The sequence below is a fragment of the Coffea arabica genome, chromosome 2c (assembly GCF_036785885.1).
Source record: "Coffea arabica cultivar ET-39 chromosome 2c, Coffea Arabica ET-39 HiFi, whole genome shotgun sequence".
Taxonomy (NCBI): Eukaryota; Viridiplantae; Streptophyta; class Magnoliopsida; order Gentianales; family Rubiaceae; genus Coffea; species Coffea arabica.
Genome location: NC_092312.1, coordinates 33,416,663 through 33,488,175, shown reverse-complemented (window position 1 = coordinate 33,488,175; position 71,513 = coordinate 33,416,663). Strand labels below are relative to the sequence as shown.

At 35.4% G+C, this 71,513-nt stretch overlaps 3 protein-coding genes and 1 long non-coding RNA gene across 11 annotated transcripts; 3 read left to right on the top strand and 1 right to left on the bottom strand.

Moving 5' to 3' along the window:
* Positions 1–9,128: 9,128 nt before the first annotated feature.
* Positions 9,129–9,499, bottom strand: LOC140035915 (uncharacterized). Its single transcript, XR_011839810.1, has 3 exons — positions 9,429–9,499; positions 9,265–9,316; positions 9,129–9,174 (listed from the first exon to the last, which is right to left on the bottom strand). It is a non-coding gene; the product is annotated as an uncharacterized lncRNA (long non-coding RNA).
* A 1,849-nt stretch (positions 9,500–11,348) lies between these two features.
* Positions 11,349–26,355, top strand: LOC140035315 (uncharacterized). Of its 2 annotated transcripts, XM_072075791.1 has the most exons (14): positions 11,349–11,826; positions 12,524–12,675; positions 12,791–12,882; positions 15,384–15,497; positions 15,613–15,943; positions 16,819–16,998; positions 17,118–17,198; positions 18,806–19,024; positions 19,159–19,301; positions 22,372–22,538; positions 24,751–24,968; positions 25,261–25,353; positions 25,752–25,961; positions 26,102–26,355. In XM_072075791.1, the coding sequence occupies exons 1-13, from the start codon at positions 11,577–11,579 to the stop codon at positions 25,929–25,931; spliced, it is 2,220 nt and encodes a 739-aa protein (XP_071931892.1). In that variant the 5' UTR covers positions 11,349–11,576; the 3' UTR covers positions 25,932–25,961; positions 26,102–26,355. The 2 variants fall into 2 exon arrangements, with proteins under 2 accessions (XP_071931892.1, XP_071931891.1); XM_072075790.1 differs by having other exon boundaries at positions 25,752–26,355.
* A 14,545-nt stretch (positions 26,356–40,900) lies between these two features.
* LOC113704287 (protein CHROMATIN REMODELING 24-like) lies at positions 40,901–55,077 on the top strand. 2 transcript variants are annotated; one of them, XM_072075789.1, is made up of 24 exons: positions 40,901–41,268; positions 41,410–41,580; positions 41,674–41,775; positions 42,352–42,474; positions 42,592–43,526; positions 43,623–43,753; positions 43,847–43,901; positions 44,104–44,232; positions 44,948–45,055; positions 45,171–45,226; positions 45,319–45,409; positions 46,777–46,914; positions 47,035–47,112; positions 50,005–50,211; positions 50,385–50,456; positions 50,740–50,820; positions 50,897–51,015; positions 52,144–52,255; positions 52,642–52,710; positions 52,824–52,918; positions 53,269–53,394; positions 53,658–53,720; positions 53,813–53,942; positions 54,731–55,077. In XM_072075789.1, exons 1-24 carry the CDS (start codon positions 41,148–41,150, stop codon positions 54,899–54,901), a joined length of 3,483 nt encoding a protein of 1,160 aa, XP_071931890.1. In that variant the 5' UTR covers positions 40,901–41,147; the 3' UTR covers positions 54,902–55,077. The 2 variants fall into 2 exon arrangements, with proteins under 2 accessions (XP_071931890.1, XP_071931888.1); XM_072075787.1 differs by having other exon boundaries at positions 40,902–41,268; positions 41,671–41,775.
* A 4,648-nt stretch (positions 55,078–59,725) lies between these two features.
* LOC113732465 (pentatricopeptide repeat-containing protein At2g13420, mitochondrial) lies at positions 59,726–67,826 on the top strand. 6 transcript variants are annotated; one of them, XR_011839368.1, is made up of 5 exons: positions 59,726–59,802; positions 60,291–60,381; positions 61,186–63,059; positions 64,196–64,326; positions 67,598–67,826. XR_011839368.1 is itself a non-coding variant. In XM_027258238.2 (4 exons), exon 3 carries the CDS (start codon positions 61,388–61,390, stop codon positions 63,032–63,034), a length of 1,647 nt encoding a protein of 548 aa, XP_027114039.2. In that variant the 5' UTR covers positions 59,793–59,925; positions 60,291–60,381; positions 61,186–61,387; the 3' UTR covers positions 63,035–63,059; positions 67,598–67,826. The 6 variants fall into 6 exon arrangements, 2 of the variants coding, with proteins under 2 accessions (XP_027114039.2, XP_027114038.2); XR_003458760.2 differs by having other exon boundaries at positions 59,793–59,925; XR_011839367.1 differs by lacking the exon at positions 59,726–59,802 and adding an exon at positions 59,950–60,114.
* The last annotated feature ends 3,687 nt before the right edge of the window (positions 67,827–71,513 follow it).

Genomic DNA, 71,513 nt, shown 5'->3' with positions numbered 1-71,513 from the left:
AGTCGCATACCAGTTGAGGAGGACAGCGAGCCATTGAAGGATGCATTCCCTGAAGAGCATTTATTTTCCTTAAATTCTCAATTGCCTTGGTATGCTGATTTGGTCAATTATCTAGTAACGGGTAATTTTCCTGCAGGTTGGCCAAAATCGAAGAGGGATAAGTTGAAGAGCGACGCCAAGTATTTCATCTGGGATGACCTGTACTTATGGAAGAGATGTGCAGATCAAATGATGAGGAGATGTGTAAGTAAAATGAAATTTCAATCGATTTTAGTTTTTTGTCATACTTTTGCCTGTGAAGGTCATTTTGGACTCAAGAGAACTGCTCATAAGGTTTTAGAAAGTGGATTTTATTGGCCTTCATTGTTTAAGGATGCTTATGTATTTTGTAAGTCATGTGATCGCTATCAAAGGGTAGGTAATATAGCCCGTAGATATCATATGCCCTAGGTCCCGTTGATTTTTGTTGAAAATTTTGATGTTTGGGGTATAGATTTCATTGGGTCTTTTTCTACTTCATTTGGATTTCTATATATTTTGTTGACAATTGATTATGTGTCTAAATGGGTGGAGGCTAAGGCCACTCGAACTAATGGCTCGAGAGTAGTTGCAGATTTTATCAGGTCTAACAATTTTGTGCGATTTGAAATGCCAAGAGCTATTGTCAGTGATAGGGGAACGCACTTCTGCAACAAAATCATAGCTGCGTTGTTTCGCAAGTATGGTGTACTCCACAGGGTCTCAACGTCGTACCATCCTCAGACCAATGGTCAAGCGGAGGTATCAAATCGGGAAATCAAATCCATCTTGGAGAAAATGGTGCGTCCTGATAGGAAGGATTGGAGTCAACGGTTGGAGGACGCACTCTGGGCCTATCAAACGGCGTACAAAACCCTCATAGGGATGTCGCCGTATAGATTGGTATTTGGGAAACCGTGTCACCTTCCAGTGGAGTTTGAGCACAAGGCTTTTTGGGCGATAAAACAATGCAACATGAATTTAGAGGAGGCCGGTGCCCAACGAAAGTTAGATTTGCAAGAATTGGAGGAGATCCGGAACAAATCCTACAAAAATGCATTAATTTATAAGGAGAAAAGCGGGACATTTCATGATCAACAAATTTCTAGAAAAACCTTTGAAGTTGGTCAGAGGTCCTCCTATACCAATCCAGGCTCAAGCTATTCCCAGGTAAGTTACGTTCCCGTTGGATTGGACCTTTTATTGTTACTCACGTGTTTCCATATGGTGCAGTTGAAATCCGGAGTGCTAAGACCGACAACAAGTTTGTGGTGAACGGACATCGCTTCAAGCATTATTACGAAGGTTTCTTAAGTGGAGAGGTGGAGACAATAAGTCTAGACGCACCACCGTGTCCTAATTAGGGACACTTTACCATGTTTAGCCAAAAACATTAAAGAAAGGCACTCATTGGGAGGCAACCCAATTGTTTCTTTTAATTGTTTGTTTTGATTTCGTGTGATAGTTTAAATATGTTTTCCTTGAATTTGACTGATTTTGGGGTTCAATTTTCGTTTTTGCTGATTTGTAGGTGTTCTTCTGTCATGACGCGCTCGCGTGATGACACGTGGAGCGCCCACGATCAGAGAGTTCTCTTGCTCTCATGGCGTGCCCGCGTCACGTTCGCGGGAAAGGTAAGGATTTAAAAAAAAATAAAAATAAAATAATAAAATAATAATAAATAGAATAATAATAAACAAAAAATAATAATAATCAACCAAAAAAAATAAAAAACAAAAACAAAAAAAATAATAAAAATAATAAAAATAATTAAAAAAAAGTAATAATAAACAATATATATATATATAAACAACAAAGAAAAAAAATTCCTCTTAATCGTAGCTATTTCTTTTCTTAACAAAAAAAAAATCTTTTTCTTTTCCTTCTTTTCTTTTCTTTCTTTTTCTTTCTTTCTTTCTTCTTCTTTCTTCTTTCTTTCTTTCTTCTCTTTTGCTTCTTCCTCCTGCTCGATCGAAGCCTCGCTGCCCGCCGCCACACCCCAAGTCTTCAGCCTCCCTCGCGCTGCCACCACAGTCGCTTGCCAGCCCACCTCCACCCACAAGCTGCCACCGTTCCACCAGCCACATCGCATGCCCAAGCAAACGACCTGCTTGCGCGCCGCCGCTGCCACTACAGGGCAACCCGCCACAGCGCCACACAGCCACGCAGCCGCGGCCCTCCAACTCCTCTCTCTCCGCCTGTCACTCTCCACCAACCCACAACACCGCCGACCCATTACGCGCTGCCGCGAGCTGCCCACCGATCTTCCTCTCACAAGCCCGCAACTCCAGCGCCGCCGCAGCAGCCACCTCTCTCTCTGCCACGCAGCGCTAACTGTGCCAGCTACGGCAGCGCTCCACAGCTGCCCGTCTCTCTCTCTCTTGGCCGCAACCCGAAGCCCTCGCGCGAGCTCTCCTCCCCTGCCGCGCGCTTCACCAGCCCAAGCCGACGCCATTGGTGCTGCCATCGTGCGCCGCCGCTGCTCTGTCCGCCGCCTGGAGTGGTACCAGTGGAGGTATTTGAATCTTGCTCCCCAATTTCTCCAAATTGATTGGTGCTATCTGGGTTCGTCAGCAGTTGGTATTTTGGCCGTGTGGAGGTCTTTTCCTCAATTGTGTGATTTCCACCAGTGGTACTGGTTAGATTGTTTTCGCTTGGAATTGCTAATTCTTTTGGGTTGGGTGCAATTGTGCAATTAATTGGCCATCTGGAGCCACTTGTTGAAATTTTGGGGTGAGCTGAAATACTGCAGTCGTTTGTTAACGTGCTAAGGTCTATTTTGCTTGCATTGCTGGAAGAATTGTTGAGGTTTTGTGGGTTTTGCTTCAGTTACTTCTGATATTGCATATTGAGTTGAAAACTGTGTCGTTTGACTTACTTTGTAAGTTGGAATTGTATACTCTACTGTGACTGCTGAATTGGGAGCCATAGGTAGCATCTGCTCTACTCTTTTATAGCTATTTCATCAATTGGCCTGCTTGCTGAAACTTTTGGATGGACAACGTTTGCTTGTTAACTGAGTGACTTGGATAATCCCTGTGCTTATTAAATAACCTTTGCCAGTTGCTAGTTGTGGTTAATAGTTGGGCACCCTATGGCTATTGAGTGCCATTGTTGCTTTGTTGGGAAATTGGTATAAATTGTGGGTGACTCGTTTGTCCATTTGCTGGTTGATTAAATCGGTAATTGCTGGTTGCACTGGGCGTTGGAAATTCTGTATCTTGTTGTTCCAGCTGACTGTTGGGAGAAATGGTGAGACCAAAGTCATCCTCTAGGTCTAGGGCATCTCAATCTCAACCCCCTCCACATGCATCTATTCCTGTGAATACACCTTCCAACCTACCCTCTTCTTCTAGTGTTCGAACCCGCTTGGGTAGGGGTAGGGGTGCTCAGGTGGATACCCCAGCTCACTTTGGAGGGCACCTAACTTTCGCTAGACTTGCCGATCAGCAGAGATATGCTAAGGTCTGTGAGCGGCGTATTATACCTTGCAAAACTTGGGACAAATTAACCGTGATGGGCCTAGGCATACGAGAGGAGGTCGAGCAGATGTTTACAGCCATCGGGTGGCGCCCGTATCTCGATATCTTCTGTCCCGCCTTTGTCGAGCAGACTCGGGAGTTTTATTCTACCTTTGAGTTTGAGTTGCCCACGAGGTTTACCGTTGAGACGCCCAATGTCATCCGCTTCCGCCTGATGGGTCGGGAATTTAATTTTTCGATTACCCAATTTAATCTGGCATTTGGGTTCATTACTCGAGAGTATGCTTATACTAGGGAGTATGGTGAGAGTGCCTGTGATTACATAGAGCCTTTTCTCTCCCGCTACCGCGCTGTGTGGGAAGACATGTCTGCCGATCGGCACCGCTACTATCCTTCTAGGTCTAGGAGCTCCTTTTTTAAGGACCCTAGCGCCCAATACGTTTATCGATTCTTAGCCTGCAGCTACTCCGGTCGGAAGGACAGCTCCGGCATTCTCTCTTGACCCGAGTTTTTCTTCATCTGGAGTATGAAGAATAACATCAAGGTCAACTTGGGGTGTTGGTTGGCGGCACAGTTCAAGACCGTCTTAGCAAAAAAAGAACAAGCCCCTGATCCTTGGGTCCTATATCACCCACTTGGCAGCACAGTTGAGGGTTCTTAACCTGGAGGACCACGACCTACATTTGGCGTTCGAGATGGAGCTCTTGGACGTAGATTGCTTAGAGAAGATGGGAGTCGTCGAGCGCCTGCCCTATGGTTCCTATCAGTTCACCCCTCCGGGACCAGTTCGAGCTCCGGGGGCGCACCCTTCGACCCGAGCAGGGCCCTTCTCATTTCCTGGGTCAGCCGAGGACACGGCTGGGCCATCCTCTTCTGCGCCACCTCTACTGCATGGGATTACTGAATGGCAGCAACTCCGGGAGCAGGTTACGGCTTTGGAGGCTCGGATAGTCAACGTTGACGCCAATGTCGTCGGCATGGCACAGAATTTGGCACAATTTTTGCTTCATACAGGCTTTGCACCTCCGTTTCCACCTCGCCCTCCACTATGACCCAGTTTCAGGGAAGTTTGGTTGCTCTTTCTCTCACTTTTACTTTTTATTTGACACATTGAGGACAATGTGTCCTATAGGTGTGGGGGGGTCTGTAGTCTTTTTAGTTTTTAGTAGTTGTTAGTTTTATTTCTAGTTGCTTACTTTCTTTTCTTGGATAATACAAAAAAAAATTTGGATGCTGGTTTATTGCCTCTAATTCTGCTCTTGCCAAGTTTTTAAAATAAAAATGTATCGAGTTAATGTGGTTGGATCCAAGATATCTCCTTGGTGAATATCGGACTACTTGGCTCTTTTGATTTCTTTGTTAACTTTTCTAGGCATAGGGAATGACTGTTGGCGTTTTAATGTAAATTAGTCCAATATTGACTCCAGTTCTCCATGTTTGGCAATAATAAGGCGAGCTGCTCCTATGCTTGGTTGTTAGGGTTGTTATTTTGCGTTTTTGCATTGCTTGGCTGTGAATAAGCCTGACTGTACTCCGCTATTAGTTGCTACTGAGTAACCGGGAATCTGCACCTAAAAGTGTCGATTCTCGCGTCAAAAGGTGGTACTTTCTATGAGTACGTGGTCGTATAGCGGTAGGAGCTAAGTAGCCGGGCTTCTTCATCTAAAAATGTTGGAGTTCACGTCCAAAAGGCTCCGACGGCTAGAGACTAAGTCTTTTTGTGTTAAATATTATTATTTCTCACAAAAAAAAGAGAGAATAAATAATAGGAAAGCTTGCCAGTTTATGGACTTAATATGGAGACTTGTGTGAATATTTGGACCATTAGTTGATAAATGTTATGCGCCATTCCTTTTTCTTAGATTAGCTAATTTAGAAATTGAAGGAATTTGTGGTTTAGAGGCTAACTGGGGTGATGCTTCTCAGATTTTAATCACTAGTGCTTGATATATGGTTTTTCTGGACATCTTGGCAATTTGGTAGATAGAGCATGACCATTACCAAATTTTGGTGTCTGTGTACTTTTCTTATGCTTGAGGGCAAGCATGGTTTAGGTGTGGGGAGAATTGATAGGTTGCAATTTTATTATTTATTTTATTATTAATTTCCCCTATTACCTGACCCGATGTGAACTAATTGGTGGATTCTACTCACTTTTCGTAATTTGCACTTATTTCAGGGAGTGGATCAAGAATACCACAATCACTGCTATTTTGACAGTCATCGAGAAAGAAATAGAATAGAAGGCTTGCAAGGGTATTTTTGGAAAAAGGGACACAAGCCCTTTTCGGTCATTTTTGGCCGAAGGGTTCCTTTCCTGGCTGGAGAGCTGCCGCAGGAAGTATGGGGAGAAGCAGGAGATAAAAACCAAAAAAAAATAGCAGAGAAGGGGACGATCCTTGGGGAGCTTGATCTTTGACTTTTCTTCCCTTGGCTTTTGATTAGAAAGTTTCCTGCGGGCATGGCAGGAGAAAAGAAAACTTAGCTTAGTTCTTGGTTGACTTTTCCTGGCTAGCTTTATAGTAACTTTTTCTTTTGGCATGTCAGGCGCAATTGTGACCTTCAGCTTAGCTTTTCTTTTGGACTTTCCTCCTTTTGATTTTTAGAGAATTCCTCCTACGCATGTCAGGAGCCATTGGAGGACTTCGTCATCTTCTGTATTGTACGTTTTCCTTCGCCAATTGAACGGAGTGAACTTTTCTCAATTAGGGCAATGGCCGCTGCTTTCTTTACACTTTTGTATGGGCTTTGTTCAACGAACATGAACTAATTCCACCACTCTAGTCAAGGAGCAACGAAGGCTCTGGTTCGCTTAAAAATTGTGAGATCGTTTTAATTTAATCTTTCCCTTTTATTTGTTGGTATTCGCATATCCCTTGTTTGTTATGCTTATGGTTATTTAATTAATTGATTGTTTTAGATCCGGATAATTAGTTGATTTGATAATCTACTGTCAATTAGGGCATTAAATCCGTAATTGTTTAATTGTCCTGAAATAGTGACAACTGGCACGATTAGATTCGTGTCAGGGGGATACACGGGCTAATCTGAAATAACCCTGGTAGTGCGTTATTTGGTTAGAATAGGGCTCCTCTAATACGTAAGGCAATTGGGGAATTAAATCTTACGGGCGTACCTAGGATTATTTCCTAATTAGAGCAGTGATTGACGGGCGTACCTTAATCACCGACACAGTAAGGAGGGGTTGACTACCATCGCTTGTTTGGTAGTTATAACCTATTTATTGATGAATAATTGGAATTGCCCTTGCTTCGATGATCAATTAGGTGAACCATTGCTGAAGTTACTTCTTGACTAGATCTTTAATTAATATTACCTTGATTTTAGTGAATTGCCATTTGATTCTTAGTTGCCCACTTTATTTTATTTTTAATTGTTTTCTTGTTTTAATTGATTCAGGTCTTTAATTATTGTTATTCTAAATTCAGTGAATTGCGGTTTAATTTCTAGTTAGTTATTTATTTTTATTTTCTTATTTGAATTTATTTGATTGTCATCATTCCTACAAGATCACCCCCTGTGTTACTTTGAATTTCTTAAGAAACAAATATACCCAGTCCCTGTGGATACGACCCTACTTGCCCTGTCTACAAATTCATAATTATTTGTGAAAAGAAATAACCATTCCATTCGGGTATATCGGATCAAGCAAACTCTTCGGGAACATGGTGAATCAAGTAACCCATTGCACACCTAGAGTCCCTGTTCCAGTACTTGAAATTGAGTTCTGGTCATTCTAACTGGCAATTAGGTTTAATTTTATTATTGTACAGGTTTCGACACCCTGTCACTAATACACTGATTTGCAATTCACATGCATTCACTTATACTGTTTAGTTCTCTTGTCTATACTTAAAACCTTAAGATTAGTAAATAGATAATATAAATTTTAACTTATTTGACAACTTATACCTAGAATCCTTAGTCTATGATTTAAGGAACACAATGATTAGTGATAATTTATGAATTCATAATTTACAATGATTAATAATAAGTAATATTAGTTACAAACTTACAAATTACAATGATTAGTGATAAGTTATATTAGTTACAAACTTATAATTTATTTCAAATCAAAATAAAACTTATTTACTTACATGTGTTATTGTGAAAGTCAATACACTAATACATTGATTTGCAATTCATATGCATTCACTTACATTGCTAACTGCTTAGTTGTCTTATCTATACTTAAAGGCTAAAGCCTTAAGAATTAAGATTAGTGAATAGATAATATGAATTTTTATGTTAAATATGTAGAGTACACACTAATACTTGCAAGTTACAGATTACGCATTCAAATATTTAATAATTCAAACATGAATGATATATCAAATTACCAATATCTAAATTCTAATTATGAATTATGTTATTGTTTAAAATTTAGTATTATACATATATGTATTAATTATTATCTAATTCTAGTCATGTTACTCATGTATAAAATAATAAGTATTATAGTTATCTTATATTATTATGTATTACTATATATTTGTATTATTATAGTCATATAACAATTAACAAATACTAAAAGAATATATTGTACATTATTATATATTATTATTATTATACGTACATGATATGATGATAATACCATATACTAATTATTATTAATAGCATTTACCTATATAATATAATAAAGTATTAGTAGTATATACTAATACTAAATAGCATTTATCTATATATTATATAATTTTATATATCAATTTGGTAATTCGAATGCGGTAATGCGGTACTCGATTTCAATTATCGAATTTGAATGCGAAATCGATTATTACCAAATTCATAATCTCATTACCTATTTCATACCATATTAGAATTCGGTGAATTCGGCATATACCGAATTTGTACCAAATTATCAAATACCCGATTTCAAATTACCGAATTGAATTTAAAATCGGTTATGAATTCGGTAAGAACCGAATTTGCTCACCCCTAGCTTCAGTAGCCACTCTTTGTGCTATAGGTCAAAAGTTTGAATCCCATCTGCAATAAAAAAAATTCAAAAGAAATGTCAGAATACTTCTTTGGTCTAATTAGATATATATACCTACTAACCCCTTTAGACTCCTCTTCCCGTAGAATTTGCTAAATTAAATTCTACAAATATTATCGTTACCGGGGAAAAAAAATCATTGAGACCATGACAAGATGGTTGTCAGTCGTCCAGCGCCTTGCTAACAGAGGCACTTTTACCCGAGAAACAGATAATTGCTACCTTCCTCAGTATTTTATTCATTGCCTCTTCAAATGTGACTTTACAGATCCAAGGATGGAGGTAGAAGCAAACAATTACCAACATTTACGATGCAAACACTCTTTTAACAGATTTATTTATTGAACGATGTTGCAATCCTTTCATATGAATAATCGATGGCGTGAACATGAAACTGGGAAGGGAAACAGACACCTAATGGCTATCTGGTCTCTACTAAAGCAAAGGAATTATATCGACAATGCAAAATTTGTTACAAATGTTCCCAATCGAATTAACAATTTGGCAGGAACCACAACCACGGAGACTCGGCCTTTCTCGAGCAAATGGTAATTTTCTAAATTAAGCCGCAGCTTTCTTGCAGTAATTTTCAAGCCACTCCATTGTAACACTTTTCGGCCTCTCAAGTGGCAATCCAAGGGCTCGGTCCCATATTAGCTAAATCAACAGTAAACCAGAAGTTAATGCGTTAAAAAAGGTTTTAGTGAAATGGGATACAGAAGAAACGTAGGACGTAATGAAAAGTACCTGAGAGCAAATGCCAATAGCCCTTGACACACCAAAGAGAACTGTATAATACCTGCTCAGAATTTATTTCCAAATATATACATATCAGAAAATTATAGATCCACACATAATTGGGAGTATATGCCACAGTACAAGCACAAGATCAGTGGAAAGAAAACTCGTACCTTGCTTCAGTTAAACCGTAATGGTTCAGCAACACACCACTGTGGGCATCAACATTAGGCCAAGGATTTTAAGGGCCAATGGACTGGATTATTGCTTTTCTCCAAATCTAAAATGCTAACAAAGATTAGAATTGGTGTATGAACATCTGAATCTCTAGAGGCAGACCGTAATGCTTGAAAGTGTGCCTCTGCAATTTACCATCTACAGAATTCAGGCAAATGTTCGACCAAATAACGAGTAACAACACGGCAACACATCAGGCATGGTTGCCTCTGGCAATGGTTTGACGACTCCAATTTGATAGTCATCAGCAAACTTAAAAGGAAGCCCGATTTGATCCTCCCCTTTTTTTTCCTCCCTCTTCTTCTCTCCCACTCCTCCCTACCACCCTTCCCCTTCTCCTTTGGCCGATCTGGTTGTGAGACCAAATCGCATCGAGGGAGGGTGAGGGTGGCGGAGGAAGGGGAGGAGAGGGGGAAAGGGAAAATTGCAGGTGAAGAAAAAGTTTCTATCACTGCTTCATCTGCTAGCAGGTGAAGTAGTGACGGGCGAGGGAAGGGACAGGGGGAAGGGCAGAGGGGAGGATAGATGGAGAGGGAAATGGAGATGCAGAGGGAGAAGAGGGATGGCAGGTAGGAGATGGGGAAAGAAAAAATGCAAAAAAAAAAAAAAGTTTTCTTTTACTGCTTCATTAGTAGTTTCGGGCTATGTTTTCAGAACCGGACCGGATAGTGGCTCGGCCGAGGTCAGGGGTCAGGGTCAATGGGTTCGACCAGAAGTCGATAGGGGTCGAACCGGATGACGTCATAAATAAAAATTATTTAAAAATTAAAATATTATATATATAATATCTAATAATATATTGATATTAATAAAGGTATATTAATATATATTTGATGTTTCAAATATATTTAACAAGAAAATACAAAGAAATTAGAACAATCAAGTAGCAATTTATATTATTTAATAAATATTAACAAGTTTAGAATTAAAATTATGAATTTAATTGAAAAATAACATCAAATTTTAGGACAATATTTATAAAGTATCAAATATTTGAGGTATATCAACAAGTTTTAACAATTTAGGGGGTCAAAACATAATATTAAAAAGTTTGAATTTTTTTAAAAAAAATTACTGTTGAACCGGAAAAATCGATTTTTTTCCGGTCAAACCCGGTTTTTGACCGGCTTTGACCGGGTTTTAAATTTCCGGTTTTTTAATATGACTCGGACCGGCTACCTGACCGGTTCCCGGTTCGACCGGTTCGACCGTCCGGTCCGGTCCAAGTTTTAAAACAGAGGTTTCGGGAGAGGGAACAAGGGAGGGAAGTGGGAGGGGGAAGTGGGAGGGGGAAGGGGAAGGGAGAAAAAGGAAGGGAGAAAAGAGAAAAGAAAGAAAGAAAAAAAAGAAAAAAGAAAACGAAAGAAAGAAAATGAAACGGAAAAAAAATTTTCATCTTACAAAAGTTTTTCTACAATTTCTATATTGATTTACAGTAAAGTTTTAGACAAACTTTCAAAAAACTCAGGTGAAAGAAAGAAAAAAAAAAGAAAGAAAATGAAAAAAGGGAAAAAAGTTTTTCATCTTACAAAAGTTTTTCTACAACTTCTATGGTGATTTACAGTAAAATTTTAGATATAATAACTTTAATACTTCCTCTTTTTTTTTTTCTCTTCTCTTCTTTTTCTCTTTGCTGCGCAAAGCGATTAGTTGAATAGTTGTTTAAGATGTAATGAACAATACTACAAATTGAATTGAGTGATAATTTTTTCCAATTTGTTGGGGACTCCAAACGTTATAAGGGAAAAGGGAAAAAAGGAAGGGTTTGAGAAAACTTAACAAATTGTACGCCCAAATTTAACTTTTACTATTTCAGAAAAGGTCCAATAATTATTCTCTCGTTCGAGTTGCAAGCGAATAATTCCAAAACTCATGCCCACATTCCACAACGCTCCATCCAAATTCTTATCCACTGTCCCCGCCACCCCGGCGGACGTGTTTTCTGAAAACAGACCGCCATTCCCATTTCCCTCCGCCACAATAACCCCCTGGTGGCGGCTGTAGCCACAAACGCACACTCCCGTCACTAGACTTTGTCTCGCAGTTTTTAGTAATTCTCTCTATTCTTTTTCGTTTTCAGCTCAATGGCCACTGCTTTATATCTGAGTAATTTAACCCGACTTGCTCCATCAGCTCTCCCTCTCTCGTCTTCTTTTACATCTCGTTCTTATCTTTTATTCTTTCCTCGTTCTTTCAATGCCCTGCTTAGAGAACCTCGCGGCAAAATTTTCAAGTTACACTGTAAATTTCCCGGCTTTAGCTCTAACTCAATTTTGTTTAACTCTACATTTCCTCGCTGCCGTTTCTCCTCCATTTCCGCTTCAACTAATGCAGGTAATACTTAAATCCATTTTTTTCGTAGAAAAATCCAATTGCAAGTGGGTTTTGTTTTATTATGTGTTTTGCTATATTGTATGTATTATCTGATCAAGCAAATGAGGGATGAATTTTTTTCCCTGTATGTCTGCATTTGTTATTGGGGTATTTTCTATTTAGCTTGGAGTACTAATCTGGAATTTTAAAATTTTTATTATTTTGATAGGTGAATTGTTTGTTATTCTTTAATACACTGATGATCAAGAGAATAAAAGGGCGATTTTTATTTTTCTTTTCCCTCTCTGATTGAAATGTTCAGGGATATATGCACTGGCGGAACCTGAACTTGAGAATTTTTTTTTTTTGGTCTTGTTTGGTTTGGGGGGGGGGGGGGACTAGCTAGGAAGTATATCTGAGGGGGCATCCTTACATTTTCGTAAGAAACTTTTGGGGCAAAGTTTAATCTTTTCAAGGATAAAAGTAAAAAAAAATTTAATTTTTGAATAGCATATAAAAGGATTTTTAAATTTTTTTTTGGAGGGGGGAGGGTCTAATTTTTAGAAGGATATAGACAACATTTCCAATAATTTAAAGGGGTATTTAAAAAATTTTAAATTTATTTTGCAGCCCCCCATTGCATCCACCAGCGTACATGGAATTGTATTTTGAAGTAGTAACCTGGTTTTTTCTTTTTTATTGTGGGATGTTTCTGTAGATGGAAATAGCTATGTTGAAGGGGTGCATGAGATATATGATGTGATAGTGGTAGGAGGTGGTCATGCGGGCTGTGAAGCTGCACTTGCATCAGCCCGTTTGGGGGCGAAAACGCTTCTTCTAACACTTAACATTGACCGGATAGCTTGGCAGGTTGGTAGTTTTTAAATGGAAAACCTTTTTAAATTCATATGTTGTATGCACGGATTTTAAGTGACTTGAAGATTTATAGATGGTGTTGAGTTTTAATTTGGCGAAATGTGTGCAGCCTTGTAATCCAGCTGTTGGTGGACCTGCAAAATCCCAGTTGGTGCATGAAGTGGATGCATTGGGTGGTGAAATTGGAAAGGTAGCTGATAGGTAAATCTTTAAGATGACAGGTGAAGATGTTGAGCTTTGCTTACACAAAATTGGCAGTTATATTGTATATGCCTTACTATTTTTATTTGATTTACTTTAGTTGCTCTTGCTTAATTGGTTTTAACTGGTATACAAAAAACTGGATTGAAGATTTCAACTTCCACTGAGTGGTCTAATAGGACAAGTGGATTAGTGTATGTTAGGTCTGGAAAATGCTTGTATGCATATAGAAAGAAAGCATTTACTTTGAGCACAAATATGGTACTATTATTTCATGTGTCTGCCAGCTTAGTAGTTAAGAAACCAGTTCTATAAATGGCATTCTGGACATGGCAAGAGTATTCTTTTTTTTTTCCATGCCTATTATAAGAAGAATAAAGTATATTCTTTTTAAAGAGTGACATGTTTTTTATCCTAGATCAATCTTGAGCTTGAGAAACGTCAAAAATGACTTTCAATGCCTTCAATTGTTGACTGTTGAATAGAGGTCACAATGAAAACTTAAGAAATGTTTCATAAGGATGAGTCCTTATCTGGAAGTAATTTACTAGGATTTTTTCCAGATGGACCTGGGTGCCAGTGTCAGATATCTATACATGCTTAGATGCCACATTCATTGTTTTTCTAGAATAAGCACTAGCCAAAGATTTGGACATGGTATGGTGGTGTATCTTGTTCCATAATTCATAAATCTCTTATTATTTATTAAGCAAATATGATAATACAAATCCAATTTACATTACTTTTTTGTGCACCTCTAGAAAGTTGTTTCAACTATGATACAAACTTCTCAACCTTTTCTCCCTATGCTTTTCTGTTTTTCTGGTTTCATTGTCCTTGGGCAGAACTTCAGATGAACTGTCGGACAGAGATCCAATACCTATAACAGTGTCCCACATTCATATGTGTAGTGTATTAGATTTTTGAATTACATAAACTTTATTTTATATCATAGACTTTAAAACCACAGTTTAGCATTGACTGCAAATTCATGAGCATCTAGTTGTCATCATCTAAACAGTGTAGGAATTCAAAAAATTAAAAAATACAAAAGAAGAAGAAGCTGTCGAAAATTATGTTCCTTGAGGATTTTGAAGTAGGTAAAGAGGGAATTTCGAAATTTTCAAGAAGCAATTACAGTCCCAGAGGTTGTATTTTGCTAACAAGAAAATGAAGAAAAGTTAGAAGGAGACGTGGATATTTTTCTGGTCATCTATGTTTGTTTTCAAAGAATTGTTGTATTTTCATGTGGATTGCATAAGTTTTCATTTTATGCACTGCAAAACCTAGCAAATGCGCAGGTCAGCACTTGTTAGACACATCTGATAATATCTGGCCATTTATATTATTTATTTCTTTTAAAACTTCTTCTCAACGAACATAGTGGGAAATTAGTTTTCACTTTATTATAATTTGCCTAGAAGGGTTGCTTTCCTTCTATTCAAACCAATTGTTGGTGAATCTATTTTAAAAAAAAAAATTCAAATTAACAGTTTGGACTTAAGGTTGGCTAGTTAGAGGTAAAAGATTTTAAAGGTGGAAATAGGATATGCAAAGCTGAACAAGTATGGGTTACTGCTTTACATTGTCCTCCTATCCTGCTGTAATATGATGTCAGTGTTTAAACAATGCCATCTTAGTTTGAGGTTTTCAAAAGCAATTAACTTAGTATTAGTACAAATGAAGAAAGAGCATTTTCCGTCTTTGTATTTGTAATTCAGAATTCTAGAAAACAATAGTGTTTTGTGAGCATTCCATCTAAAGAGTTTGATATTTTGAAGAGTCACTTGATATATAGTGACTCTGTTCCCGAAAATGATGCCATAAAAGAAACATTTTTGGTTCTCAAAAAGTATGTGAGGTAGAAGTTACTATTCCAGGTACAAACTGTCTAGTTGCTCTTTGGAAAGTGATTCTTAGAGCTCACTGGACACTAAAAGTCTTCAGAAGATGATGACAGATGTATTTATGAGCTCTTAGACTATTTTAATGGTGAGGCTTTGAGCTTTATTTTAGAGTATATTAATGCCTTACTTCCATCACAAATGGATTTTATTAAGTGAACTTGTCACAAAATAGTTGCTTTTTCCCCCTTTTCTTGCAAAGACAAGAGCTGCACTAAATCAAGTGAACCAGTTTTCTCAGAACTTGTTTATTCTATGATGGATCTTTGATACTTAATTTTGAAAATAATTAGAATCAGGAAATAGCAGGCAATAGATTAGGTCTCAGATTATACTAAACTACTCAAATCCCATGTAACCAAATCATAAGTGTTGATTATAAACATAAATATCTTGTGTGGATTCATAGTTGATGAGTATATGAAGCCACTAAACTGTTAGATGGTTGTAGGGATGCTTTATTTTTTTCAGTGTATTTTCTTGTTCTTCAGTTGTTCCATTCATAGGTAATCTTTCTGTCTTATTGGATGCTTCTTTTTGAGTTTTAATGGTACTATGTTTCTCATTGTGTCTTGCCATTTTCATTATTTGCTACAGATGTTATTTGCAAAAGCGTGTGCTTAACACCTCAAGAGGCCCTGCTGTTAGGGCATTGCGTGCACAGACTGATAAGAGGGAATATGCAATGGAAATGAAAAAAATAGTAGAGAGGCAAGTCCTAAGACGCATTTCTAAACTTTATGATTAAGAACACATTTCTGCCTGAAAGTCATTGAACGAAGCGAAGTCTATAATTTATCGATTAATAATTAACTTCTACTTTCAGTACCCCAAACCTTTCTGTTAGAGAGGCAATGGTGACAGATATTTTGCTGGGAAAGAATGACAGTGTGGAAGGAGTTTGTACATTTTTTGGGATGAACTTCTATGCACCTTCTGTGGTTCTCACTACTGGCACTTTTATGAGTGGCCAAATCTGGGTTGGTAGAACTTCTATGTCTGCAGGAAGAGCTGGCGAATCAGCTTCACATGGCCTAACAGAAAATCTGCAGCGCCTTGGATTTGAAACTGATCGACTGAAAACTGGCACACCTGCCCGCGTGGATATTCGCACTGTGGATTTCACCGGACTGGAGCCCCAGCATGGAGATGAAGAGGTCCTTTCACTTTATCCTATCTGTAGGCTCAGTTGTTTTGCTTACAGCATATTCTTTCTGGTTGTGCTTAAGCAATTTCCTATGAAGTCAAAGAGGTAACAGAGGAGACTTTCTGCTTATGTGCAGAGTTGGGTGGCAATTTATCATTGTACTAATGACTTGTTCTTTTGTTTTTACGTCTTGATATTAGGCACATGAATCTTCTAGTAAATGCTGGTCACTTAGACACTGTACAAGTTGTCCAAACTGTTTTGTAGGGCATATTATTTACAATGCGATTGCTATTATGCAATTTTCTAGTGTGGCTTACACTTAGAGCTGATTTGAGTGTGTCTGAGCTTGAGTGCAGTAATCTGAAGCATAAAGTGTTTGGAGAAAGGATGCATTCATGTGAAAGCCCAAATGATGACCAGTGAAACTGGGCTTTGGGAGGACACTTGAGCATAATACTTGTACATAGGCAATCATAGTTATTCGATGGACTTCATACACAAAATAGGTCGACGAAAGAGGGCGAGAATGCAACACATTGACATAGAAGAACAGAAGTCACGTATCTAAGCACATGCAAGACTGAGGACAGAGACACAATATACAAACTATACACTTTAAAAAAAGGCCCAAGGGATCTGCTATTGCAAAGAAGCACTAATGTCAGAATTTCACTTAGTTTCTGGAAGTGAAAAAAACTTCATTCTTGACAGCTTTAAGGCCTGCTTTAGTGTTCTTGTTTTCAATTATTTGGTTTGTGTATTTCACACGATGATTTTATCTATAAGTGGAAAAGTGGGAAATTTTACCTTGATTCTCTTCCTGGTGCAGTATTGTTGAATAATGTGTTGATTATGCTTCTGATGCATTATGATGTTAATCAGGTGAGCTGGTTTAGTTTTGATCCTGAGTTTCACATACAAAGGGAACAGATGTGCTGTTATTTGACTCGTACTACGACAATAACTCATCAATTAATCAAGGATAATTTGCATGAAACTCCTACTTATGGAGGATGGGTTGAAGCGAAGGGACCCAGATACTGCCCCTCCATTGAGGACAAAGTAAGATCTTCATTCTCGAAAGTCTACTGTTCCTTGTTTATGTATGTCTGTGATATTTCCACTCCATCTACCCTCTTCTTTCTATGTTAATCTGCATGTTTCCTGTTTCATTTATGCAGATTGTTAGATTCCAAGACAAGGATTCACATCAAATATTTCTTGAGCCAGAGGGTAGAAATGTTCCTGAGCTATATGTGCAGGTTGTTATTGATCTCTACATTCATCTTGGTTCTTTATAGTTGAACAGTCATGCCAAATTTACTTAAAGAAGGGCATTCAATTGAAGTGTGAATTAAGTTCATATTCTCTCCTAACTATTAGCTTATCCTGTAATCTTTACTTGCTTTACCTTCATGTGTATTGAAATGTTTCATTGTTAGTTGTTAAATTGTTATTCCATCAGAAGTTAGACAAAGATGTGATTCATTTTTATTCTGTTATGAGTTTACATTTGCGCCCATTAAAATAATGCTTGCAATAGTTTTTTGATGTTTAACATTTGAAGGTTCTTGAGTGAAGTGTTTGTGATTTTTTCTCTATCACTGTTTGCTATATATTGCTTCAGGGGATCATAACTCCTTTACCATAGCAATTTTTGCTCCGTGTATAAAAATGAACTTGGAAGAAACGCATCACTAATTAGATCGATGAAAAGGAAAGAAAGGTAGGAAAGTGGAGGCTTTATTATCTGCTTAAGGGCTAGGATCAAAGAGAAAGCAATAATAGGACCAAGCATCTCATGAATAGTATCTTATTCTTCATCTTCTTAATCGTTTACCTTTACTGTCCTGTGAGCTGTGATTTCCTGCATCTGCATATCTATGGATGTTTTGTGCATTGTATGTGACTGGAGATGCGAGTATATTCCTTGTTGCTTCTGAAATTTAAGGACTATTGATTGCTATCAACCTTTTGACTAAAGTTACCTTTATTTTTTAAATATCCTTTCCTTGCATGAAAAAGAGAGCATGGAGCTGTTTCTGGCCTTCTATTGCTTATGTTTTCTTTCTAAAAAACAAATACAGACAGAAAAGGTACTTCTAGTTGTGGCTGAAGGCCTCATACTAGGTTTTAAGAAATAGCACACAAGTCCATGTGTAAAATACTATTGGTTGGACTCTAAATATGCAGTGGAAAACTTTACGTCTTCTTTATTTAACTTGAATATTTGTTTAATGCCGCTATAATTTCCTTTCCTATGCTTGTAGTCTTTGTTAAAAGCATAGCAGGTACTTTAGTGGATAGTTGTATACACCTAGTTGTTCTTTTGTTAAAAAGGAATATGAATCAATATATTGGGTCAAACTGTGAGTATTTTAGTTACATGTCTGGTTGTGTGTTCCTATGAAAATGTGATTTCAAGGTTTGATTTGAGTAATTACCCTTAAAATTCAGAAAATCAACTGGAATTGAGTGCAAGAAAAACAATTGCACCTGCTTAGTTAAAGGAAAAGATTTCAAAAGAACAAATTAGCTATAGACATTGGCAGTCTACTTTTCCTAGATCTTCATCATAAATGCTTTGTTGGTAGATTCTTGGGTCTGTGTGTCATAATCTGGCTTAGTTCCCCAAAAATTGCTGGTTATCTTTCCTGTCACCCATCAAAGTCTTGGTGCTTATTGCTCTACGCCTTTTATGTTTAGTTACCACAAATAAGACAAGGCTTTTGGCCTTTGTGCATCTCTGCAATTCTTATTCTTTTTTAAGTATAAGGAAGTCAGGAGATTAGATAAAATTATCCTGCTTATGCGTCGTATATTTATCCTATACATCTTTTCTCGTTTAGTAACCGTGCTGCGTTTTTAGGGATTCTCTACTGGTTTACCTGAGAGACTGCAATTGCCGCTCCTAAGATCATTACCAGGACTTGAGAACTGTTCAATGCTGAGGCCTGCTTATGCTGTAGAGTATGATTACTTGCCTGCTCATCAGTGTCATCGGACACTTATGACAAAAAAGATTGAAGGACTCTTTTTCTCTGGTCAAATAAATGGAACAACAGGCTATGAAGAAGCTGCTGCTCAGGTCATATATTTTGTAATTTGGGTAGATGAATTTTTTGATGTAAAGTAACCATTGTTAGGCTCTCTTCTTGAATGGCATCATAACCATTGTCTACCTAACAACAAGCCTTATCTTTTTCCTTTTCCCTTTTACAGGGCATTATTTCTGGAATTAATGCTGCTAGGCATTCAGATGGAAAGTCGCTTATAGTTCTTGAAAGGGAAAGTAGTTATATTGGAACTTTGATTGATGATCTGGTAACCAAAGATCTTCGAGAGCCCTACCGTATGTTAACAAGGTGAGGTTTCCTTACATGGCATGACAAATGTTGATTTGATTTCTTACCTGTTTAGATTGAAGTAATTTAAGATGTTTGAGTAGCTGAGTCTAAGGCACTAGTGAAATTGCAGTTCTCTCGATATTCTAGGAATGTTACTTTTGAAGAAGTGATCATAGTACTTTGATGTTGCATGCCTTAATTGATGTGATGCTCAACTGTGTTTTACCTGTTATAGTTCTATTTCAGTGTTTGTAAGTTCTCCCGTTAGTTGATGGTGCCTTGTTTGTGTCTATAACTTTTAGGTTTGTAAGACCTCAACCAAGGGTGCCTTCAAAATTCTCATGCATATTTTCTCCTATGGCCATACTGCTTAACACTGAGATCTGGTATCTTAGCCCATGTGGGTAATGGTTGATTTAGTTAACATTTTCACCCTAAAATGGAACCTCACAGGGGTCTGACCCTATGAGCTATACAATTGGGATGTGGGATTTTAATAGTTCTTCCTTGCGATCCTCTATACAAGGGTAGTTGTACATATGAATCAGGAGGTTCGGTTTCTAATGCCAAAATATATTATATTAGTTCATTCAATGTGTTTTGTACTTTGCCTGTTGGGCACCTTTTCTTAATCTATGGTGATGATGAGGAGTGAGTCTCACTTTTGAGATTAATTGGGGTTGTGTATTTTGTGGCATCCTTGATGTTTCTTGCTAGAATTCAACCCCCCATCATTTTCAAAGCTAGAAGGTTCCCAAGGACCACGATTTGGTCTTTGTTGATACTAAGATTTGGTCTATGAACTTGTGAGATAGTTGCCTTTGGTCTTGATTAGTAGATCTGAAAGTGTTGTCACATTAGCACATATTGGCCAAGGTACAGCCAATTAAGTATGAGCTGGTTCTCTTTCTTGAGCATGTACTTGAGATGTAGCTATATGTCTGGAGATGGAGTTTTCCTATAATGTAAATTAAAGTGGCACCCGAGAATACATACTTTATCTTTAAAGGAATCCACATGGAAGGCTCTGAACCTATGCCCTTCTATGGGTTTCAGACGGGGACAGGGCTGACTCTTAAAGGCGAATAGTATTATGCTTCCAATTATCTGTCATGAATTCCATTGAATTGCATAGGACTGTTTATGGAGATCAGAGATTCTTCGTAACAGATTCCATCATTAATCAAGTTCTTGATTTACTTGGTGTATAGGGTGAAGGAGACCTGAGAATTGAGCAAATTCCTTGAGATTTTATGTTGCATGATGTTGCATCACCAATTAGAAAGTTTAGATGTCTCTGAACAAGTCGTCAGTGCATCTGTTTAGTCTTTACTGGATTCTCCATCCATAAATAGTTAGCTCGTGTCATATTGCCTTTTCTTCAGGCTAATTTCTTTATATATTGTTGGCAAAAAGAAAAAGTCAAAAATGTGTGGCTCTAACAAGGTTTGTTTCTGCTTATGCTGGGCAATTTTTAAATAACACTGCGGCCTCTCTAAGTTTTTTAAGAAATTTGTTATTTTTTAACGTAATTTCATAATATTAAAATTTTTAATTGACCATGTGATTAGTTAGATTAGTTAATAATTTAATTGATAAAATATAGGATTAAGAATAAATTAATTTAGGGGTAATTAATGTAGTTTTTACATGTAATTAATTAGGTGCAAGTATTAACTTAAATATGCGTAATTAATATAGTTAATAATTTAAATAAGTGTAGGTGATATAGTTAATAATTTATATGTGTAATTAATGTAGTTAATTGACCATGTGAATAGCTAGATTAGTTAATTAATGATTTAATTGGTAAAATGTAGGATTAACAATAAATTAACGTAGTTTTAACATGTAATTAATTAGGTGTAACTAATAGTTAATAATTTAAATAGGTGTAATTAATGTACTTTTAACATGTAATTTTTGTTGATGGTGAGACATATTCAATTAATGCTTTGTTAGCTTGTTTTTAATTTTGTAATTGATAAAATTAAATTTGGCACTCATTTTTAAATGAGACACATTAAATTAATTCTGTAATTGATAAAATTAAATTTTGTAATTGGTACTTTTAACATGTAATTAAATTTTGTAATTATTTTTAAAAATGTAATTAATTAATCACAACAAATAAAAATGAGTGCCAAATTTAATATTATCAATTACGAAATTAAAAACAAGCTAACAAGCATTAATGTAATATGTCTCACCATCAATAATAATTACATGTTAAAAGTATGTGAACCACACCTATTGAAATGATTAACTATTAATTACACCTAATTAATTACATGTTAAAGTTAAATTAATTTATTGTTAATCCTATATTTTACCAATTACATTATTAATTAACTAATCTGACTATTCACATGGTCAGTTAACTACATTAATTACACATTTAAATTTTTAACTGCATTAGTTACGCTTCTTTAAATTATTTACTATATTAATTACACATATTTAAATTATTACTTACACCTAATTAATTACATGTTAAAACTACATTAATTGCCCCTACATTAGTTTATTCTTAATCCTATATTTTATCAATTAAATTAGTAACTAACTAATCACATGGTCAATTAAAAAATTTATATTATGAAATTACATTAAATAAATAACAAAAGAAAAAAATTTTGTCAAAAACAAGCCTTGTTAGAGTCACACTTTCCCGACTTGTTTTTCCCCAATAATATGTGAAAAAATTAGGCTTTTTCTTCGCTATTCTTGCAGCTTGTATGACTTCGTACTTGTTGCATCTGTGCCTAAACTTTACATTACTCTGAAGATTTTGGCTACCTAGAGTGCAGCTACCTAACAGCTTATGTATATTTGCTATCTTTGATATTATTCTGTATATCCCATCTGTAAAATAGTAGTAAATTAAAAGAGTTTGTATAGCAATTATAGAAATTCAGAAATTCTTTTCCAGTTTTCCCAATTATTAATCAAGCCCCTTTTTTTCCTTCCTTATTTAAGTATCTCGATTATTGTGAGAATGCATCTAGAGTTGTACTTAATCTAGTTCTTAAAAAGATTACTATTTCTTAGGCAACTTATTGTGTTTCTTCTTTTGCTCATTTCGTAGCCGTTCAGAACATCGTTTGCTTCTCCGAGCTGACAATGCTGATAGTCGTCTCACTCCTCTTGGGCATGAAATTGGTTTAATAGATGATAAGCGTTGGAAGAAATACCAGGATAAGCAAGCTCAAATTTCAGAGGAGAAAAAGCGACTGAAGACAGTAAGAATATCAGGTAATTGCAATCTTTCTGCAAAAAGCAATAGGACCTGCACCTATCTTATGCTACCAGAGTTGTATTGTTGTTCTGGTTTTAATCAAATTGTCCTGTGAAGTTCTACAATAGTTTTTAGGGGGAAATTCTTAGTGAAAGCCCCTGCACAGGGTAACTTAGTTCTGTGTGTATAGAACTGCACATGTTGGCAAATTATGAAACATAAATTAAATAAACTAGTCTTGCAAGCCTTCTGAATGTGTTCTTGGGATATTGTTAAAAGAAAAAATGAAATTGATGAGGTTTCTGATCATTTGGAGGAAAAGTGATAAGCACTCAATTTACATCGTATGTTTTATGTAAATTGATTCGCAGCACTTTTATGTACAACATGAGGCATTTTATAACATTTTGTTGCTTAAAGGATCTACCAGTGAGAAATCAGAAGGTTATTCTGCATTGAAGTATTTCGAGATAAGGATGACTAAAAGACATCTTAGTATTTTGAGCAAAAGAACTCAGCCTATTTGCGTGCCTTGCTGTGAACCAGATGCTTTGATGCATCTTTCCTCAATTAATTGTGATGTCAATTCCAGAAGAAAAACCAGACTTTCTCCGCTTTCACTTGAAGTAAAGGGTTAGGCTACTGTGCTCCTGGAGTTTCCCCTCGTGCTATTATTACATATATTCAGAAAACTGAAGAGGATGTTAAGTAGAATTGGTCCAACCAGGAAATTTCCAGTATTACAGAATGCTTGTAACTGTACATTTAAAACGAAAACTATTTTCCATTAATAAACCAGGACTTGTATTCCCTCTTAAAAGCTTTTGTAAGATATCTGAAAACTATGGATGTTTGTGTGTATCTGTGTGTGTTTGTGTGTTTAAGAGAGAGATAAATTGCATGAATGCTTATAACTGTACCTTCAAAATGAAAACTAGTTTTATTGATAAATCAGGATGTATTCCCTCTTTGAAGCGTCATGGGATTTCTGAAACTGTGTGTAACCATACCTATAGTAACAAATGGTTAAAGTTGACTAAATGGCTCTAATAAGAAGATTATACTTAAGGAGTTCTACAAGTGTATGCTCTATTATTTCATGAATAACAAGACTGGATGCAGGTGATGAGCTCCTTGGGTATCTTCAAGTAGTTTCACCGTAGTAATTCTGTTGTGCATTGTCCCCAAACCCTTTTTTAAAATTTCAGCAGTAGAGTGTTCCTCGCAAGTAGTGTTTGTCATTTTCTCCAACCAAACCAAGATAATGGAGTTTTGCCACCAAATGCACAGTAAACTGTTGATGGTACCCTAGAAAAGGATGATCTTTCCCAGTCTGTATAGAAATAATTGTGTCCCTGAAATTCATACATGACAACAATTACCATTTTCATTATGACCTTTTCTCTGGCAGTAAATCAAGACCAAAATAGACATTTTTAAGGTGAGAGAGACAACTACAATGTTTAAACCACAATCCTCGACACCAAAATTTGTTTGATATTTGCTATGGTGAACTCTTTAAGATTCTGAAGACCACCTCTTTTATCTTGTAATAATTCAAGTTATCAACTTTGGCAATTAAAATATTCTCCAAAAAGCAGTATGCTCGTGAAAAGAGAGAAAGTGGTAAGCACCATGTCGACACAATGCTTTGGTCATCTGAGAAATCTGCATCAGACCCTGCTTTTTGAAGTAGAGCTCTTAGAAGTAATTTTCTGTTAATCATCAGTGCTAAGTGACTTGTACACATCTGACATAAGTCTGGATGTGGACATTCAGTTCAAGTTTAAACATGGAAAAGAGCATTTGGAGCCAAACTGCTTATATTTTCATTAGTGATTTGTTGTGGGCAGCATATAAATTAATTTTTGGGTTTATGTACACCAGTTAAAGAGAGTAAAGTCCAAGTACCGTGTTGAATACTTCACCGGATGTATATAGAACTGTCAGAGGTGACCAACCTTGTTGTTTGCATATTATCTTGACTTGCAGTACTGATATCATAGTGGAGAGTTGCAGTGTCTCTGGTTTCAGCTCGGTAAGGAACTGACATGCTATATCTTGTCTGGGTGCTTACTATCTTAGAATTGCCGACAGAATGAGAAAGAGAGTAAATTTTTTTTTTTTTTTGGCATGCATGAGATATAATAATTTTTGTGGTTTTATAAGACAAATATTTCTTGGTAAGAACTTGGTCCTGAAGAGCTTCCTCTTGTGTTTAAACCACAGGCGGAGATTTAGTTGCCGAAGTTACTGCTCTGTCTTCTCAGCCAGTGAGGGATGCATCAACATTGGAGAGTCTGCTGAAGAAACCGCATATTCAGTACAAACTTCTCGATAAGCATGGTTTTGGAAATGACCTCCTATCTAGTGTGGAAAAAGAATGTGTGGAGATTGATATCAAGTATGAGGGTTTCATTACTCGCCAGAAACTGCAACTCCAACAGGTTAAAACTTTATGTATTCTGATTTATCTTGGAAATAAAATATATATAAAATATACTGACCATCTAGGGCATCTACCTTGTTTGCCAAGCATCTTAGGATATTTCTTTTAGCTGTCTTGACTTTTACTTTTGGGTACATTTTTCTGCTAAATAATTTCACTATCTCAATATATCTACCTTTAATGCTTCAACTGCTCGGCATGCCAGTTTATTTCTGTCAGCCTAGTTGGTTTTTGGAGTGTTAATCATACATCTGACCTGTAGACATCTTAATTCCTTTTTCCACTTACAGATGGTTCATCAACAACACAAACCACTTCCGCAGGATATAGATTATTGTGCAATAACAACATTGTCTCTTGAAGCACGTGAGAAACTGTCAAAGGTATCTTTTGCAAATTTTATTCGATGGCATAATAAAATTACAGTATAAAGTAACTTCAAGGAGGAACAGAATAAAAGTGGATTTTTATTTTTAAATATTCAATTAGCAGCAATCATGGGTGGTGTTGAAGAGATTGATAAAAAGCTTCATTGTACATTATGAGGTTCAAAATGAGCATAAGCCCCTTAGACCCCTTGGCCGATGCGAAAAGCTATTAGTCCATTTTGTTGATTTCTTCTTCAGCGTTAGGGACCTCTTTCCCAGTTTTTCATTCTCACCCCTTTGTGGGGAGTTTAATTGCATTTTATTAGTGGATAGTAACATCATTACACCTATCAAGCAGTCTGATAACTTTGTACTTTGGTTGTAAATTAATAATTTTGATCCCTTTTCTTCAGGTCAGGCCACAAACTATTGGTCAAGCAAGTAGAGTTGGTGGAGTTAGCCCTGCTGACATTACTGCACTCCTGATCATCCTTGAGTCAAACAGGAGGAAAGCCCAGGACAAAAGACTTCATCAACTGCAGGCCTCTGCTGTGACAGATGAAGGCCCAAAGATGACAGAAACTGCTTTATAAGGCGCAGTCGGCTCTTCAAATTTTCCTGCGGTTCATTCTTTGTGCATTTTTCACAGAAGTTTCTTATCACTGACTGAAGATCTTCAAATTTGAATGACATCAACATTAGGCAAGCTATGAAATTTGTGAATATAGGAATATTTGATAACTGAAATGAGAATTTTGGCCAGGCCTCCAAATTGAAGAAAGACGAGTCGTACGGCCTGCGAAGGTGTAAGTTGGTGTGAATAAGCTCCAAATGTAGCAGAGATGGCCTATTTGCTCTTGTTTTGCGCACAATCCTCCACCCACTCTTGTATATATTGTTCGCATTAGCTTCAAAAATGATTATTCAAAAGTATCTATTATCGTGTAAATACTAATTTTAGTCCTAACCACAAGTTTCATGGATTTTTATAAAGGTTCTATTTTAATTGTTGAGACATGCTCAAAATGTCTTCTACTTAACTTTTGCCATTATGTCTTTCTGATTTACTGTTGCGAAAACTGCACGGCACCCTGTTGATGAGAACCACTTGGAGAATCTTTATTTTAGAGGTGGGCTGTGGCTAAACTAGACATTGCATTAATCATCTTTTTGTTTTCTCCCCTGAGGTTACTAATCCTTTACAAATTCAGTCCAAATGATTAAAATATTATTTTAGAGAGTGAAATTAGAATTTTGTACCTGATTTGTCCTTTGTGCCATATGTCCAATGAATGGCAAAGTATTACAAATTAATTAACAATTAATAAACTTTAACGAGCGCAGTTTATAGGCAAATACGTATTGTCTATTTAAAGTACCAATTCTTTACATGTATTTTACTTTCAAACATTTACTTTATTACAAATATTTATTCTCAAATACAGATTTGTATTTACTCTCAAATATTTAATTTTTGTTAAACACAAAACCTACCAGATTTTCTTCCGTAGAAATATTAATATAACACTTTTTCAATTTTAATTATAAATATTTTTTTATTTAACATAAATTAAATGATTCAAGATAAAATATCCATAAAGAGCCAATACTTTACTCATATAATGGATGAAAATCATAAAAAATTAATAGTTTATGAGGCCATTTATTTTTTAAATAATATTTAATTTATATTAAATAGATAACCTATTGATTTTTTTTGCAAGAATATTACTTTAACACTTTTTAATTTTTAATTACAAATGTTAATATATTTATCATAAATTAAATATTTGAAAATAAAATATCTGTAAAGAGCCGATACTTTAAATAGGATATGAGTATTTGCCTATAAACTACACTATTTAAAGTAAGGAGTATAGTTTATTGATTTAAGTTAAGGAGTGTAGTTTATTGATTTAAGTAAGGAGTGTAGTTTATAGGCAAATACGCATAACTTATTTAAAGTGCCGGCTCTTTACAGGTATTTTATTTTTAAATATTTAATTTACAATAAAATATATCAATATTTGTAATTAAAAATTAAAAGGTGTTACTATTCTTGGAAAAAGAAAATCGATAGGTTATCTATTTAATATAAATTAAAATTAAAAAAAAAAAAAGAAATGGCCTATAAAATGTTAATTTTTTATGGCTTTCATCCATTACATGAGTAAAGTTTTAGCTCTTTATGAGTATTTTATTCTGAATCATTTAATTTATGTTAAATACATAAATATTTGTAACTGAAATTGAAAAAAATGTTATATTAATATTTCTACGGAAGAAAAACTGGTAGGTTTTGTGTTTAACAAAAATTAAATATTTGAGAGTAAATACAAATCTGTATTTGAGAATAAATATTTGTGATAAAGTAAATGTTTGAAAATAAAATTCATGTAAAGAGCTGGTACTTTAAATAGGCAATACGTATTTGCCTATAAACTACGCTCGTTAAAGTTTATTAATTGTTAATTAATTTGTAATACTTTGCCATTCATTGGACATGTGGCACAAAGGACAAATCAGGTACAAAATTCTAATTTCACTCTCTAAAATAATATTTTAATCATTTGGACTGAATTTGTAAAGGATTAGTAACCTCAGGGGAGGTCAGTGTAATTGTTCAAACCACAGGGGAGGTAAGTGTAAATGTCAGAAACCTCAGGGGAGGTTTCTAAAATTATCCCTTTTGTTTTTTCGCTCCATTATTATAAGAGGATTACCTGTTTTGTTTCACTTGAGATCTTCGGTTACATTTTTTTAGTGCCAATCCAATGCCATCACTAGAATTGTGCCAAGTGTCTTGTTGTCATTAGCACTTTAGTTTTTTATTAACTCAAATTGGTTCAAAGTTAACACAAGTTTTCTTATTCTCTAAAACTCTGAACCAAAAGGCACCCGACCAGTCTAACTCCTACATCAATAACTTTGTATGGCTGCTGCTTTGGGGAAAAAGAATAAGAAAACCCTCTGTTTCCAATGATTGCCTTCAAACTCTTTCGTGCTTGATTGCTTTTAAAAAAGCCAAACCCTCTGTTTCCGCCAAACTTCAATGACGATGTCCTTCTCTTGCCGATATACCTGAATGTATGAAGCTTGCCCTTATTCTCTTTGGTCAGATGTATCATATCTATTCCTAGAATGTATGTTCCTGAATGTATAAACCAATTTGAGTTAATAAAAAACTAAAGTGCTAATGACAACAAGACACTTGGCATAATTCTAGTGGTGGCATTGGATTGCCACTAGAAAAATGTAAACGAAAATCTCAAGTGGTTTTGTTTTTGTTGACACTTTTATTATTGTTGTTGTTATTATTATTATTATTATATATATTTTTTATTTTTAGTATAAGTAGGAGGCCTTGAACTTGAAATTTCTCATTTACGCTCCATCTTCTGTACCATCCAATCCATCTCTCTCTCAAATTATCTGTTTTGTTGTTATTGCATAACCTAATTTCTTTGACCTTCATTTTTTTCCTTTTTAAATTCCATTGCATCGGGGTCTCCCATGAGAAAACATTCAATGTCAATTTTACCTAAAACAGTTTGAAGACTTTTGCTAGCTTGAAGCTAAACCATAAAGATGAAATGCTTTCTTGCTTTTGACATCTGAAGATATGTGGTAGCATTACTCAAAAGAAAGGAAATTATACTAAAAAAATCCATAAACAAGCCAAATATGTATGATAAAGTTATGCAGGTCCCCATTTCGCCTAAACAACGAGAAGAAGATCATGCAAAATACGACATGTTCTCGGAAGGGTACACGACAATTAAACCAATAAATTTTACAATTAATTTGATGTTACCATGAAAACCAATATGTTAGCATAGTCTGCATTACCAACATCTAACTTGTATGCTATATCTTCACACTGGACTTAAATGCGTTAATCATCATTAAACTTTATTTTCAACTTCTTGAGCTATCTAGACAAATTTTCATTTTGTTTAATTTTCTTATTTTGGGTTTTCTGGGGGAAGGGGAAATGGGTGGGACATTGGAACTGGAGGAAAGGACAATACGGGGAGAGAGGCATTCAAACTCCTTTCTGTTGGATTTGGTAAGTACATTTTTATTTATAGGTCTAACCAAAAAGAGCCCATAACTAATTAGTTTACGTACCTAGTCAAATTTAACTACAGAAAAGATAACTCAAGTCCTATGAATTGAATGAATTGAAATCGCAAGTTGCATCAGCCTTGTAAAGAATTGTTCCAACTGCAGGTTTCATTTCTCGAAACAACAAATGGTCAATCACATTTTTTTCGCTGAAGTGATGAAGAGAGGGAGAAGAGAGTTGGGAAGAAAAAGAGTAAGAGAGAAAAGTTGTTCTTGACATTTGTTGGCTTCAATAGGATGGTGAATTGGAATCCGATTAAGATGAAATTTTAACCACACAATCCTCTCTCTAAACTCTAACTGTTTATGGGTTTCGATTTTAGATTTCCTCTTCAATTTTTTTATTTAATTTTTTTTAGCAAATGGAAGGTTTTGAATTTAAAACATTCTATTTACAATACCTTCCATCTTATCACATAACCCAACTCTCCCCATTGGATTTTCTCTTCTATTTGTAACACATAGAATTGCAAACGAGTCAATTCAAGTTGAACTTTGCCTCAACGAGCCAAACTCGACTTAATTTTAACTAAGTTCGAACTCAAATTCAACGAGTTTTTATTCTAAAATTCAAACACGAGCTCAAATAAACTAAAAATAATTTTATATTTTTCAAAATGGATAAAATTGACATTTTACCTTAATAAATAATAAAAATATAGGGGATATACTTTTAATTTCACTATTAAAAATATAAAATACTAAAAATATAAAAATTAGAGCTGGCTCGACGAGTTAACAAGCTAAATATTTGTGTACTCAACTAAATTTTACTAGCTTGCAAAACCAGCTCAAACTCAACTCGAGTTCAATGTTGACTGAGTTTGAGTCGAGTTTTGACTAAGTTGGCCCACTCGTGATCGCAAATCATTTTGATTAGTTTGCAACCCTAATAACACCCTTCCAAACTTGCTTCTTAGAAAGTTATAATTTTTGAGAGATGTATTGTAGTAAATCCACTTGATTGATATGGTTAATGTTGTTGTCATCCAGATACTTCAGATAGACTTGTATAACCCATTATTTTTATATTGAAAATTTTTTACTAGACCAGGCCCTGTGTTTTTTCCAATTTAGATTTTTCATGTTAAAAATCTTGATGTACTGTGCCTTTTAATTCTATACACTTTACTATTACTGTTGATATCGTTACTTGGTGATTTAGTTTGTTTCTATTTAACTGGTACTTAAGGAAAAAGTTATTTATCCTGGGTTAACTATGATATTATATGCTTGTACCGATACCCTTTTTCCAACAAAGTGGTACCATAGCAACCAAGTAGGGCTATTCATTTGTACTGATTAAAATGGATGATTTGGACAGTGCATGTATGATTAAATTAAATGTAACAAATTATTGGACTTGAAAACCTTGAATGGAAGACTAGGTTGCTATTGAGTCAAGTCCAACTCAAATAGCGCATTGCTCAATCTCTACTGAAGCGAGAATACTTGAACTCGAACTCGAACTCGCCGAGTTCAAGCTTATATCCTTACTCGAATTCAAGCTTGAGTTTGAACAAATCAAGCTCAATCAAGTTCAATCGAGTTTTCCTACTCAATTTTTTAGTAAATTTCTTAATTTTATAATAAATAATTAAAAATTATATTATAAATATACTACTCGATAAGACTTGATGAGTACTCAAGTTTTGACTTTTTCTACTCGTACTCAACTCAATTATCTTATCAAGTAGTTCGAACTCTACTCAAACTCAATCAACGTCGAGTTCAAGTTGACCCTTTGACCGAGTTATTCACAAGCTAGAGTCGAGTAGTTTGATTAATTTATATTTATACTCCTATGGAAAACTACTTATATTGTAAAAATTTGTTTGAACATGTTCTAGGAGATAAGGCTTGGTACGAGTGATGAAAAGTGAGCTATTATGCATAGAAAAACTATTAGTAATATTAGAAAGTGGATTGATCAAAATATACTCCAACTCCTTGCTAATGACATTAGAGTTGATGTACTGTGAAAGAAGTTTGAAAGCATGTATGAAAGGAAAATCAATTTAAACAAGTCCTCTTGTCTGAAACAGATTACGTGGATAAGATACAAAGATAGTGCAAATATGATTGAGCACTTGAGTAATTTTCAAGATTTGATGAATCAAGCAACTACAGTGACCTTGAACTTAAATAATGATGTGCAGGCTTAGTTGTTGTTCAGTTCACTACTAAATACTTGAGAAACAATAGTGATCTTTGTCAGTAATTTATCTTCGAATGGTGTGTTGACCATAACCATAGCAAAAGTGGCTATGATGAATAAAGAGCTTAGGAGAAAAGAATAAGGAATTGAATGAGTCTTAACTCCTAATAACAAAAAAGAAAGAAAGAAGGGGGAGAAACAAGAGCAGTGGACCCACATAGGAATGACAAATCCAAATATAAGTTTGAGTCATAGAGAAATAATGAATGCTGCTATTGCACAAAAAAAAAGGGTATTACATAAAACAATGCAAAATTTTGAAATGGGAACTTATTGAAAGAAAGGGCAAAGACAAGGCGAAAGAAAAAAAATAAAGAAGAGACTATAGCAGCTGTGGCTACCCATGATAATATGTTTGTGTTCCATAAGATGATCATGTCAATATCAATCGTAAGATAGTAACTAAGAAATTGACTCGAGTGTATCCAACCATATTGCCCCCCTTAAGCATTTCTTCTCAATCTAAAGTGAAGGAGATTTTGGCTATGTTATGATGGGAAATGAAGTGTCAAGCAAAGTTGTTAGTATGGGAGACATATATTTGGATATAAATATTGGATGCCAACTAGTTTTGAGAAATGTTGGATATGTTGCTAAAGGGGGCAACATAGAAACTCAACAAAGGATATGTCGTTGCTAAATGGGACATATAACTCTCTAGATGAAAGCAATGGAAGCTCAACAAAGGATATCTCATCGTTGCCAAAGGAAAGAAACATAGTACCCTGTATTTGATGCAAATCAAGTTAAGGAAGAGAGAAGTGAATGCGGCTCATAATTCTTCCATTAAACTTTAGCATAGACAACCTGGACACATTCAGACACTTGTTTGAAAGCAACTCCTACTTGAAGTAAGAGGTAATGCACTTAAATATTGTATTAATTGCATTTATGGGAAATAACATAGAGTTGTATTTCAAAATTTTTCTCCATCTAGAAAGTTGATATCTTATCGATGCTAAAGGAAAGAAATAGAATATCAAATTAATTTGAGGAAGAGAGAGGTGAATGCAGCTCATGATTCTTCCACTGACCTTTGGCACAAATGACTTGGACACATGAGTAAAAAGGGATTCAAACACTTGTTTGGAAGCAACTTCTACCTGAAGTAAGAGGTAATGCACTTAAATATTGTGCTAACTGCGTTTATGGGAAATAACATAAACTTGCATTTCAAAATTTTTCTCCATCTAGAAAATTGAATCTATTAGAGTTGGTGCTAGTGCTATTTACTTTGTAACTTTTATTAATGACTTTATTAGGAAAGTTTAGTGTTTTGCTTTGAAATCTAAAGACTAAGTCTTGAAATTATTCAAAGACTTTTATAGCAAAGTTGAGAAAGAGACTGACAAATAGTTGAAGTATATTCATGCTGACAATGGTTGTGAGTACAGGGGACCATTTGAAAGTACTACAAGTCCTATAGAATCAAACGAGAGAAAACAGTACCAAAGACTCCTCGAGAGAATATGACGGAAGAGAGGATGAATAGATCTATTACTAAGTGGATCAAATATATGCTCTCTAATGCCAAGCTACCAAAATCCTTCTTGGGTGAAGGAACAAGGACTAAGTTGATTTGATCAAACTTTCTCCTTCAGTACCTTTGAGTAGTGATATCTCAGAGAGAATATGGACAAGTAAGAGGGTCTTTCAAAAAAATTTGGGATTCTTTTTGTTACCAAGTATTTGTTTATATTCCCAAAATTGAGAGGTCATAACTTGATGCCAAATCTAAGTAGTGCATTTTCTTGGGTTATAGGCATGAAGAGTTTGGCTATAGACTATATGGTCCTAAAATAAGTTAATTAGAAGCAGAAATGTTGCCTTAAAGACATTGATAAAGTTGATAGGCTAAGATCCTTAGATGACTTTCATGCTAGTCGAATCTAGTTCCAATATAGGTGATTTTGATCATGAGAGAGCTGAAACAGAGTAGAGAGAGGATATTATTGATGATGATCTTGCTACTAATAAACTTGAGTAAGAGGCATCGTCAACACATCATCACCATAAGATGAGCCTAAGAGGTGTACTAGAGAGAGTAGGCCTTCTAACAGGTATAATGCTAATGAACTTGTGTTGCTGATAGATTAAGGAGAGCCAAAGTCCTATAGTAAGACTCTAGAGTATGACAAGAAAGAAGAATGGTTGCAAGCCATGCAATAGGAGATGGTGTCCTTGCATGAGAATCATATATATGACTTGATCAAGCTGTTTGAGGGCAAGAGAGCACTGAAAAATAAATTAATCTATAGGTTAAAAACTTAAGAGAATAGTTCACAACCAAAGTACTAAGCAAAATTGGTTGTGTAGGGATTTGAACAAAAGAAATGAATGGACTTTAACAAAATTTTCTCTCATGTGGTAAAGATATCGTCAATCCAAGTTTTTGGTGTTGCAACTAGCTTGAATTTAGAGATTGAATAACTTGATGTCAATATAATCTTCTTACATGGTGATTTGGAAGAAAAAATTTACATGCAACAATCAAAGGGGTTCAAAAAAAGTGGTAAAGAGAACCTTGTATGCCATCTTAGGAAGAGGTTGTATGGACTTAAACAAGCATCGAGATAATAGTACAAGAAGTTTGACTTCATCATGACAAACTATGAGAACTATAGGACTACATTTGATTATTTTGTCTATATGAAGAACTTTTCAAATGGTGATTTTATTATTCTCTTACTGTATATTGATGACATTTGATTGTTGGCTGTGACGTCATAAAGATTGATAGGTTAAAAAAGGAATTAAGCAAATCCTTCGCAATGAAAGATTTGATTGTCTCAAGAAAAGTATATTAACAAAATACTTGACAAGTTTAACATGAGCAAGGCTAAGGATACTCTACTTGTAGGTCACTTCAAGTTAAACATCAAACAATGTTCTACAAGTAAGAAAGGCAAAGAATGTTGGAATGTATGCCCTAAAACAATGTATTTGTTTTTATTTTATACATTCCTTATTATATGTTTTGTATTTTAATAACTTCTTATTTATCTGTTAAATATTAGATACAACCGATAAAGTCCTTATAATATTACTAATGTGATGATAGTCACAAGAGTTGGTGACTATGAGATATCAATCACATTTATAGTAATATTATTAAAATTCCCTAGTTTTTGTACTAATGAAATAGAACATCTTTAGTACGGTAAAACTAGTACACAGTTAGCCTCTAATTAATGTAATTAGTGGTTGTTCTCATCAACTATGGTATGAAGATACTTAGGCTAATGTGTAGATGATTTGAAAAGTACAAATGCATTGGAGTGATCCGTTTAGAGATCCCGTTAGGATATCTATCTAGTGCCAATGGTGTATCTCTAGTGAAAAATTGTGTAAGTGATCCTACGACTTGAGATCACCATAGAATCTTGAGTGGGAATCACTACATTTTGACTCTAATTACTTGTTACTCTTTGAGAGTGCCTTAAAGTGTAGAAGTTGGATGTAGTGTGAAGCACGTAAAGAAAATGGGTGATCAAGATAGGATTTACCACTCTGATAGAAGGAGTTGATATCCGGATGGCCACTAGTGAGAAATTAACCCTAAAGTCGATTGTTAGGTAAATTGAAGAATGTCTTCAATTTAACCTAATTAAGGGTAAATTTCGGGAACTAGAAAATTTAATTAGTCATCAGGGAATTGGCACTTATTCCTTATTCCTGACTAATTGGATATCTTTGGTAAAAGGATAATAATTACACAGTAATTTTTCACGGAAAGGTTAGGTCAAGTTCCCTTGACTAATTCCGAATAATTGGGCAATCACGATGTGTTGCTAGACACCGCTCGTGATTTATAATTATTGATTAATTATCTATTATAAGTTATGATAAAATAAAGTCGTTTATTTTATCTAATTATTAAACCATAATTATTACCAATGCATTCGGGACCTATTGGATCACACGCAATAGAGATTTAATCCTGGATTGAAACTATGTGAATTATCGGGGTTTAATTTTAAAAGAAAATTAATCCCAGGCCTATTTGAGTAGATAAGAGTAAATGGTTATCTCTTATTTATCAGATAATGATAGATAGAGTATTGGGTGATGAGAAGTCTTATGGTTTTGATTTTGAATCAGACAAGAAGACTTATCATTATATATCATCATATATCTCTCTCATCATAGGGCTCTCGGGTTTTTTCCAATTGATTTTTGGGGGCTGATATATAGATACTAAAAACCGAAGTTTTGTGATTGTCAAACACAAAAGAGAGAAATATATACGTTTGAAAAGAGTAAAAAAGGCTAGCACCTTTTTCTCTTCTATACATAGTTCGTGAGACGATCCAGGGTTGCTCTAGCGTGGATATCAGTAGAGGCAGGACGATTGGACTGCTCAAGGGCTGACCATCCTCAAACAACGCTGCAGGGAGACGCCGCTTGGATTAAGGTAATCTTAAAACCCTACTTCTAGTACATCATACGTAAAATCTAGGGTGATTCCTGGATGGTTTTAGGGAAAATTTTTTATTTTTCCGCTGCGTAGTATCCCTAAAACCCAACAAAGAAGACATGAAAAAGGTTTCTTATGACATTGGCCACAGATGTGCAATGAGAGATTTCAAACCCATTTCTATTATGGGTATAGTCTTTTTTCTAAATTAGGTCCTAGATGAGGCTTGTAGAGAGAAATTTCATACAATAACAAAATGATAAAGAAAAATAAGGATTTCCTTGTCTAATTCTCTAGTTGGATCAATTTGATCATATATGGATGCATTTATAAGCACAACTATTTTAAAAGCAAGCCTCTGGGTTACGAAGTTAACTCAATTGTTGCCACACCAAAGATTGTGAATTCTTTTTTACGATTTTGCTATTAAATATGTGAATCAAGAGCATCTTTTAGATTAACAAGTTAGTTCAATCACTACTCCATCAAAGATTGCGAATTCTTTGCTACCTTTTACCATGAAATCTAGTGTTCAGATAATTTTTTGGTTTGTAAAGGAAAAAGTTGACCCAAATTAGCTTTGCTATCAATTTCATTCATTAACTTTCTCTCTTTTCTAGAGAGAGACTTTCCCCCGAGTTGGTGTTCAAAATAGTTTAATATTCTCGGAAATCCCAAAATAGTAAAGATCCAAATATCTTAAATTTCTTAAACCTATTATTTGCTTAGATTACAAGATAGATATCATTCATTCTGGTTTTGACAATCTAGAATCATTACAAATAGGATCTCTGATGTTGGGTTATGGTTAATTTTAGCAAGAGCACTGAAGAAAAAAGATGCCTAGAACCAAGCTCAAGCATCTAAAGTAACCTCCCATCTATCCTTTTCAATCCATTATGTTTATTTTTTACTGGCTAATTTGTGATATACTTGTAAGTAGTAGGTTCTCTATTTAATTATGTTGTTCATCTTTTACTTGCTATTCAGTTTTTACTTGTTGGACCATTAATTGTGCTGGTCGCTCAAATTATTTTCTCGCTTTTCCAAATTAGTTTCGGACCTACTATTTTTGTTGTGCTTGTTCAGTGGCTGCTCTGGTTTGGATTTGTGTGGATTGCTCCAATCATGGAGGATCTGGAGAATTTTATGAAATGATTCACGCTCATTGAAACTGAATAGAATGGGATTTTATTAGATGAGTTGGATATTGAGAGTGATAGAAAGGAATGTAATCTTCGCCTAATTGGGAAAATAAAAGGGGACAAAGTGGCTAATATGGTAGGAACTAAAAGCTCTGCTAATAATATGTGAAACTTCCCAAAAAATTTGGAAGAGTGGAACTACGACCAAACTTCTTTCAATTTACCTTTCAATCCTACCAAGAATTGGAAAAAGTCTTAGGAGACAGACCTTGGATTTATGATGGATAGCCTTTAGTCCTAGTGAAGTGGAGAGAGGGGATAGAATCTGAGGAAAAAGCCTTCAATAGATCCCTGATGTGAGTTCAAATGTGGAACTTGCCAATGTATTGGATTGCTATAGAAGTAGGAAAGAAAATAGGTGGCATCTTTAGCTTTGTTAGAGAGGTTATTGTTCTCACAAAAGAAAGTAAAGAAGAGACGCATATTAAGATTCAAGTGAAGGTGGATTTATCCAAACCCTTTCTTAGGGAAACAACCATAAGACTTGATAGAACACTAAAATGAATAGTATTCAAATATGAAAAGTGTCCTGACTTTTGTTACTATTATGGTAGATTGGGTCATAATGAGAAAAACTGCAATCTGAAAGGAATCAATTTAGAGAAAAACACCTAGTTAGAGGGGTGGATAAGGGTTAGCTATCCTAGAAACCCAACTAGGAAAACAAAAGGAAAGCCACCAAATACCACTATTGAAAATAGGGGGATAATATAGAGAATGCTAGAGTCCAAAAACAATTTTTGATAACATACCATGGGGAAAACTCTAGAGGATTAAACAAGTTTAGGGAATGAAGATTTGTACAAAGGAAGAGATGTCAAAAACTCAAGGAGAATGTACGAATGTCCAAAGTAGAGATAATGGTGAACCTATTCCTGTAACAGACAATGAGACTGGCCAAATGTCAATTTTGAAGAGTTTTTATCAGGATGATAGAGAGGTCAACAAGGAGAGGAATATGTATAATGTTAGTTGTGATAGTATATGGATTGGTGGTAGTAGAGAGAAGAGAGGAGATTAGAAACTTGCGCTAGACCAAAACATAAAAAGAAAAGAGATTATTATGAGTAAAAACATTGAAGTGAATGGTAGATCAGGGAAAAAATAGAAGTTCAATGGAGGAATAGCATGGAAAAGACTAGTAAAAAAGGTAGGGAGTAGGAAACCATTAGATGATATTAGCACACTACAACAAAAAAGCCCTATTTAGATCCTCTATCAAGACCTTAAGAAGTGAGTGTCATAATAAAACAACATAGACCAAGTACTATTATTTTGCTTTATTTATTTTTAAATTAAAAAATATGAGGTGTCAAATTAGGATAGCTATTGTGGCATTGGGTGTAAATGTTAGCAAAAGCCACAACCTTAAAGGCAACAGCCAATTGGTGGTAAAGTTGGGCATTGCTTCTCCCCTGATCATAGGTTTTATTCTTTTCCCACTCTTCTCTCTCAATCTCACTTGGTGCTATCCCTTTTTTTGGGCGATAAGATAAGTTTTCCTTTTCAATCGTACAATTTTGCCATCCTTTGCTCTCTATCTTACTTCAACATCCCACCCCTCTCTCTCCTTTTGATTCTTTACTTGCAAAGGATCAAAATTTTGTGGGTTTAACTTTTCCTCATGATATTTTCTTCATACAACGAAGACAAATTGTACAGTGTGTGCCATTTTCTTCAAACTCTTTGTAGTCATCCCAAGCCTATGATGTCTTGGTTCTTTTTGAAATCTAAAATGTGTCTTCTCCTTTGTCTCCCTCAGCAGTTTGTACATTATTTTCAGTCTCCAAAGTTCGTGTAGGTTCTTTATTTGTTAAAGGAGCATTTTTGGGTCTGAATAGTGGTCCTTCAATTGCTTGCTTTTTGTTGTCATTACTTACCGCAATTGGTCTGTCCAACTAACACGGAGTAGATGAATCAGCAGTAGAGGCATAATGATGCATGATTGAACACACTTCCTGTGGACTGGTAGACATCCCTATAATAGATAGTAGTGAAGTAGATTTTGATATTTTAGACTCTTAAGTCTTTAAAGCTATCAAAAGAACATTTTCAATGCTAATGTGATCAATTTTATGGCAACCTAAGTACCTAAGAATCAGTTACACTTTTCTTAGCTTTGTGTTGTTATTTAACACTTATCATACATTTGCTAAGCATTTTCTCAACAACTAGCCAACTAGAACAGTCAAGAAACTAAGAACTAAAGCCAATATATGATGTCTCCATTTATAAACATATGTATGATGAGCCACATCTTTTGCCCAAGCATTTTCTCAATATTTGGTGTCACAATTTATAACCAAATGTAAACCAAGGCATTGACCATACCATTTACCACAGATAACCACTAAATCCACAACTCAAACAAGGATAGCTCCAATAGTTCATTTATCTAACAGCAATTTATTTAAAAAAATAACTAACCATTAACCATCCTCAACAAATAACAACTAGTGATATTTAGTCAGCAAAAACAAAAAAGGGACACCAAGTAAAAGCAGAACAAAATGCTGCTTACCTACTCATCCTACTCTTGCAACGGATTCCAAAGCACTTGTCGAAGTGCCAAGTTCTTTTTGCATATTTCCTTGATGGTCTTCCTTGCTTTCCCTCGAGGCTCAAGCTATCAAAACCTCAATTTTAGCCGCTATAAATAATGAATTAAAACCCCCAATTTCAGAATTTAGGGTTTGAAGGGATGGAAATTAGAGCAAATACAGTAATAAACAATCATTCATTACTTGTTTCGGTTAATGAATAAAGATCAAGAGAGCAAGGTCAGTAATAGTGAATTTCACAACTTAAGGTTTGTGCTTTCCTAATTCCTAAAATTGAATCTCTCAGCAGAATCAATTCCTTAATAGTGAATTTCACAACTTAAGGTTTGAAGCTCAAGCTCAAAGATGGATTTCAATTTTCATATGGGTAAATTTGACATCAAGATTGAGAAGGAAGCTCAACAAGCTTTTGTTTCGAGTTGTGTTGTTCGTCACTTTGTCGAGAGCTTCAATAGGAAGAAGAACTCAAATGGATTGGAAATTGATTAAACAAAGCCCTATTTTTATTTCCATCTACCTAATTTTATTCTTTTTAATGGAAAATGACTATATGACCCATAAGGATATTAAAAGGTAGAGATGATATTTTGGTAATTTATACAACTCCCAAACCTAAAAGAGTTAAAATGTAATAATTAAATCTATAATTATTAATTAATTATATTATGCTCAATAAGAGTTGTTGAGTTTTCAAGTCTGAAAATTATACATTCGAACTCAAATCAATATATAAACGAGCCACTCGACTTTAACTCGCACTCAATCAAAGTCAAGTACAAATCGAACTTTTAATTGCTGTTAAGAAGTAGTTTAGTTTGACAATAGTCCCAAACCTGCATGAGATGAATTTGAAGAACCTAAAAGTTGAAATTGGAATTTAACCCACTGGCAAAATCCAACACATTTAACCCGAGTCTAAACCACTTTTTTTAATTGATTTCATTCGGTTGGGTTATGTCAAAATTGCTAATTTTACATTTTCACCCCTTTAATAACTCGTCATACTTCAAATTAACCCCCTTCCAACAAAATCAAACTCGCTTGATGTGACTTTTGAGTGGGCTGTCAAGCCTACAAACTATAGACAGACTCGACTGTTGGAGCTTCGAAATTCAAATTGGACGACCCCCCAAAAACCTCCCAGCCATCATCTCCTTCTTCTCCATTTTCATTCTTCCTTAATCCTTATGTATATGCAAAAGAGAAACTCTGTTCTACTTTAAATACTTTATAGGCCAACAGTTCTGTTTGAGTAAAGTTCTCCAAGTGAAAATTCAAATATGACCGATAATCAGGAATCCCATAAGCGGACCCAGCCCCCTCTCAGCCTTAATCAGCGCCACAATCGGATTCTCAGTGACCTGTCGGCGTCCCATTCGAAACCCATTTCCCAAATCCCGGGTAAAAGGAATGAATATTGATAATAAGATTTTATTTTGCATTTTGTTGTACTTTTTTGGTTATTTTTGTGTTTAAATCAATGGGTTATGCTTATTTGGCTGGAACTTTATCGACTGATTACTGGGGTTACTTTGTGAAAAGGGGAAGAAATTTGTGAAAACCAGTCGAATGTAAAGGTGAAGAAGAAGTTGCAAGGCAGACGCCGTCTCTGTAAAGCGTATTCAGCATCTGATGCTGCTGAAAACGAAGACGTTTTTGGCTTCTCTGGAATCGCCGACTTCGATTCTCCTTCTCCTCCCCGTCCTTTTGCCGGTATTATTTATTATTTACTCTATTAACGCCTGATTTTTGGTATTATTATGTTGCTTCCTCTACTGAGTTTGTTAGCTTCTGGATGATTAGTAGAGCAATTACAACAACAAAATCAATCAAAGTTTACTGCTGAAGCAGATGATTTTCCAAGCTTCTCTGGGATTGCGGATTTTGATTCCCCGTCTCCACTTTCTGGTGCTTTTCTCATGTCTCTTTCCCTCTGTTTTTGTATGTATATTGTGTATGTGTGAGAGAATGTGTAAAAAGTGTGTATAGAGTATATGGTTTTTGCATAGAATTTTGACTGTTTGTGCTCTGATAAGTAGTGCATATTGTGTTTTGGTAGTACGAGCATATGGCCTGATTGATGGAGGATCAGATATGAGGGCCTGAAAAAGAATCGCATTTTGGGAAAGTTGTTGTCGGTGCTGTTTGAATGGAACTTTTGAGGTCATTTTAAATGGAAAAAATGATGGAATAGCATTGTTCTCTTTTACTCTCGGTTTTCATATATCTTTCTGTGTTGTGTATGAGAATGTGTAGAATCGAGTGTCTAGTGTGCATGGTTTCATATTATGTTAATTGTTTTTGCTATAAAATGTAGTTCATACTGTATTTGGATAATAGGGGTGTATGACCTGATTAATCTAACATGAGATATAAAGGCCTGAAAAAGGAAAAATAATTTTGGGAAAAATTTTTCTTACCATTGTATAGATGGAAAATTGGGGTTCATTTTAAACAGAAAAAGATGGAATTGCCTTTTTGTAGATAAAGTAAGACCATCAAATGTTGTTCTGGACAGTCGTGAGGTTTGTAACAAGGATGGCAACGCTGATGAAACAAGATCTAGTTCTTCATATGGTGATTCTGATCTTGTTCCTCATCCACCAGGTAAAATTCTGTTTGCACTCTTTGGGTTGCGTCTCTTGGTTTTGTATGATATGCTTTTGCAATTGTTGATCTTGAAACTTGCAGTCATTGTTAACCTAATGAATTCAATTAATGCAGGAGAAGAGGGGAAACTGGTGAAAGTGAGGATTGAGGGTAGCCGGAGCCCTTGTAGAGCATCAAGAAATGATGGTTATCGTAGCAAGATGGATATTGAGATTACCAAAACAGAAGAGTCCAAAGGTTTGGGGATTTCGGATTGCGATTCTTCACCTTGGGTAAAAACTGCTCTTGAGAATAGCTATGGAGGTGGCATGAATGAAATAAGGGATATTCTTAATGATTTAAGCTCAAGGCTTGAGATTTTATCCATTGAGAAGAAAAGGGAGCCTAGGAGGATTGACTTGAAAGATGATTCTAAGCATTTATCTAAGAGTGAAGTGAACCATGCAAAAAACAATGAAGAAATTCCTGACTATGAAAGTGCTGCTTCTTCATTTTCAACCTCGTCTGGTTCATCAGTAGCTTCTGCTAAGGAATCTGACATTGGATATTCTCATATTGATGATTTTAAAAAGAATAATGATTTTGATGTTGCATCTCAGATTCGTAATTCTTATGAGAAGTTAGAAAGTGGCATGAAGATTTGTCAGCCACCTAAAAATGACATTAAGAAAGTTATAGTCAACTCTGATTCAGCTAGACGATCATTTGAGTCCACTTTAAGAGAAGAAGGGGAAAACGAGGATAATGATTGTTTTATTGTGAGTGGGAAGGATTTTAATAAGAAAGGAGTGAAGTGGCGTAAGTCCAATCATCTTTATGAAGATTCTGATAATTTTGATGCATTGGAAGATCCTGCTGTTGTTTTTGTTTCAGAGGAGGAGCACGTAATTACTTTGACTGGTCCAAAGTTTACCTTTAGATTACCTGGAAAAATTGGCAAAATGTTGTATCCTCATCAACGTGATGGATTGAAGTGGCTTTGGTCTCTCCACTCTATGGGTGTTGGAGGTGTATTGGGTGATGATATGGGTTTAGGCAAGACAATGCAGGTAAAGAACTTTAGGCTTTTACTTGTTTTCTATCTTTCAATAATATAATTTTGTAAGGTCCATTGTGGACTAATTTCAGGCTTCACGAAACTTCAGATTTGTGGTTTCCTAGCTGGACTCTTCCACTCAAATTTGATTAAGAGGGCCCTGGTTGTTGCTCCTAAAACACTGTTGCCCCATTGGGTCAAAGAACTTTCAACTGTGGGCCTTGCTGGAAAGACAAGAGAGTGAGTATTCTCTTTGCACTCCTTTAAAGCCTGTATGCTTGTCAAACAATCTAGTATGATGAAAATTGATCTATCATATGTCAATTTCTGTAGATATTTCGGAACTTCAGTGACTACAAGGCAATATGAGCTTCAATATGTACTACAGGTATTGTCTCTGTCCAGTCAAATTTTTTCAAAACAATTCGAGGTTTTGTGACTAATTTGTAACTGATAATTCTTGGGTTTGTGTTATTGAATAAGTTCAAGGATTCAATATCAATGTCCTTGATTTAGCATCTGATATTTAATTTTTAGATTTAGCATCTGATATTTACTTTTTATTTTCATGTTTTGGGCTAACTGTACAGGATAAAGGTATTCTTTTGACAACTTACGACATCGTGCGGAATAATGTAAAGTCATTAAGTGGAGATTACTATTATAATGATGAAGGAAGTGAGGATGAAATGACGTGGGACTATATAATTCTTGACAAGGTATGTTTAAGTTTCTTATTTTAAACTTTTTGTGGTTCGGTCTGTTGATGTAACAATGCTAATGTTTACCAGTTCTCAAACATTTTTCTTATCTTTCTATTGGTGCGTGCCTGTACCCATTCTAATGTTTACCAGTTCTCAAAAAATTTTCTTATCTTTTTAGCAGTTGGCACAGTTAGAAGTGAATGTCATGCCTTTTTTCCTTCTCGCACTCTTGATTTGTATTTCACCCTCTGCATTTTCTTTAAATTCAAAGTCTGGAGGCTTTTGTGAAGGTGAAATTTTGTCCTATTTTTTGGAATGTTAGCAGATTTTTTTGCCATAGGTTTATTAGCTGATGTTGCTCTGAGTAATTCTTTGACATGCTTGACTCTGGCTTGATTTTGCTCCTTTGGATGTTTCCTCAGATATTTTTTGACCTATTTCCCTCTATTAGTATCCCTTCCTATTTACCAAATTTGTTAAACTTTTTTGACTGATGGTGAAAATATGTTTCATTTACTAATGCCTTTTGCTGCAAATTAGTTGTCTTTCTGCATCTTTAACTTCACTGGGGACTTTGTTGGATGTTTTCATAAAGTTTGGTGGTTGTAAATTTTTTCACAGATTGCTTGTTGAGGATTTCATGAATGAGTCATAGTTCAAGTTCTCTTTTACTTGTTGAATTCTTGTCCTTATCTTGAATGGAAGGTTTTTAAGCACCACAACTTTTTAGGGTCATCTGATAAAAAATCCCAGTACACAGAGGGCAAAAAGTCTGCTTCAGATTCCTGCAGCACATCGTATTATTATTAGTGGCACACCCCTTCAAAACAATCTCAAGGTACAAGTGATCTGCTAGCACGGTTTTGATTTTTCATCAATAGTTGAGGTATTACTTATCTAGCAAAATATGGATGAGCTAATAACTTCTTCCTGTTCCTTCTCAACTGGAATAGGAGTTGTGGGCCTTATTCAACTTTTGCTGTCCTGAGATTCTAGGTGACTATAAATGGTATGTAGCATCTTAGAATTTAATTATATTGAACTAAGCTTGTATCTCTAATCATTACTAACTACTATTGTTTCTGCTGCCTTACTTTTTAGGTTTAGAGAAAAGTATGAGAAATTAATTAACCGTGGAAATGAGAAAAATGCGTCTGATAGGGAAAAGCGCATTGGTTCAACTGTTGCAAAGGTGATTATTTATATTCTGAGACCAGAAGTTTGTTTTTGTGTCTTACATTATTTGAAATGTTGCTGAAATTCAACCTTCGATAGGATCTGCTATGTTATATATACACTGGATTTGATTTGGCCAGGCTTCTATGCTGAAGTATGTGTAAAGGTTGATTTTGGTCTGGTATCTCATAATTTTGTTGATGCTATCAATTTATGAGTGGCATTATTTGTTCATTACCTTACCCAAATTTTACTGTGCACTCTACCTGCTTAACTTGCAATATTTTGGGTGTCAACAGAGTGAGGGGTTGTACTGTTTCTTCCTCATCAAGTTAATGCTAGTATAGCTACTTTCCATAAAATTATTTCATTTGCTTCTCTTTGTTGAGAGCAATTAGAGCTTCTCATGATGTATCCTTGATGACATGACAGATGTTTCTTCTGTAATATTGTATGTCTTAATGTGGGATATTTTGTCCAGATCTGTAGTACATAATTTCATTTTCATTAAGAAATTCCTGGTAGATGATTCTTAATTTGTGGCAACTCGTTGCAGTGGGGACTCCAAAATAATTGCAAAATCTGATGGTCATATTATTTCTGGCCCAACATTTGGAGAAAATTCCGTCCATGAAATATATCACTTGGAGATCTGATTATTTAGAAAGAGTTTTGGTATTATTCTCTAAACAAGTTTTTCAGCCCCTTTTTTTATTTTTTCAACCAACTTTCTATGTCACATATGTCACATCAAAAATGTGCTACATTGAATAATGCGAAAGTGTTTTTCCAAATAATTTTCAGTTTAAGCAGACCAGGTTTTTATTTTCTTTTTCTTTAAGCTAAGTTTCTGGTTGGCATCTAATATATAATATAGTTATGGATCCTAATGCTTGTGTTACACTTGATTTGTTGATATACTGCCATATGATCATGTGTATATCTAGTACAGTCAGATTTTACTTTCGTTGGATAAAAATGGTATCATAAATTCTATGTTCTAGAGGTTGCTTCCTTCATTTTGAGTAGACAAGGAAGAGTGAATGCAAGTAAATGCTTTGCTTTAAATGGTAGCCTTTTTACAAGAATTAGCCAGTGGGGAATCTCGTGCTATCTTTTCATTTAATCTGGCTTAATAATTTGGCAAGGCAATTTGGATATCGTAAAATGTTGTAGTTCTTTTAGTATTTTATTTGTCACAATGAAGATCTAATAGTTTTTACCTGGTCTTTTCCTCTGTTTTGTACTGACTGCTTGTATTGATTTGTACCCGTGCCCACATCTCTTGGCACAGTTTTAAGTTTCTACTTCCCTCTGGACATATTTTATCCGTTTGCTCAAAATTCGTTCATTAAAACAAAGATTCATGTCCTATATTCACAGGAATTAAGAGAAAAAATTCAACCTTACTTTCTTCGCCGTTTGAAAAGTGAGGTATTCAGTGAAGATGATTCCAGCAATAGCTCCAAACTCTCTAAGAAGAATGAGATCATTGTGTGGTTAAAATTGACTAGGTGCCAGGTGAGGGTTCTTTGTTGCTATCCTGTACTAAATCTTGTCTACACTCATTCCAAAATGTATGCTTTCTGCTGATTGGAGAAAATATGAGCAATCTATATCTTTTACTGTTTTAATGAACAGCGACAAATCTATGAAGCTTTCTTGAAAAGTGAGATAGTCCTTTCAGCTTTTGATGGTTCTCCTTTGGCTGCACTCACGGTAATCTTCACTTTGAACTTTTTTCCTTTGTGGTCAGTTTGATTTCCAGGCCTCTGTTCCTATAAGAGTTTTGACATTGTGGACATTTTTTTTTTGGAATATAATGATATATATCTAGTCTTCACTTTGACTTACTTTTGTGAATCAGCATCACATTTAATTTGATTCCCCTCATTGGTTCTCTAAGTATAATCCTGCTGATGCAGCTATAGTGCAGTAAGGTATAAAACTGAATTTATAGTGATTAAAAAGTAGAAACAGAATAGGCAAAGTAGTGAAGCCTAGAAATCAAATCAGACCTAGTAAAACATGGTATATCTTCACTGGTTTCATACCAACATTGAAGTTGGAAGTTTGTTTCAGCCAAAATTTGCCCTTATACATTGAGCTGCATGTCCTTTATAGCAGGGATGTGGATTGTATTGGCCACTAGTTGATATTACTTACCTGCAAATGATTTCCTCGGTTGCATGAGTTGACCTCATTTCAAAGAACTTATCTATCTTTTAAGTACTTGACTGAGACACTTCTAGTCATACAACTAGCTAACTACTCTAGCAAATTTGAAGCAGACTGTATAGGTACTAAATTATGGACTTAGCTAGGAAGCAGACTATTAAATAAGTGTTTGTAGTAAAAGAGCTAAAATTTAATAGAAAACTCATTTAAGGCCTCAATGTCTCCATCACTTGCTCTTTATCTTCTTCCTGGTAATTTTTTGCTTTTATAGTTACTTAAAAGATGAACAAATGGATACTCTCTGTAAGCTTGAAGTATTTCCATGTTTGAGCTTTGTGCCATTCTTCCCTTGTTTCTTTTTCTTGATCCGATTCACCATATGTGATTTGATTTAATTTGATATCTCAAGCACTTTATGTTATTTAGTTTTTTCTCATCTTGAGCCGAAGGACTCAGTTGGATTACCTCCATAGAATGAAACTTAATGGTAAGTATTCCGAGTAATGTCATCAAACCTGAACAGGATTCTCTCAGGATCAGTCAACAAAAGATGACAATGAAGGATCAAACTGGACTAATTTACTTGTTCTAACCAAAAGTATCCTACTTCTGACCAGATTAACAGGTGAAAACTTCATTACTTCTATCAACCAGCCTCCTCTACTGCTCACTCAGCTTTAGGAGTAAACTCCAAACCCATTCCTCAGAACTACCAAAGATAATTGTTCACTTGGAAAAGTTGATACCAAATAGTGAGGTGGAAACTTAGACCTCGTTTTAATTGTGTTCATACTCAGAGGCATACATGTGAGTCCTTATTTGGCCAGTTAGACACTGGAGAGGAGTTCTGAAAAAAAAAACAGCAAAAGATAGAATGAGAGAAAAAGGCCCACAAATAGGCATATATCGTGCTTCTGTCAAAATTGGGACCATCTTCATTGGAGAAATGAGAGTTTGAAATTTGCAGAGACCTTCAACTTCCAATGATTATAAATTTTCTGAAGCATTCTGATAAAACGTGGCCTCATTATAATTTTCTTTTCTAGGACAAGAGTGTAGAAGTATATTCAGAATACATTGTGCACATACTGTTGGCACTGTGAACAATGCATCACCTGCTATTGTATGTAGATATGTACAGGATTTATCTAACATCTCGATGATGTCAACAAGACCAAGTTGCATTGAGCAAGACAAGAAGGATCTCATTGTCATCAAAGCCCTTCCCTTACTCCTCAGTATGGTCAATGGAAGTGGTCCTTATAATTTGCCCTCTGTACTGGTAGCCACACAGGTTCAAGGACTTGCATATTTTTTAGAGCATGGCTGCTAAAAATACTTAAGCTAGTTATCCAACATGAACTCTATATTCATGTACGACCAATATCTAGAAAGTGGTTTTGGTTAACAAGCTACTCTACACTTTTTTTTCTTTAACTCTACAGCTTTTTATTTTGATAGAGGATAAAAAAAATTTTAACGACTTCGATAGCGTACCAGAAATTGACTTGAGTGGTGCTTTTCTTTTTGAATAAAACCTCCAGATTTTGGGCGAAAAAGGCGTATTAAGAGTTTATTGCTTATGTTATTATATTAAAGGATATTTTTCATTTGTGAATTTGGTTTTTCCTCCATTCTTTTGGAATCTGCTAGTAGAAGTATCCTTGTTAAATTTTGGGATCAACAATTGGACCATGGAAATGAGAAATATTTTTTCTTGGGTAAAGGAACAGAAGGAAAGTCTACCTTGACATGGTGGAAGACATGAAATTTAGATCTACAAATTAATTATGACAATGAATGTAGGCAACAGTTCAAAATCCTGGTACTTGGATGGAATTTTAAAAGTAACCTCTGTAACCAGATCCTGAATTTGAAGAGAAGTTGTCAATCTGTCATCAACATGAAAACCTAACTGTTGAAACATCTAGTGAAAGCTCCTGCCTTGCGAGGCTAATTTTAGTCATCCTAATTTTGCTGTTAAAAGAAGCAATTTTTCAACTCATAACTGATTAATGATTAGCATATTTTGCTTTCTGTCCGTCCATCTGTCTCTCTCTCATGCTTCTTCTGTCTTCCAATGAAGAAGAAGAGTACACCAGTAATTCAAAATTTTCTAACTATTGTTGACTTGCTAACCTTAGTCCCTTTCATGCTATAGTCGGGGTATTTCCTGTTAAGTAAGAAACAATATCTCAGAGCTTCCTTCACTTTTCAAAGTAGTGATACCACATATTTTTCCTTGTTCCAATTTTTTGGGTTTGTCATTGTTAATGCTTTTCTTCTTTTTACGTTTGACAGCACAGTTTACTAAACCATAGCTTTCTTCCTCAATGTTATGCAGCTGTTTTATGTTATATTATATATTCAAATTTTCGTTTCACAAGTTCTTATAGGCTGACATTGTTCATGACCGTGCTTACCTGAATGCAGATCTTGAAAAAAATATGTGACCATCCACGTCTCTTGACAAAAAGAGCTGCTGAGGATGTGTTGGAAGGCATGGATTCAATGCTAGACCAGCAAGATCATGATGTGGCTGAGAAACTGGCAATGCATATAGCAGATGTTGATAAAATGTTTGACTTTGAGGAGAAGCATGATATTTCCTGCAAGACATCATTTATATTGTCTTTGCTGGTTAGGATACCATGTCATAATCAATTAAGATATTGCTCCATCTAGTTAGGAAGATCTAGCTTAAGATACAGTAAAAGATCACTTTCATTTGAAACAAACCTCCAGGCTCCAGCTGCCTCTGACATGGAGGTCTTTTTGTAAATTGCTTTATCTATTACTTTACTTTCTTGTAGGATGATTTGATTCCAAAGGGACATCACGTGCTTATATTTTCACAGACACGAAAAATGTTAAATCTAATTCAGGTTCGTCACAAATTTATTGCTTGATTTTTGCCTGTGACTTGTTAAACAGAAACCTCATTGTAATTGTTGGTCTCCACTATGTTATGCATCTGCGGCTGTTGGCGTGGAATCATGATACCTTTTTTACTGAATATTCTGGAATTCTCCTTTGTACCAAACATGTTTTCTTGCTGACATTTCAAAAGACTTATCGTCACCAGAAGTTTTTTATTACTTGATATTTTATGCATTTCACTTTGTTACTTGGTAATTAAACTAATTGTTGTTTCTTCTTTGTATTCAGGAATCTCTCATATCCAATGGTTATGAATTCATGCGGATTGATGGCACAACTAAAGCCTGTGATAGATTGAAGATTGTTAATGTGGGTAGCTTGCTGTTGCTGATATTGATCTTCATAGCTGTGAAATGTCAACTTGAATAGCATTTTGCTGTTACAGGATTTCCAAGAGGGTCGTGGGGCACCTATTTTTCTTTTGACTTCCCAAGTTGGTGGTCTAGGTCTTACACTCACGAAAGCAGATCGTGTGATTGTGGTTGACCCAGCATGGAACCCAAGGTGTGTTTGAATTTCTTTCCTTGTATAGGTTTCTTCAGCTGTTGAATCAGCAATTGATTCTTTGATGGTAGGAATCTTTTGAAAGATCTCAGTAGTTATTATTCTTTTCACTGTACATTGTCCTTGTAAGAACGAGATACCTAGCTCCAATTGCTGGCGATATGACATATACATTAGAAGTTCTTGTTCTTGACATCTTCATTTTATGCATTAGAGATTAGTGGATACTTTATCTCCATTTTTCTAGCCCTTTGCTTTAGCTTGGAAAAAAAATTTCACACAAGCACTGTGGCAGCAACAAGAGGTTTTCTCAGCTGAAGACGTCTTGCAAGCTCTGGAAATAGTCTCTACTATACCTCCCACAAATGGGAAAAAAAGCCACTGTGTTCAGCTGTGAATTTTTTGTAATTGATGCTTTGAATTGTGCACCTTAATCGTTCTATGACTTCTTTGTGTCAATGTCTCCCATGTTGGAGAGTTTGATCTTTCATCTGAAAGTAGGTAGTTGTGCTTTTTGAAGTTAATCAAAAGTGCTTGTTGAATTGCCAGTATTTTAATCTTGAGAAACTAGCTTATGTATGGAGCACAATTAAACTTTAGGGTTGATAACAAATGTCTGTAATTTCTGGAATTAGCTTCTAATGCTATCATTTGGAATGCATTTGTGGAATGTAAATGGACAAATTTTAATCTCCATTTTACCACTCATTCTTGGAATTCTACATTGACCTCATTATATATTCTTGAGATTCTTCTGTTATATGATTTGATACATAATTCCTTCACATTCATTGTTAGGTTACTCCCCACTATGATGGTTGGCCAACTTATTTAACATATTCTTGTTAAAAAGGCAGGTAGCACAAAATTATAGCTAGCTCAGATGATATTTTTGTGCAAGTACTTGACTGATTCTGCTCCTGCAATTTTTGCTGCCCCCTTTTTACCTTCAACGTGTGCCTACTGCAATCTGTTATTCAGTTTTTCTAAAGCCATTTCCATCCTCTAACTTAGCTACAGATCTGTGCCTGAATCTGCCATTTTAAATTTGCCTTTTGTGTGCTAAAGGTTTATTGTCTAAAGCAGTGATTGTTATTATTGTTTTTGCTGGCTTCTGGACTTTGGCAGCACTGATAATCAGAGTGTTGATCGTGCATATCGTATTGGACAAATGAAGGACGTGATTGTGTATCGATTGATGACTTGTAGCACCGTCGAAGAGAAAATTTATAGACTGCAGGTAATAAAGGTTTCTAAATTGTGCAGTTACTTCAGTACTGGGGACTCTGGATATCTACACTTTTGTCATCCAAACCAAAATTAATGAATTCTTGAGAGCTCTAAAATCTTAACATATTTCTCATCACAAGAGCATGTTACATTTGCAACCAAGTGCTATTGAATTTCAGAAAAACCCTAATGATTTCTATTGGAACAATATAGACTCGCTTAAAGGTTGGCTTGCACAGTTTGTATCTTGTTAACCCCCCAGGTTTATCTGGTCAATCCTTGTACTTGGTGTTAATCATTGTTTGTTGTTGAAATGCTGAGCATGTTTCTCTCAAATGCTTTTATGTGCTGCTGGTATTATTATTATTATTATTATTATTTGGGTGTATGCTACAGATATTCAAGGGAGGACTTTTTAGGACAGCTACGGAGCACAAAGAGCAAATGCGATATTTCAGTAAACAAGTAATTCCAAATCTTGATAAGATTGGTTATTCTTGTCAAGTAAAAGAGTACCATTATAGTTCCTAATTGTTGGTAACTCTTTAGCTTTGGTATCATATCTGGATTACTTTCAGGATCTTCAAGAGCTGTTTAGTCTACCAAAACAAGGTTTTGACATATCTGTTACTCGGCAGCAGTTGCTTGAACAGCACGGTCAGCAACAAATGATGTATGTATTTGTTTTCCTCAAATCAGACTGATTTGTGAAGTTCTCATTGCCCTTTACACAATGTGCTTTTTGTTTTTAATTTTGTCACTTCAATTTTGGATTACTAGTAGAAATGCTATTCTCACAGTTCAATGTCCATGGTATCTACACCTGTAACTTACAAGAGGATTTTTTTTCTTCCTTTGGAATTGTTCTTTTCTATTCCATTCCTATTCTATTTCTTCATTGAAAGGAACATAACATGCAAAGGAAAGCTCATAATTTCTCACAATTTCATGTTTCTTTATTCTTTCATTGTTCCCTTTTTACTATATCATAACAACCTTTTTTGTGGATTGTTCTTAATTTAGGGAGGACTCTTTAAAAGCCCATATTAAGTTCCTCGAAGGTTTGGATATAGCTGGAGTTAGTCAGCACAGTTTACTCTTCTCAAAGGCTGAGCCTGAACCAGTTGCTCAGGAGGAGGAGGTGCCAAGGTATGCTGCCGTTTTCTTCTATAGTAGCCAAGTTGAATCAAGAATGGCTCACTGCAATTTTGTGCCAATTTTAGCAAAATAGCAAGTTCTACTGCTTTGTGCCACATTTTGTTGCCTAAGAAAATTCTGAGATAGTTCTTGCTTTTCTTTCTGGTGTTCATACTGCAATTTCATGATGTGAAAGATGAATGCACTTTTTACAATTCATGATTAGACAGAATATTTTATGTATGAAAGTTCTAATGTTAAATTTGTGGGCAAAGGGTGAGGGGCGCTACATTCAGGGCAAACTCTTCCTCGCGCTTGTCTAATGAAGAAGATCATAGGTATGCTTTTTGGGCTCCTATCATGCTTTCTATAACAAAGTTTGCTCTGTACTCTCAATTGTAACTTGTATGATTTATTTATTTTTCTGCAGTGCACAATATGCCTTCAACCCTAAAGATGTGAAGCTGCTGCAGAAGAACTCTTCTCCTAGTGCAAGTGAACCTACGGAGGCTGAAATCACTGCGAAAATCAACCGGCTATGTCAGATTCTTGGCAATAAGGTACATTAATTTTGGAGAGTTGCTGAAGTATGAACATGAAAGCTTGGCCTGTTACATTTCTACAAGATTAATTGACTTGCTGTTAAAGCACTAATTAGCTGCTTTTGCTACTTTTCCCCCTTCACTGCATAGAACTTGCACAGAAGGTACACACTAGTGCATTGCAGCAAAAGTGTTTTCCCTTGATACAGAAACCAGAGAGGTTACACCCTTCTATCATATAGTTCCTCGGCAGGCCTGAGAATAGTTTGCAGAAGTTCTGAACCTATATTCATGTCCCTGTTGGGGTGAGTTAGGAAGTCATATCCACTGCATTTTCTTAGCAGATTGAAGTTTTGTCCCTGTTCATAAGACTTCACGTCCGTTACAGTGAGTCTATCAGTAACATAATTCCCTTAGCCGATGTTCCACTTTCGCCAAGAATATTCTCTCTTACAGTTCTTTCAAAAATACTCCACCCAAGTTTTAGCAAGTCGAAAACTGTGTGATATTCCAAACCCTTTTGTTGGCCTGATTAGTTCCCCTTCCTAAGTTTAACTGCTTCGGGAGCAGTATCTAGGCATATGCAGAGTATCAACGAGGAAAAGGCTAGTTGTTGAGCACCTCAGATGGCCGGACAAATGCATCACTCAGTATTCAATTATAGTTTTGTCTTGCTGCTAGCATATTTGAAAACTGAGTAGTTAATTAAGTTTATGTATGGATTTTTTTATATTTGTTCTTTAGACATACTTTGTTAGCCACTGTCTGCACTGTCTTGTTAATATTCTTCTTGGATGATGTTGTAGGCTACAATGTCCAAATTACCAGATAATGGAGAGAAAATACGGAAACAAATTGCTCTTTTGAATTTAGAGCGTGATGAGATTCGGAAGGAAAAGGGAGCCACAGGTGAAAATTTCGTTCACCTGGAGGATTTATCTCAGGAATTCGAGAGGATGCTGAATATGAAGATGTAGTAGCTCTAGCTGCCGGTTTTCTATCACTTCATGTATGTTGTTACTATTTGGTCATAGTAATTAGCTGGCTTCTCTCAATGAGCTGTTTTTGGACTAAACCATAACTGTAATTATTTGCTCATAGTAAAGCTCAAACACTCTCTATTCAAGTCATTAGCTTCTGTTGTTTTTGGGAATTCACCTGTTATTTGCGAAAATGGTAGGATCTTTTACTAATACTAGTCAACCAATATCCCCATATGTTACATTCTAGGCAGTTTTATATGAGCTTAGTAACTTCTGAATGCTCAAGAACAGCTTAGTAATTAGAGCTTGGTTTCAATTCACTCGTCGTATTCACAAAATAGACAATATCTCTCGAAGTACAATTCCTGGCGTACTGTAAATTGTCGTCTAATGGTGTAATTGTCGTTTGGGGGATTGGAGTTCTTGGAATTTTGGAGTAGTTCTAACTTGTCTGTTACTTAATTTTATGCATATTTTATTACCACAAAAAGAAAGAAAAAAAAACACATGCACATTAACAATCTATATGTATATGTATTGTAGGAAGGGTTTTTAGACTAGTTAAATCAGAATGTTCCTAACTCCTCTTCTTTTTTTCTTTTTTTTTAATAGAATTTTGAATCTTTTAATCGTTATATATCCTTTCGTATTTTTTGAATTTAAAAAGCAAGAAATAGTTCCACTTAAATAGGAATTTGATTTGAAATCTATTAATGTGATGGTAAATAAAAAAGAATCATGAGCAAACCTATTAAAAGTAAAAAAAAAAAAAAAGTACATAACAATATTTTATCCTTTAACTTAATAACCTATTAATAATCATGAGCAAATTATATAGAAAATAAAAAGAAAATAATATTCATTCGTCATGGATTTAAAAAAAAATCAAGAGCAGTGTCATTCATGTATCCTAAATTATGAAATCACTAAATAAAAAATAAATCACTGCTAGCCTTTCAACATGAAAACTTTTATTTGAAATCTCTATTTTTGATAAAAAAAAAATAATAGTAAAAGCAAAATCAAATCTGTAGTACTAGTACCCTGCATCCATAAAGGAAGAGGAAAGGAATGGTTTAAAAGTTTGGGTGCTTGGGCTGTTGAGTAATTTGGGTTAACCATTTTGGACCAGTGGATTTTGATCCAAAAATTACTTGGGCAAGCTCTTAGACTTAGATCGTCACAGTTGGTATTAGAGCGAATCTCACATAATTTTTGTGCGGGGTGAGCTTGGACCGGTGGTTTACGTCGGGCGAGAGCCACCTCTAGAACCCATACGAGCCATCTCTAGAATCAAAACATAACCAAGTGGACAGTTTGAATTCTGACCGGATGCAAAGTCCTAAAGGTGGAGAGAATGTAGTATCCCACACCATAGAAAATGAATGGTTTTAAGAGTGTAGGTGTTTGGACTATTGAGTAACTTGGGTTAATCATTTTGGACCAGTGGATTCGATCCAAAAATTACTTGGACCAACCCTTGGACTCGAGTCGTTACAAAATCTACCAAAAAAAAAAAAATAACAATGCAAGTTTAAAGAAAAGATATAGAACTTTTGACCCTAAACTATATATCTATTTACTTTGTATATGTTTGATCCAAATTTCACCCTAATTAAATTTGAATAAAAGTGCAAAACCCAAATGCTAAGAATAGTCTTGGGTATTATTGATTATTTTATGTATTCTTATTGTTTTCTTCACATGTAACTATGTACTTGCTATATTATTTTTATTTATTTTTTTAGTAGTTGAGGGTATTGTAAGATATTATCAGTTTTTCATTTGCATTTTTAAATGCCAATAGTTGCAACCATTGTGATCAATTTTTAGTTTTATATGATTTTCATATTATGGGAGGTAAAGTTAAATATATTGTAAAAATGTTAAACCAAATTGCAAGTTATGGAATTCTTTGTGCTTCAAATTTTAACTCTTCAATTTGGATCGAGCTAGAGATTCAACTACAATATTTTTCCTTCGAAAATTTGAAACCATTTAATTCAAATTTAATATGAAAAACAACTAAATTTGGTGTTTTTATACTGTTTGTATTGAGTTTTCATTTTTATATTTTACTAGCCAAATTCTCTTTATAACAATGTAACATTTACAATATGTTAAGTTGTGTTTTGAATAAATAATAGAGAAATTAGGACCTCAGACCAATAAAGATGGGACATTATTTCCCATCGATTACAATTACTGCTATTTAAAAAAGAAATTTCCAACACACACATGGCACATTATATACCCATGTATGTATGTAATTCTCATAAGCATATAACAGAAAATTATAAATTTTTATATTAAAATTAAGAAAGTCCATTTTGTGCTTCCAAAATAAACCTTTTTTAACATGCTAAGCATATACTCCTTTGATTTTTTTTGCCTTTTCATACACTTTATCCTATATTCTAATATATAAGAATATATATATATATATTATTTTCAATTGAAATATAAACCCCCTATATTATAATATAAGTATATATATTAGTATTGCTTTAAATTGAAATATAAACTTGTGCATAGCACGGATCAGAATGCTAGTTCGTTTAGTACTTAGAGACTGGCGGGAGTGAGAAATAGAGATAGTGCCATTCGGTGTAATTAGAGATTTTTTTTTTTGCAAGACTAATTTGTCAAAAACATAGGATCGAAAGACATAATTTACATTCAATCCCGTAATCCGTGGCCATTTTGGCAGCACACTGACATAAACTTTCAAAGGGCTACCGAGGTGATAGGATTCAGAAAACATCATTATTGACATTTCACCACATAATCCATAGCCATTTTGGAAGCATTACTTGCATTAACTTTCAAAAGGCTACCAAAGTGAACAACTGCTAGGCAAGCAGACAATTACAAGATAACATAACGATTGCATTAGATAATATTGGGATGAGATCCTTTCCATTACTCCTCTCTATTTATCTAGTTATTTTTTTTTTATATTTGTGCAATTAAATTTTTTCACAATGATTTGTTTGTGTCAATAATTTTATTTCCACAAGTAGATCAACATACACAAAAAATCAAGCTCATTTTATAAATATTTTCCCATTTAATTTGCACAAAATATTTTGATCGTACAAGGTAGGTCAAAATTATGATGGAAGTTGTAAAGTTTAAAGTTTAAAGTTTAAAATTTAATAATTTTAATTTTAATTTTTGTATATACTTTAAACAACTAGAGAAATATAATATGGATGGTTTTGATTTTTAAAAATAATATTATAATTATGTTTATTAAGATATAATGGAGACAAAATCCTCTTAAGGAGTCTAACTTGATAATTACTGAATAACTAACCAAACCACCAATAAAAAGAAAAAACACTACTCAACCCACCAACAACATATACCTTACAATCCAACAATAAGGTTCCAAAATGCTACTTTCAGCTAGCCAACCACAAGCAAAACAAAAAAATTCCAGTTCTATTTCCAGCAAAACAGAACAGTCAATCGCACAAAATCATAGAACCCAAGGGCCTAAGGCCACTCATACATGAAATACTAGCTCAACATGCTCCCTCGATCCCAACAAGGCAGGCAGTACCCTTCTCCACATGGTACCAAAATGGTTGCCAAGAGAAACTTACGAGAACAAGTGTGTTTGGACAGTGAGTTATTTCCTCAAATATATTTGCTTACATCATCATTACAATTTTCAATACAGCTTTTTACCTTCCCAATTACCTTTTTATCTCACATACATCATATCACAAAAAGTGTTACAGTAAAAATATTTCAAATAACCCACTATCCAAACACAGAAACCCACTATCCAAACATAGAAACTATGGATCTAGTGGGTGAAAATCTAGCAAATTGGGGTGAGCATGGCCAACATGGTTGAGCCCCGGGAGAGTCCGAAGCTCTAGAGAAGAAATACAGATGCTAACCAACTTGATGGAATGAATCATAAGCAGTAGTGGAGCTAGGATCTGTGGACTGTAGTTGGGGAGGGGGGAAGGGGGCAATGTAGAGTTAATGTATGCTCTTATACATTAAATTTTCAGTATGGATGATTGGATACTCTTATACTTAAATTATTGTTTTAGATTTATAATTAACACCATAGTTATATTTAAACTAAAAAAGGATAATTCTTTCTATAAAGCAAATCTTTTCTAATTAAAAAGGATAAATTTTTTTCTAAAAAAGATAAGCAGATATAGAAAGTCGAGTTGTTGAAATCTATTAAACTGTAAATATCTTTGGATTTCCTCCATTTTTTAATTTGAACCAAAGCTAGAAGATTTAGGGATTATGAAATGATATCTTTGAATTTCCTCCATTTTAATTAAATTTGAACCAAAGGTAGAAGATTTGGGAGTTATCAAATGATATACATAATGCAATACAGTCAGAACATAGTATTTTAGGAAGAAAAGATACTTTACGAGTGAGTATAAACTTATAAATCGATTTCTATCCTCTCCTTTTTCTAATTTAGTCATTTTTAGTCTATCTTATCAGATACTAAGATGGTTAGAACTCTTTATACTTTTAGCATATAATTAACAAATATTTAAAATTTTTTTGGGCTAAACAAGTGTTTTACATTTTTTTGTCACTCAAATAGATTTATTTATTTTGCTAAATTTTATCAAAAATTTTGTCGTTGTATCATAAATATATACGCTTTCAATCACATTTTTATATTTTCAACAACAGTTTTACTTCACATACATCGAAGCATAAAAATGTACTATAGCATTATTTAAATTTTTTTTTCCAAATAATCTTCTAGCTAAATAAACCCCCTAAAACAGGACGGAAATGACAGTTGGGTCAAAATGATTCATTTTAAATATGTGACAGCCCAAAATACATTATTTGAAATGTGGAGGACTTACAAAGGATAACAAGAAGACATAAAGGTTCTATTTTTGCTATTTTCACTTGTTCGAATTTCTGCAAATCCAAATAACTTTTGCAAATTGCCACTCTCAATCACTCGAAATCTCTAAATTCATTTTTCTCCTCCTTTCAAACTTCAAATGGTAGTAAATGAAATCCATGCTCTCTCTTTTTTCCCCCTCTCCTGCTAATTTGCTTGCATTTACGTTCTTAGATGACTGTAATTTTGGTTGCGTTGGAAATTTTGTGGTCAACTTTTCGTAGTTGATAGAGGATGAAACTTTTTGTGTGTGCTTGTAATCTGTTTGTGAAAATGCCTGAATGAAATGGAGGTATCAGTTAAGGCTTTATTCAGATTAAAAATCTATATCTTGTTTCACATATATCGTAAAACATGAAATATACGGTATTACTGTACCTCCATTTTCCATTTTAGGAATTATGGCCTATGAATGTGTTAGCAGACGTTTTGGAGCATCTTGATAAGAGTAGTGTTTTCTGTATGCAGGGGTTTTCTTAAGCTGATTGATGGACTAAAGTCTTAAAACTTTTGGGCTATAAGAGAGTTTTCTATGAGTGCTTTATTGGTAATCTCAGAGGTAAGTTCGAGTTTTCTATGAGTGCTTTATTGGTAATCTCAGAGGTAAGTTCGAGTTTTCTATGAGTGCTTTATTGGTAATCTCAGAGGTAAGTTCTTGATATGTTTGCAAAATGAGAATCTGTATTGTCTACCCAAAACTGCAATGCACTGTGCCTCTTCAGTTTGCTCGTCCTTTGTTGGTTCAGTTAATTCCCCTCATTATTTTCATAGGTGATATTTTCTTTTTTTTATTTTATTTTATTTTTACATCTTAGTTCTTCATATACGTCTAAGCTGAAGATTATGAATTGTAGAAGGTTATCCATTTCTTGTTCCTGCAAGTTTTCAGTACCTTAAAAATTCATGTGTTCTCTCTCTCTCTCTCTCTCTTACTGTTTTTGTGGTTGTATGTGCTCTTTGAGACTCAGAAGACGGATTTTTATGAATGATCTTGTAACTTGAAAATTCAAGCTGTCCCAATATTGGCCACCGGCATTGCTGCTGGTTTTTGACCAAAACTGGTCGACAATTGGAATCTTAAAAATGTAAAGTCGAGTTTTATGAATGTATGTACTTCATGTGGTATATACTAAATGTTGTACTTATCAAATTTGTATTTGTCTATTGGTATCTAAAACTCGTCTCATGTTGTATAACCCATTGCGAACCAAATAGATGCAAATGGCTCTGGTTGACAATGGTTCCTACTCCAAATCCATTTGGAAGCATTGCTCACCAACAACTGACCACTTATTTGGAAACATCTGGTTGTTTTCATCTTGATTTGATTCACTTATTTTTCTTCATCTTACTGTATGTTCAGGTGATCGTGATCAGGGAGTTTCAAGATGATCTCTTCAAGCCTTTGTCCTCAATTTGTCTGGGTTTGACTGTCTGCCCTGAATGATTAGATGTGATGCTAATTGGGTGATGCTGATGGGTGATGGATGAAGTTATCACTAGTAGTACTACTATCATAGTCGTTTTATTCACCTCATGAGAAGAAGAGGCAAGAGTATATTTCAATGGCACTACTTTTGAATTTGGGCCGATCCTTTTCAATGCAGATGAACATTTTTCTCCCCAAACTCTTGCCTACTTATTCTTTTTCTTCATTTTCTGACTCTGAACAGCGGCTACCACCACCACCGCAAGTATGGCACTTGGAGACTGAGCCCAAACCCATACTTCCAACAATTGAACCATCAAAAAATGCTGATTTAATATCCCAAATCATTCTCCAACACCACAACCCTTTCCACGCCACAGAATCCTCTTTCCAGCTCAATGGAATCACTCTCACAACCTCCTTAGTCCACCAAATTCTCCTTCGCCTTCATCACTCTTCAAAAGTTGCCCTTGCCTTTTTCCAATATTGTCAGTTCCACCATCCTTCCTATTGCCATGACACCACCGCTTTCAACCTCCTTGTGGATAGTCTCTGCAAAGTCCGCCAGTTTGACGTTGCTTGGCAACTCATTGTCCAGATGGACCAGGAAAGCAACAATCGTAGGCCTAATTTTACCACATTTTATATCCTGATTAGAAGGTTGATTTCTGCTGGTCTCACACGGCAGGCTATTCGGGCATTCGATGAAATGCATATTTTTATAGACGAAGAAAATGGGTTGGAAAATAGTGGAAGTTTTTCACAGTTCCGGTTTTGTTTTCTTCTTGATACTCTTTGTAAATATGGGTATGTTAAGGTAGCTAGTGAGTTGTTTAATAAAGAGAAGTGGAGGCTTGAGTTGAATGCGAAGATTTACACAATTTTGATATATGGGTGGTTTAAGGTGAAGAAAATCGAAATGGCTGAGAAGTTTTTTAAGGAGATGGTGCAGAAGGGAATTGAGCCAAATGTGGTAACTTATAATGTGATGTTAAATGGGATCTGTAGGAAGGCGAGTTTGCACCCGGATGAACGGTTTGAGAAGGTGATAAGGGATGCGGAGAAGGTGTTTGTGGAAATGCGTGATAGAGGTGTAGAGCCTGATGTTACGAGTTATTCCATTTTGCTTCATGTTTATAGTAGAGCACATAAACCTGTATTATCGCTTGAGAAGTTGAAGATGATGAAGGACAGAGGGATTTGCCCTAATGTGGCAACATATACCTCAGTTGTTAAATGTCTTTGTTCTTGTGGAAGAATAGAGGATGCTGAGGTGTTGTTGGATGAGATGGTGTCAAATGGGGTTAATCCTGCAACTGCAACTTACAATTGCTTTTTTAAGGAGTATAGAGGGAGGAAAGATACAGAAGGAGCCATGAGGTTGTACAGAAAAATGAAGGAAGATGGTTCTTTCTGTTCACCAAGCATACATACTTATAACATGCTGTTGGGGATGTTCACGAAGGTAAATAAGATGGGACTTGCAATGGAGATTTGGGAGGATATGAAGGCTAGCAGGATTGGACCAGACTTGGACTCATATACATTGTTAATTCATGGATTGTGTGCGAGAAGGAATTGGAGGGTGGCTTGTGAGCTTTTCATGGAGATGATAGAGAAAGGATATCTTCCACAGAAGATCACCTTTCAGACGCTGTATAAAGGCTTAATTCAATCTGATATGTTGAGAACTTGGAGAAGGTTGAAAAAGAAACTCGAGGAAGAATCAATAACATTTGGTTCAGAATTTGAAACTTTGCACCTCAAGCCTTATAGAAGGTGACAAGTTTACCAAAAGTTTTTGTGAGGTAACCTCAAGACATTATGTATTCACATTTATGCTTAAGTTAAACAAAAATTATGATATTGATGATATTTGTTAATATTCAACAAAGAAATCAACTTCTACAGTATAGATGCTGCTTATGGAGAAAAGATAGGTTATTATTATTATTATTATTATTACTCCTCACACACACACACACACACACTCTCTCTCTCTCTGTGTCTTGTCTGTTCCTTAGGCGGCGATGGTTTTAGTTAAGAAAGTTTGGAAAGAATAGCACTTGTTTATAAGTGTAAATGAATGCACATCTGTGGTGAAGAAATAAGACAATAAACAAGCAAACATGGTAAACTGGAACAGGTAGTCTGATAGGAATTGCGCCAAATGTTGTTTTCAATAAAAGCTCATGGCTGGCCATTGCAAGGCCTTCTGAGGCTTTGAAGGAACTGGAAATTTATGCAAAACAAACTCTTTTCATCAGATAATGATTATGTGATGTAATAACATGTCTAGTCACCTGTAGGATTACCCTAGTTATGGTCCCTGAATGAAAGTTCCATACTAGTAAGCTGAAGTCCAAACACAAATCAGGCAAATAATTAGCTCTTTGAAGTGAAAGGCACAAGATGAGTGAACTCCAGGTGGCTCTGTATAAATTTTTTTAAGTCCAAATTGTTCCATAATACTGGGACTTTGATAGTGTCAAAAGGGGAACATACCCCTCACTGGACAACATTAAATTTCAAAATGAATCCCGACCATTTGAAGTATGTGAGATTTGTTAGAGCTGTGGATAACATTCTCTCTGTTTAATGCCAAATGCTGGACAACTTCACAATGATTTTATGGGCTAGGGTTAAAAATGGAAAATGATAATCTGAAGATGGAGATCATTAACTTAAATAGTAAATCAAGGACAAAATACAAAACAACACAAAACAAACAATGAAAGCTATGTTAGTTTGAAAGTTCTCCAAAACCAAACACTCATCTCTCTGTGTGTCTCCCTCTTCCTCTCCCTCTTCCCCTATTTGTTTATTTACTATAATTAACCCACAGAACACAGTATGGGCTGTACCAGGGTGAATATAGTGGAGTGAAAGGAATTTGAGTTGAAGGTGTTTGATGAAAGGGCTCAAAGAAATAATATTGATGCAGGATGTGACAGGGGTCCAAAGAACTTTCTGTGATACCGTTTTCTCAAGGCTTCGATTGTGCGTTTTAAAATACTCAAAGATGCTTGAGGTGGCTCAGTTCCATTATTGCTAAGGGTCTTGCTGGTAATAGAGGTATCCGTTTATGTGTTATAAGTTTTCAACTAATAATTTGAATGGTTCAATTTCTATATTTTATAGTGTTGTGAATGTTGCACAACTTTCTCATGGTGATTTTCTCCAAGAAAGAAACTTAAGCAGGTGATACCTTAGTCATTTTTGGTTCTATCAAGTATTTTAAGTGTAAAGTAAAATGTTGCATGGGCTTTTCCCGAGAAGTGCAAGGTTTTGGTTCACAATCTTGTCCATAAGCAATTTGAATGAGTCAATGAACTATGTTGAAAGTAAAACATACTGATTACGAAAAATCTTTGTTGACCAGCAAAAAGATTATCCAAGTCAGCATATACATCAAAGTTCACCCAATAAGGATATCAAATACAAAAATACTGCAGTGCCATTACTCTTGACTTCATTGAGATATCTATAATTATCTGTAATGATTATATCGAATTTTCTTTAATCTATAAGCTGCATGATTGGAATCTGTAATATTGTCACTCCACCTTTTTGTAATTGGCACTTCAATTACTTCACGATCATTTGTCAAAGTTAAAAAGTGTATGGAGTGAGAGTTAGAAAAATAGAGTGCCAATATCTATACCCAAATGTATATGCAGGTTTGTACAAATTATGTCAACTGGTAACCAGTTCTTATAATTCAATACTCAGTTTAAATAAGTCAAATTCTTCCACCACATTAATGCCAGTGGCAAACAAACGATTTTTAACCAGTTAATTCAATTGACCAAGACAAAACTCGTACTTCATGTCCTTTTTTTTTTGGGGGAGGGCCGGGGGAGGGGGGGTGGAGGGGGAGAGAGGAGTGGAATCTGTCTCTGAATGATTTTTGCTCTGCCGAAATATACTAACCCCATATTGAGGTGAAGTTTTTTGGATGTCGTAAGTAGGTTATGCCTGAATCTTGCTAGAGCTAAATTCTCAATTTTGCTATATTAAGTAGTAGTGGGGTGAGTTCTTAGAACTAATTGTTTTTGCATTTTGGGCTAATCAAGTATAAGAAAATGGTTGGCCCTGTGGATTTGGGGAAGTATGGTTTAATAGTTCATGCAAGTCTGAAAGCCTGAATCTTGCTAGAACTGAATTCTCAACTTTGCTGTATTAGGTAGTAGTGGGGTGAGTTCTTAGAACAAATTGTTTTTGCATTTCAGACTAATCAAGAATTCTAAGAGAAAAGTTGGACTAGTGGATTTCACAGGGGAAGCATGGTTTAATAGTTCATGAAAGTCTGAAGAGTAATTTGCCCGTGTCATGAAGAGAGAGGGAGTATTTTGGTTGATATGTTCTAATCAAGATGGACAACAGCACCTGTTAAGCCAAATGATTGAAAATGTCTGATAATGTGTTGATAGTATACAGATATTCTACCTTATTTGGTTTGGAAGTAAATGATAAGAATCTTTATTAAATGTGGAATAAATAATGCTTATCTTTATTAATAGCGGAAGAGATAATGTCGGAAGATTTGCTTATGTCTATTGGTGAGAAATTGAAAGCTTTCTGGTCAAGACATTTTGCCATGGAGTTGAAGAACATCTCACTTGTAACTTCTTTGAGAGTGAACGCTGGAGAAACTGGTAGCTTCATATGACAATCTACTGTGCTAAGATGAAAATAAGCAGCAGAGTTAAACATCAAAGGAACACTTGTATGTTCCTGTCCTGCTTCTATCACAGTATGCCAACTGAAGCAACAATCTGTTAAGACATCCTTGAGACCTTTTCTAAATCCTTCGCAGCTTCAGCAGCTGCAAATGATTTAGTTTCTGCCTCAGCCATCGTATGCAACGCGTAAAGTTGCTTGTTCAACTATATATCCACATTCTTATCCTGCAGGCTTCATATTTTTTCACTTTTGGAACAGGTTTCAACCCTGGAGGGTACCTTCTAGATTCTGCAATTGCTTTGAGCTTTTGCCAGGAATGGCAACACGCAAACGAGCAATCCCTCTTCTAATTCTGCTTTTTAGGCATAAAACAACTGTTGTGCATATCCATTAGTCTGTTGTGAGATCAAGAGGCATGGAAGGCTTGGGACTCATTAAAATGGACCTTTCTCTTTCATTTGTCTGCCGATTCAGCTGACCATACGAAGTACCTACCTCACTTAGTATCTTCAACGAAATTTTCTCCATATATCCATGTAATGCTGTTCATTATGCCTAAGACAACACTACATATCAGTGCCAAAATTCAGTTTTCTATGGTTAGCTTATGGAAATTCGTCCTTAGATGCATTTGAAATCTGTATTTAACTGATAATCAAAACTCTGATTGCGAAACCATTTGACCTAGTCATCACACTGTTAGGCATCAACTGAAAGCAATCTAAACTAACCACGGATTTTGCAATATAGACTAGGCAGTACAGGAAGATAAGCTAACTCAGAAGAGGAAATATGAATAATGAAATTGAATACGAGAAAACTCACGTCTTATAAAATTTCCACTAAAGTAAGATAACAAATCAGTAGATGATGTTAATAATCAATTAGCTCAATTTAGCAAGTTTTTCTAGTGTAACTAGCCTTCTGAACCTTGCACCTGTAAGCATTCTGAGATTTGTGGACCTCATGGCTCTGCTGCATACAATCATGACAAGAATGAAATTTACAAGTCTCTTTGTGACATTTTTCATGGCTAGTGGGATGGTTGTGCAAATGATGTTTTACTATCGTAGTCTTATCTTTTTTGGTTCTCCTCATATATGGTTTTTCTATGTGGAATTTAATTGTTCAAAGTAATGTTTTGTTCTGGTTTATTTGCATTTTTCTGAGTATCGAATAAGATTTTCTTCCACTGGAAAAGGATGGGAACCTTCTTTCTTTATCAATAATTTTACAATTTCAAACCTATTAATTACAAAACAAGAAAAAAAATCCAATTTCTTTCCAACTCTTAGGTCATCTGATTGAGAACCTTGCTTATTAAGCCAAAATTTAATAGGGTTTTATGATTGTTGGAGCTCTAAGCCAGAAATTCCCCCTTCAAAAGGCCATACTTTTTCATCTTTGACTGCTTTGAAATCTGTTCTTCATGCTTATCAGAGATATGGAATTCATTCTTTAGTTTACTCTAAATAACGACACTTAAATTCCTCAAATATTTGTTCTTATGTCAAATGACATTTTCATGATTTTTTTTTCACGACTGTTCTACAAGTTTGAACAGTTTTTTACTAATAAAGTTCTGAATTCTTTTATAAAGATTTAAACCTTGTAAACTTGGTTAGAAATTTGTACTCAGCTTTAAAATTCCTGCGCTCAGGTTATGATCAAGAACAAGACATAGCAAAAACTAGTCCCGTCTGAGCAGAGTTGTAACACCTTGAAGGGCATGCAAGCAAAGGAACAAGCCTTGGTGGATTGGATTTCATAATTGTGCGAGTGAATGATGTTTAGTGGCTTATTAGTTGTATTTGGGTTTACGGAATGGCTTATGTTGTACCTGAGATTCTCCTTTGAGGCATTTATATTATGCGGTCTGTGATTTCTCATGGATTAGTTTAAAGCTTCTGTTTATGGACCTGAATTTCAAAGCTTTATGATAAGAAAGGAGGAAAAAAGGAACTTGGGTCCGTTTGAAACCTGAGTTTTTTTTGGAAGTTTGTTTAAAACTTTACTGTAGTGCATTGTAGAAGTTTTTGAAAAAATTTTTTAAAATGAAAAATTTTTTTTCCTTTTCTTTTTTTTTCTTTCTCTTTCTCTTTCTTTTTCTTTCTCTTTCTTTCCTTTTTCTTTTCTTTCCTCTCTTCTTCTTCTTCTTCTTCTTCTTTTTCTTCCTTCTCCTCCCCCTTCCCCGTTTCCTCTGCCTCCCCAGCAGCCATGGTCCTACCAATTTTTTTTTCTTTCTTTTTCTCTTTCTTTCTTTCCTTTTTCTTTTCTTTCGTCTTTTCATCACCATCATCTTCTTCCTTCCCTCTCCCTCCACCTCTGCCTCGTTGAAGAACCAGCAGCCTGCACGTTCAATTTTTTTTTTCTCTTCCCTTCTTCTCTTTCTCTGCTCCCCTCTCCCCCTCTACTCCCCTTCACCCTTCCCCTCTCCCTCCCGAAGCCAGAGAACCAGTAGTGGAAGTTTTTTCAATTTTTTTTTTTTTTTTGCTTTTCTCTCCCCTTCTTCTCCATCTCCCTCTCCCTCTCCCCCCTTTGCCCAATTTGGTCGCGCGGCTGGCTGCGATCTGGTCGCGCGACCAGATCGCAGTTAGGGGAAGGGGGAGGGTGGCCAGGGAGGGAAGGGGAAGAAGAGGGGGAGAGAGGAGGGAAGGAGAGAGGGAAAGGGAGAAAGGAAGGGAAAAAAAAGGGAAGGAAGCGGCGGCGGAGGTGGTGGCCGGCGATGAAGGTGTGGTGGATCGGGGTGTGATAGGGTGTTAATTGTTAGTAATTTTATTATTAATTTTTCCCTTTATCCTTGCCAAATAATGTTTTAAATTAGTAATATTTACTTATATTTGGTATTTGGACCTATCTACAGGAAGGGAAACTAAAAAGTGCTAAAATGGGGGACCTGTTGGAGGGAATTGCTCCACACGTAAAAGGGTCCAAAAAGCCTCATAAAACTGGCCTACATGAAGCTACAGACGGATTGAATTTCTTTTGGCTGATTAGAAGGGTTGCTGACTAGGACTCTTACTAGCAAGAGGAAACACAAAGAAGAGGAAATTTGGCAGAGCCGCAGCTCTTGTACTCCTTTTTACCTTCAATTTCGTGGGGACCACGGAGGGAAGTGAGGCAATTTGTTTTAGATTAGGAGACAATTCTTTTCCTTGGGCCGCGGCTTTATCTTTGGGGAATTGGGAGTTTTTTTGGTGGTTCTTACTTTTTAGTTTTTTTCTTATTCAACTTCGGTGACAATGGCCGCAATGACCCATGCAATTTTGCATGGGATTTCCTCCATGAAGATGAACTAATTCATTTTTTCTAGTCGAGGAACAACGGAGGAGTTGGTTCTACTAAATTTGTGAGATCGAATTAGTTTTTATTTATTTCCATTATTCACTGGTATTTGTCTATCTTCTGCTTTATGTTCATATGGTTGTTTTATTATTCGATTATCCAGGGTCCGGATTCTAAATTAATTCAATAACCTGAAGCCAATTAGGGTAGTTAAATCCGTAATTGTTTAATTATTCTAAACTGGTGGCAACTGGCATGATTGGATTTGTGTCAGGGAGATAGACAGGCTAACTTAAAGAGACCCTCGTAGCGTGTTGATTGGTTAGAATTAGGCTCTTCTAATTATTCATGCAATTAGGGAATTGAACTTCTATGGTCGTACCTAGGGTTGTTTCCTGATTAGAGGAATAGTCAACGGTCGTACCTTGGCTATCGACAAAGTGAGGAAGAGTTGGTTGTTTATCGCGTGTATGACAACTATAACTAATTTATCAGATAGTAACTGGAATAATCCTTGCATCTGTGATCGAATTAAGTGAACCATCTCCGAAGTTGTCTCTTGGCTAGAGTTCGTCCATTATTATTTTCATTGTGATAATTAGTTATTTGAGTTGTAGTTATTTTATTTTATTTTAATTTATTCCAAGTAATTTAGTTACTCTCATTTTCCAAAAACCCCCCACACTTCGGACTCTAAAAGAAATAAATTGTCCCCAGTCCCTGTGGATTCGACCCTGCTTATCGCTATATGCAGAATTTGTATTTTATTTGAGCAGGTATTTATTATTGCACAGGTTCGGCCCTTGTCAATTTTTGGCGCCGTTGCCGGGGACTGGTGTCAGATTAATTTGTTTCTTTTTGAGTTCACCTTGTTTTCATTTTTAATTTATTTTTCTCTTATTTATTTATTTTTTATTTTTTTATGGCTGCTAACATTCCATATTTTGATGATAGACTGGATTTTGTTCCTGAATGGGGTTATGAGACTCATGTTTTTCCTAATGATCAATGGGCTGTTGCAAATTGTGAAACTTATTTTGACTCAGGTTATTCAACTGACACATGCACCGCATTTCAAGATAATCTAACTGCTCCAATTGATACTTTTGGAGATTTTCCATCTCGATTTCAAACGTGGTATGACCCTTATCCAAACAGGTATGATAAAGGATGGTGGGATAATTCCAATTTTAATTATGCGACGGGGCCAATGGATTTTCAACAGCAAGAGTCTCAGCAATCATCCTCCGTGTTAGGTATGTCTCTTGAAGAAATGATGGGATTACTAATTGCTAATACAAATCGATTTCATCAGGAGACACAAGCGAGCCGTCGCGACCTGGCGGATCAAATGCGTCAATTGACATCCAGGATAGAGCGATTAGCTTCTCACCTTGAAGAATTGCCCTCACAAACCAATATCAATCTTGAAGGAGATGAGGGTGCAATTATCCGGCCAAATGACATGGAACTGCAAGAGTTTCAAGGAAACGGATTTAAAGATGCAGTTGAAAAGGAAGTTGAAGTGCAAAAAATGAGACTCCAGGATCAACTCAATCAAGTGAATGAATCCAGTGAACAATCTCCAAATGCGGTGACATCCCCTCCACTCCTTCATCACTATTCTCCTGACTCTTACTCTTCAATTCCTGTTAATGAAATTGACTTTATTATACCAGAAAATTTTGAATTTCATGACAGGAATAAATTAAGAGTGGCGATGACAAGATATCTTGTACCAATAAATGCAAGTGAGGAAGGAGTGAATGGAGAATGCAAATTATCATCGACTTGTTTGGTGTCATCAACTAGTCCATGGAAAATCGTAACTCGTGTGCTCAAAGATTACTCCATCTATGAGGGTTACCAGGATCATATTGAAGATGAAACATTGAAGCGAGCCACAAGATTTTATCCCCCGTGAACAAGCATAGCATGTCTAGCCAAAGACATTAAAGAAAGGCGCTACTTGGGAGGCAACCCAAGACTATTTGTTTCAGTTTTCATGCATTTTTGAAGTTTTAGTTAAGTGTTAGTGTCAATTAATAGTTTGATGTTTGGTGGCAGGAAATTAGCAGTTAGACGTGCCCACGCCAGGTGGTCATGCCTGAGGGAAAGAAATTTTCGTGCAGGTTCTGAGGACTCTATAGCAGTTAAGCGTGCCTACGCCACGTGGTCACGCCTGAGGGGAAGAAATTTCGTGCAGGTTCTGAGGACTCTATAGCAGTTAGGCGTGCCTACGCCTAAACCAGAGGTTTCTTGAGTAAAAAAAAAAATAATAATAATAATTT

Coding starts and splice junctions, on each gene's coding strand:
- LOC113704287 (XM_072075787.1), top strand. CDS start 41,148: ATGACCGATAATCAGGAATCCCATAAGCGGACCCAGCCCCCTCTCAGC. Junction 46,915..47,034: donor TAAAATTGACTAGGTGCCAG/GTGAGGGTTCTT, acceptor TTTAATGAACAG/CGACAAATCTATGAAGCTTT. Junction 53,943..54,730: donor GTCAGATTCTTGGCAATAAG/GTACATTAATTT, acceptor ATGATGTTGTAG/GCTACAATGTCCAAATTACC.
- LOC140035315 (XM_072075791.1), top strand. CDS start 11,577: ATGGCCACTGCTTTATATCTGAGTAATTTAACCCGACTTGCTCCATCA. Junction 12,676..12,790: donor TTGACCGGATAGCTTGGCAG/GTTGGTAGTTTT, acceptor AAATGTGTGCAG/CCTTGTAATCCAGCTGTTGG. Junction 22,539..24,750: donor GAAGACAGTAAGAATATCAG/GTAATTGCAATC, acceptor TTTAAACCACAG/GCGGAGATTTAGTTGCCGAA.
- LOC113732465 (XM_027258238.2), top strand. CDS start 61,388: ATGGCACTACTTTTGAATTTGGGCCGATCCTTTTCAATGCAGATGAAC.